General features: G+C 47.1%; 1 protein-coding gene across 1 annotated transcript; it reads left to right on the forward strand.

Moving 5' to 3' along the window:
- Positions 1 to 3435: 3435 nt before the first annotated feature.
- On the forward strand, positions 3436 to 38146 carry LOC119397219 (uncharacterized). Its single transcript, XM_037664654.1, has 6 exons — positions 3436 to 3460; positions 4471 to 4575; positions 14637 to 14792; positions 30253 to 30328; positions 37729 to 37775; positions 38040 to 38146. The coding sequence occupies exons 1-6, from the start codon at positions 3436 to 3438 to the stop codon at positions 38144 to 38146; spliced, it is 516 nt and encodes a 171-aa protein (XP_037520582.1).
- The last annotated feature ends 33943 nt before the right edge of the window (positions 38147 to 72089 follow it).

Here is a 72089-nt window from a genome sequence, read left to right on the forward strand (position 1 = left end):
CGCGTAACTACGCACTAAACGGTAGTACGCATTAACCACCAAGTAAAGATTTCCATCTCCTCGCGTACGCCATCGCCGCCAGCAAAGAAATAAATACAGTGCCACAGCAAATATTGCCTAAAGTACCCATTGCAAAGCCTTTTCTTTCTTTTTGCCAAAGTGGAGAAAAGATTCTGGTACTCTCGCACGACCGTCCGATAGTGCCGATAGCGCGCGGTGGCGACGCCAAGCAGCATTTCGGAACTATTACAGGGTCCGGTATACGCAGTGACCAACAAACGGCAGAACGGACAGTGTCAGCTTTCCGCGATATATGTGCATGCGTCTGTACCGCGATCTGCTCATAAACGAAAACTGACGCAGTTCCAGTGAAACGCGGTACGGCTGCGTGGAGCCAATCGTCTCCTGGCTAGTTGCGTGCAGCGCGTCGCCTTCTCGGCTCACGCCGTCACTTCCAGGCGGCTTGCTGTACCGCACGCGCGCATTTGTCGTGGGAGTGTTCTTCGTACCCACTTCGCTCCAGACCGTGCACAGATGCGGCGAGTGGCTTGTAACGCAGCGATGACGAACTTCCTGCAAGCGATGCGCACTCCGCGACGCTGTAGCGGTCCTGGCAGCGGACGGCAGCGCCCAATAAAAGCGTGCAGTATGGTTACAACAGCGCTACGCTTGCTGTACCGTACGTGTGCGTTTAACGTGATAGCGTCAATGCAAAGAGGTTTCTCGTCGCCCGCGACCAACAACGTTCAACACCGCAACAGCGAGCTGCTTTCTTTTCTACAAAGCGGCGCGCGCTTGAACACGGCCCCGCGCAACGAGGCGGCAGCAATCGGCGGCCCAGCGCGTTCAGGTTGTCGCCTATTAAAAGCGTGCAGTAGGCTTAAAGTGGTGCTGCGCCGCACGCGTGCCCGAGCAGATACCTGAAGATACTTATTGTGATAAGGTTGTCGGCGATAAGTCATGCTGGCGCGTTCGTCGGTGGCCGCCGCCTCACCTTCGTTCTTTCCCGCTTGCCCGCAAAGGCATCGCCGCAATCGCGCGGAAGTCGGAATCAGTGATCGACCGATCTACGCACTTCTCGAAAAGACTGAAAACCTTTGGCGGCACATTGTGGCGTCGGGAAGTTCAGCGGCGCAGTAAAATTTTATGGCACAAAACGTTATCGCGGTACGCAGGGTACGCACTAACCGGTAGGCGTAGGACGAAGTACTACGGCTTAAGCGGTCAGCGAATGCATTGGGCTCTATGAGACTCGGTCGGGGATTCATCGCAACTACGTTTTAACCGTTAGTACGCTTAAAGCGGGTACGTATTAACGAGTTTTGACTGTACACAGTACTGCTCTCGAGATCCGCAACAGTTTATTGCCTGCGGCAACACCACAAAACGCCGTACAACGCCCGCTCCCAAAGGCGGCGGGAGAAGCAAGCAGGCTTCACCACGCCACGGGCGAAAATACAACACAACGGGTGCCGCTAGCACGTCTCCGCGGGCAAAAGGCTCACGGCGACACGCCGCAGATGGAAAACGGGTCCCTCGCGACTATGCTGGCTGCGTACTCTTACGATCCGCGACCACAGGGCCCGATCGCTCGAGTGAGGGCAAACTCCGAAGCCGATAGGTACAGCTTCGGCGTAGTAAGACCACGCGCGAATGCACCGCACCGCTCTTCAGCCTGGCGTTCGGAAAAGGACAACATAAGGTAAGTGCTCGCCGCTGGCGCAAGGCACCGTTAGAGAGTTCCGTCCGAGCGAGCCCAAAAGAGGAGCCGACGGATGGGAGAGAAAATACGTACTTACCCTACGAGGTCCAGAGAGAATCTCAGCCCCCCCTGCCGCGCGAAACTCGAGCGTAGCGCCCCTGTCGAGGTCCGACGCCGGGAGAGGGAGGTTAACGTCACTCCCCGCTCGCCCAGCGCCGTAAGACGGCGGAGGAGGGGAGCGTCATATAATCGGACGTGGGGATGGCAGAAATAGGCGAAAACCCGCGCAATGGCGACGGGCAAGCCTCAATCCCCACAACCCACAGCCCACTCGATCTGACACTTAGAGACGTGGTTGACTGCAACCAGCCTGATGCCAAGCGCAGCACGCGTACGTCCGCCTTGGGTTTGGCCCCAGAAGCTTGGGCCGCCGCGGCGGCGGGCGGTCCGAAGAAGCTTACACTTGAGCCTGTGTCTAGCAGGGCCTTGAACGTCAACGACCCGATAAAAACGTCCATAAGGGGCTCTTTGCCGCCGGCTGTGGTCGCTACTTGGTGCGCACTGCCGTAGGTGCCCACCTACCGCCTCTGGTTTCCCGGGCACTGTGCTTGTAGATGACCCGGTCGCTGGCACCGGAAGCAAACGGGCGGCCCCATTTGTCGACCCGTGGCACAGTTACGAATGCGTGTGCAGCGATGGCACTGCACACGCATTGCTCCACTCGTAGGCTCCTGCCACGGCGTCGGCCCCGGCCTGTATGGTGAGAACGGAGGCACTGTGTTGCACGAGTACTGCCGGCCAGCGCAGCTGGATGCAGTGGCCAGTGATAAGTCGGCGGCGCCGGTGGGGCAGCAGCGATCGAGGCGAACGACGCCGTCGCCGTAGTGGTCGGCTGCGGCAGTGAGCGATGGTCGAGGGCAGGACTAGGGCTAAACGCCAGATCTCTGGCTACTTGGTTGCTCGGAAGTGGCGGTGGTCTGTACTGGAGGCGACGCCAAGCCGGCTCCATGAAGCAGTCGGCTGCCTTCACCAACTCGGCGAGGTAGTTGTAGACATGCCCCTCTGCCAAATCCTGCAGCTGAGGGTGCATCTGCCGCAGCACGCGCTGCACCTTCTCGTCTTCGGTGACTTCTTCCCCGATGCGGTCGTAAAACGTAGCGATCGCATAAATTCCTTCAAATTCTCTTCTGGGTGCTGCATGCGCTGCTCGAGCTCCGCCACCACAACTTCACGCCGCCCTCGAGGGCAGCCGGTACCATGTGGGTCAGTCGCTTATCGGCGGCGACCCCCGTCACGAGGCAGAAGTTTTCCAGGCGTTCAAGAAACTCCTCCGGTGACTGTAAATCTCTAACACCTGAGTAGCGGGGGGGAGGTGCGTAGCGGCGAGCCAAGGCGCAGACGTCGGTGGCCCGAGGAACCACGCCAGTGTTCGCTGTCACAGCCCATGCTCCCACGTGCGGAGCTGTGGGCAGCAGTGTCGCCATCACTCGTTCGTGCTCCATCGCGGAGCCGTCGGTGCGCAGCAACAGCTCCTCAACGACACCTTGGAGCCCAGGCGTGTCTTGCGCTGCTGTTGTCGAGCCTGAAGCCATCCCGCACGAGCCCCCACTTGTCACTGACTAAGCATAAATCACAGACGCCGATCCCAACAACCACACCAAACTGCCCCTTTATTTCCAACACTCAACCCTAACCCCTCACACTTTACTCCCCCCTCTCTTCTCCCAGTCCCGATGATGATGATGATCGTGCCATCACGTAGCGCCCTCTCTCAGCCACTCTCACAAATTAACATTGAAATTTGAAACGGCGCTTCCTCGAAATTTTACGGTAGTCGAGTGTAGCTATCCAAAGCATCGCTTACCTCTTGTTTTATCTGAGTTACTGCTGCACAAGCTGTGATGCTTTAAACTTGGAAACATATTAATTTTTGGAAGTATGGTCGGTTCATCAATATTCAATGTTTAGTAAAAACCATTTGAATTTTTTGTGTTTACCAGAAATATAAATTTCAATTAACAATGATGTTTTACCCTAGAAATGTGCCCCAAAACTAAATTGCATTGCTCAGTCTAGTGGTTATGGCGCTCGACTGCTGACCCGAAGGTCGTGGGATCGAATCCCGGCCGCGGCGGCTGCATTTTCGATGGAGGCGAAAATGTCGGAGGCCCGTGTACTTAGATTTAGGTGCACGTTAAAGAACCCCAGGTGGTCGAAATTTCCGGAGCCCTCCTCTACAGCGTCTCTCATAATCATATCGTGGTTTTGGGACGTTAAACCCCAGATATTATTAAATTGCATTGCTCCAAAACACACTTTTTGGTGCTCCAAAGCTGCTCCAAAACTCCCCATTTACTGCTCCAAAGCTGCTCTAAAACAGCATCCGCCTTTCGGCACGCGCCTCGTGCCCCTTTACTCAGGGCAAATACAGTCGAGTCCACTTATAACAATATTGAGGTGCCATGAAAATATCATTGTTGTAACAGATTATTGTTAAAAGCGGGTTATGCCAAAAATAAAGAAAACGTGACAAACAAGAGCATTTGATGAGGGGACAGCATTTAATGCTGTCCCGCTTAGTTCATCGTACTCTCGAATGAAATATGGACATATTGGTCTTGCAGAATCGCAGAACTTTTCGCATATATAAGACGCACCAGTGAAAAAATATCTGAAGCAAAGGTGCGTCTGATACAACGGGAAATGCGCTAGATATATTTGAATAGATGTACTATAATTGTGACTTCGCGTTTCCTGTATTGTTTCAGGTGGCCTGCAAAATGAAGCCAGGGCTTCTGTTGTACAGCCTCCGCCGAGACCTGTGAGCTTCCAGGATTCCGAGATTGACGAGGACACCGATTCGACAGGCACGAGTGAGTGTTTGGCAGTGAGGCACAGAATTAGTACAGAATTAGTTAGCGGCAGAAGTTCTTTAACGTCCCGTGAAGTCACAGCACAGCAGATATTTACCAGAGATAGAAGCGAGAGCTGTGCACTGCAAAACAATGAAAAACCTCGGAACTGCAGAGATGTCGCGCGAAATGCAAAGAACGAGTCTCGTATGTCAAAGGCCTCGCCGGTGTGTGCCTCTAGGGTTAAGCCTAAGAGCGCTTTCTGGCAGAATTCGGGGAGATCTTCGAACTGAACTGCTTGGCTGGACAGAAGTCTGGTTTGCAAATGTTTGCTAAAGAGAAAACTCCTCCTGAAGTGCCTACAACTAGGCCAGAGCCTTTGAACATGACGGGTGCAGAGGAGGAGGATTTTGAAGTGACATGAAATGTTTTGTGGTAAAACAGCCATTGTACGAAATATATTGTACCGCATCTGGATTTATAGCCAGGTAGGCTAGTAGTGGATCCATTGCATAAAACGGTATGTAATGACGTGAAAGCAAAGGACGAATTAAGGGGGGACGTGGCTTTCGGTACCAACTTTCTTATTTCTTCATGGATTTTGATGAAAATTGACACACTTATTTGAAATGTTGTTTTAATGCTACTGTAGAAATTTCATGAATATATCTTTACAACTTTTTGATTTACAATATATTTCACCTTCTGCTCTTGTTCCGAGTCTGACTCGCTTAAAAAATGCGATAGGAAACTCGTTCAAAGTGCTATGCATTCTAAAATGTCTGATTGCGGGCGTGACATTCTTAGATTTTTTTATTTGCAACAAATTTTTTTTTAGTTTTCATTTTTCATGAGGTGACTGCGCAACAGGCATCGAGGCCTTGTGCAACTCGTCAAATAGCTAATTATCAAAAGGCCATACTGAAAAAGCAAGAATGTCACGCCCTGAACTGTGCTTCAAGGAATAGAGAACAAAAAACGGAACTGCAATAGACCCAGCGGTCAGTGAGAAATCAGCGGAACAAGCGAAGCAGGAAGCAAGAAAAGTCGTTTTGAGAAAACGGCTTTTAAAGTTGTACCAACAATATTACTTCATCAAAAGGCACTGGGGTCGTAATCTTTTGAGTCCTTCATAATGTGCAGTTTCTTGAGTGCCCTGTCTTTAGTTTGAGGTGCCTTGCTTCTCTAAAACACAAGAAGATTGTGATCTTTAAGGTGTTTTATAAGGTTGGACCTCCTGCACATGTGGTCTTTTATCTGTTGTGCCTTTGTTTTCTTTCTTTTTTTCTTAAAATCCTTTTCTGATATACAAAGAACATGTAGCATGAATTTTAAACAAAGTTATGAAGTGGTGTAATAGACATGACAAAAAACAAGATATTGTAATGCAAGTAGGTCATGTACTATGATGATTTGCCAGCTTTCTTGTATTCATGCTCTCATTAACATAATTAACAGCCTTGATTGCAATTGATCATTGAATCATTTTTATAGGATACTAAGAGCGGCTCTCATCATTACAACCTATCCCTTCCTCCTAAATAATAGGCAGTTATGGCCAAGACATTGGTGGAATAGGAATTCCTTAGCTGTTTATTCAAGACTCGAACTGGGCAGATATGAATTCATCTCCCTGTTTCACTCGTCAAGCTAATTTGTAAACCTCGCCTGCGATGCGCTTCATCATTCACCCGGTCGCGGACACGGTTTTCTGCGAGGCTTTTATTTTTTCAGATGATTCATGAGCGCTTACGGCGATACCACGCACGGCTCCAAGCGCGCCTAAATTGCATCAACAGTGCTTTATTTCACCTCTAAGTGCTCGGCCGCATAGTCCGGGAAGTCGGCACGCGATGTGCTGGGTGGCGGCATTCGGTAATATGCCTAGGTGCGGCGACGAAAAATAGGCGCGCAACGTGTTTGGCCTCGCATTGCGGGACGCCGACGCGCGCCCGCTGCGCGACGAGCTTGGCCGTGGGGTCCGCTGCCGATGCGTAAAATGACCATCCGCTGTACCGAGAAGCCGGCGGGGGAAGCGCTTCGTTCCTTGCGAAGAAGCACACTGCCGCGAATCCGCTAACGCGTTGCTCTTGCCCGCAAAGTTCGAGGTTCGTCTCGCGTGCCGACGCCGTGAGCGGAGTTAGGCCTAGTGACGACTCCGAGCAGTAGACGCGCCGGCCGCGGTGCCCGATGTTTCAAAGTACGTAATGCGTGGTCGCGAGTACAAAGAGTCGTCCTGCGATCATCTTCGTCACGACGTCCGAAGTGCGCATAAGCAGAACCTCCAACCACGGGTCTGACGAGTCAACGCTAGAAAGTCTGTCCGAGACGCGCGTTTGCGATGTTCGCTACGAGTGCGGCGCGCCATCGTAATCCCACCGAGCTTCCGCTAGTAGCTCCAAACTAAAACGTAGTTCTTGTTCAAAGTTATCGTCGAGCCGTGAACACAGAGCGATTGCGAACACGCAACGAAGTAGCGCGACTTTCGACAGCCGTGAGCTCGAGACGCACGAGCTGCAGACGACGATCTCCCGGAGCGAGCATCGGACCAATGGCGAGGCGCGCTGGGGCAACATGGCGGACGCGGCCAATCGGAGGGCTCGAAACGACCTTCGAACATTTGCTTTTTGTGCGCTTGTTTTCGAAGGGAGGAGCCAGCTGCGGCGGGGAATTTGAAGACGGAGAAATGCGCTTTCCGATGAGCCCAAGATATCGGCGCCCGGTGGCGTCGTTGCGGAGCTATGATTTTTTGAAAATCAGTGTTTTTTTGCGGTTTCCCCAATAATTTTCGCCACCTCGGCAGGCGCAACAATTTTTTTATAGCACTTCTACGCGGTTTTCGGTGAAGATATTTTGGAATCGGATATAAGAAGGGCTACAGAAACTGAAAATGTGATTTTCAAAAAATCGATTTTTTTGCCATTTTTCGCGATACGAAAGCCGCGTCCCCCCTTAAAAAGCATTCACATCATAAAGGTCTAAAATAAGCAAATATGTATAAAGCGATATTTGTCTAATACAGTGAAGGTAAATAATTGCATGCGGTGCATACTGAACAATCAGAAGTGCAAAGGCAATAATTCTTAAAGGGGTACTGACACCTTTTTTCGAAGGCGAGTTTACTCTGCCATACAAATCTCCTGTATGCAGGGACGGCTGCGAGCAAGTGTGAAGCTCAGAAAATGCTGCTAAGATATTTTATTTGGATAAGAAAGTCAATTTTTCTATGGAGCACCTACCGGCATCGACTCTAGCTTGATGTCAGGCTGCAGTACAAATTCTGGTGACTTCACGAAGCAGTCTGGCTAGTTGTGATGATGTCAGGGACCAAACTCCCAAGATGGCCCCTTGTGCGTCACTGAGCCTGATGGCCCCTTGAGCCTGAGTGAAGCGCATGATATCAAGATCGCCAAAGAGCGGAGCAGATGGGGCGGTTGCAGGTGGGAAGGTCGTAATTCTTATCGCCCTCTTCTGTAATATACTCATAACTTTGCAGTGCAACGGGTAGGTATGACCCCATGATTGTATACAATAGGTCATATGGCAACGAAATATGCTGAAATATATAAACGCAGTATTCTTTTGCTAAAATGGGATCGTGCCTTAAAGCAATGTTAGACAACCATTCGACGTTTTGCATAGATGGTCAGTGTGGAATACCCAATGAAAGTCACTTTAGTATCACTCCCAAATTTTTATACGTCTTGATGCGTTCTATGGTTACTCCATTAAGGCGGAGAGTTATCCGGGGTGGGGCTGCGGTTTGAGACGAAAATGCTATACTTTGTGTTATTTGTATTTATGGTGAGTGTATTGCTGGCAAACCATCTCATTGTATTGTTCAGGGCTTCATTTGCAAGGAGTTTTCCCGTTTCAATGGAACAGTGTGTTATCAAAAGGGCAGTGTTATTCGCGTAGAGTACAGCCTTTGAATGTGCAAGATATGAAGGATAACACTAATAAACAACGAAAAAAGGTCAAGTACCGAGCCCTGCAGGACTCCAGCTGTTATGCATTTAAATCTCTCATTTCGTTTGTGCTATTCGTGTGGATTGTGTACCATTGCTCGGGTACTTAATTGCAGAACTTACAGTAATTCCGCTCCTGCGCCAAAGTGCGCCAAACTGTATTTACTGCGCCAACCTGATAACGTTGACGAAAATTGTGCCACGCTGTGCCAGCGTCTCGGGTTTGGGGCTGAATCACCGGCAATCGCACCGCCGGCGCCTCAAAACATGTGCGGCTTGATCTTGGGGCCGTCAAAGTTAAAACCACGGGCCAACAACTATTCTGCTGAATAAACAGCGCTCGCACTTGCGTGCCGAGTAAGCCATGATGCCATGCACGGTGCCAACGCAGCTTCTGTTGTGCAAGTCGGCTTGGCAGCAAAATGCGCTCTCCGCAGAGGCCCGTGACGTCTAGGCCAATCAGCAGCGTGAAAATGGGGCGGCGATTCATCGACGGACGTCGTTTGTTCCAGAAACACTGCTGATAGCTCGTTTCAAGCGTCGCACGGCATATAATGAAAGCAGTGTTTAGTAATAACTACACGTGTGCCACTAAAATGTCTGTCACTTCTATTTCTGGACATCGCGGAATGAAATCTGGGATCACTAGCAATAGATATATGGAAGAATATCGAATTTTCCGTGCTTTGCGTCTAATGAAGAGCACATGAACTGTGGGAACGCATTGACACTTTTCCTCAGATATACTTTATCCATGGATCTTCATCCAGAAGAAATTTTTCGTAATTCCTTCCACCAGCACATCCGGGTTTGTAATCGCTCTGCAGTAAATACCCCTTAAAAGCCCTGCCCTTTCGAGCTCGTGACTGCTAGGTTTCAGATTCGAATTTTTTGCTTGCTTTTTTTAAAAAAATGTCAGTTTCACCGCAAGGGTAAAGCAATGAATGGGATAGCAAGGATCCGACTTCGCGTAACTCTAAAAAACGTTGGTGTGAGGGAATACGGCCGCTCCAGGGAAGAGATGCTCTTTCCGCACAGTCTGTTCGCATTGAGAGCGGAGCATGTAGAAGGGTATAATGAGCCACCTGCGCATGGCTGCCCATACCGCGCATGGCTGCCCATACCGCGTGCGCCAGCGATTGCGACCCCACCCTTAAAATCAAAGTTCAAAGTTGCTGCTCTAGCGACACCCCCCTCCCCCTCGCATCTTTTCAATGCATGTTCAAGACAGGTGGGGTGTTTCCTCTGCTTCGACGGCAGGCCTCCCGAGCAGGGTGATGTTATCGCATGCGCCCTTTGAGCGACAGAGATGGGCCGGCTCGTTTAGTATCTGCTTGAGCCGCGTTCGTCGGCCCCACTCATGTGCTTTTACGCGCGGTAGAACATACGACGCACGGGGGGATGCTATCAATTTGGACTTTATACGGGACATGACGGCACAAAAACCCGTCGAGAGTGTTTATAGAATTGCTGTTGCAATAAAATGTCATCTGAGCAACAAAAACATGCCTCCTGGTCGAAGCAGCCGTAATTGCGTTTTAATATGCGCCGCTGTCAGTAGCGGGCCCGTCACTGACGGCCCACTGTGAAGCGGCTATGCCATGTTGTCTGCCCCTCGCTTTCTAGGGCTAATAGCCGACGGTTAAAAAAAACTTTCACTTAAGGGTGAAGCAACGAATGCGATACCAACAAATTGTATTGTTATAGGAAGTAAAGCTCACAGCTAACTCTTTTGGATCCGATCTTGTGTAACTCGGCAAAACGCTGGATTAAGGGAATAAGGCCGCACCAGGAACCGAATTGGTTTTCATGCTGCGAGTTTTCTAAATGCGAAGTAAGTGTTGAGAGCACAGCAAGTTTACGAGCGGTCTCTTGATGCCTCGAGATAGCGTGCACCAGTGACTGCGCCCTTCGTGCGATGCAGTCTCTATCACCCCACCCCTGGCGTCCCTTCATGCTCCTTAGGAAAGGCGGGCGGGGCGTTTCCTCTGTTTGATGGGCAGTCGCCGGCAGGCCCGCGCGCGGGATGTTATCGCATGCGCTCTCCCCGCGACGGTGATGGCCGGCTCGTGTAATCTCTGCTTCAGCCGTGTTCGACACGAGCACTCGCGAGCTTTTACCCGCGGTTAGAATGCGCTTGATGTTATCAATTTGGACTTTGTACGGAAAATTACGGCAAACGGTGACGGCGAAAACCCAACGAGAGTGTCCATATCACAGTAAAAATAAAAATAAAATTGAGGACCCATTCCAATCTCAGTGGATGATAAATGAAGCTGTTTCGCACATGGCACAGAGGTGAAGGTGACATGGTGGAGAACAGTTTGGTATGCAAGGCCAGGTTGTTAACGGCCAGGCTGTTAACGTTCAATACGCAATATTAATGCGAAAGCCTATGCTTCATCAAACACGAAAATTGACCGGTGGTGCCGTCAATCGATTTATGCAAAAATAATCATCACGTGATGGCGTCGTCATGACGTCATAGATTGTCGGAACTTGCGACGTCATCATGGCGTCATACAGTAGACTCCCGTTAAGACGAACTCGAAGGGATCGCGATCAACTGTTTGTCTTATCAGTAGTTTGGCTTATCAGAAGTGCCCCCAAAAAGAGATGCCAACATGCCAAGTTCATCCAAATATGTTACTTGAAAACACTGACTGGAGTAGACTTACAATAGGGGCAAAAAGACAAGAAAAAGCAATTATTTGGCTCATATAGAGAAAAACTACAAGCAGAGTATTTACACGAACCGTACGAGCACCTGATTTCGCGGGTCCAAAAATAAAAATTTCATGAAGATACTGCTACCACATTTTAATCCTGTAATGCTCACTGTATCATATTTGATACATAAAATATAATGCCTCAAAAGAGGTAAAAAACCTGTCAAAGCTTCATAGAAAAGCCGTTATTGGATATTTAACATGTTATAATTAGGTTACACTGAGTTACTCATTTAACCAAATTAATTAATTTTAATTAAGAGTAATCAAGTTATGTCCGAAATAAAATTCCACCCTTTTTTTTCTTAAAATGAACTCTACAGGAAGAGTATATGTGGTGAGTGTTTTCTCACAATTTTTCTCAAGGCAGAACACCTTTTGGGCAATACAGGGTTAATGATAAAACTGTAGCACGCTCCTGTGTTGACGATTACAAAAAAGAGAGAGAGAGAAGCACAATTTATCTTCAAATAATGTAAATTTATTCTCCTGGGAGTTCCTTTTCTTCTGTGAGCCTGTTTTGCTGGCTCTAAGATCGCTTCTGGATACGCCTCGGTGTCGTACTGTTGCCTTGACAAAGTCATGATATGCTGAGTTGCTTATGAAAGCCTGCAAGGTTTTCTTCGAGGTCCGGATATTTTGCCGTTTTCGGCCCGTAGTAACTTTTCCTGATCGACGTGCAGTTGAAGATATCCCATTGCGCTACTCACGGTCACAAGCCTCGCACGCATGAAAAAGACATGACGCAGCTATATTCAGTGTAAAAAATAGCCTTCTCTTGTCGTGCACTTCCATAATCAAAATGGCTCATCACAATTTGCACTTCACTGGCAACAGATACAACGTGCACAGGTCCTACGCGAACGAACAAACCAACGCGAACAGACCATAAAACATGGTCGGCCGTCATTGTATGATGGCAATGACAATGCACCTGACCCCTCTGACAACGTGGTTTCGGTTTCGTACTCGATTGTAATGCACAGATAATTTTGTTCCCGTGGCTTTTTCTTTATTTTTTTCCCTTCATTCACCTTGCGTTTGCCCCCCGTGGTGGAGCTCTTGTGTTCTGTTCTCCTTTGTACTCGAGCTGGGAAACAGAACGAGGGGCGGGGGGGGATACAAAAGGACGCAATGGCTTGGGGGTCCCAGTTGTAAATCCCCCTACTCTTTTTGTTGCTTTCCTTGCTGATAAAGCCCGCACCTCCCCCACCCACTGGCTGGGGGTGAAGGGGACACCGGCTTTATCCGGCAACAGTCCTTTTTCATTTATCTCGCACCCTCCGCCTCGCGATTTGCTTTGCGTTTTGCTCCTGAAGTGCTTTTTTTTTTCTTTTTTGCTTTTTCTCGGTCACCTGAATGCTCCACCATGACTGCAGTGTTCGTTTCGCAGTATCGCCAGCGTTGTTGATCACCCGCGAAAGTTCGTCTTAACAGAAGAGTACAGTTAGGCGGTTCGTCTTAAGCGAATTTTTTTCGCATTGAGTCTATGGGAAACTAAACAAATGGTTCTCTGTTGTTCGGCATAAGCGAGAATTAGTCTTAACAGAGTTCGTCTTAACGGGAGTTCACTGTATGTTGTAATGTCACGTGATGACGTCATCACGTGACATCGTCGCTTTGCACCGTTTCCGTGATCGGTGCGTCGATCATGGAGGCAGTGCAAAAACAATGTGAGGTGCAGAAAGCTTGCAGAGAGGGAGGGGGAGGATCAACACATCGATCGAGAAGAAGAACCTGGCTTTTGCCTTGAAGCAGTCTTATGGGAATGCATTAGGAACATTGTGACTCCTTGGCATTGATGCACTGTTGTACGTCATGGCGTTTGTCTACCACGTATATAGAGTGTTATTTCATAAAGTAAAATTTTATTGATCCGGTATTCTGTTTATTTGCTAGTGTCGAAAATAATCACCGAAGAGGTTAATCCAGGACACTCAACTGTATGAGCCCTTATTTTTGCATTATCGAGTAAAATATGCTGTTCTTCTAAGCTGATTATTTCCATGAGATTTGCGATGAATTGAAATATTTCTAGCTCTTCATAAGACCCATAATAATTATTCAGGTGCTTGAATGTTAATGCAATTTGCTTGTCTAGTGCACTTCAAGATGTAAAATTAAGTGCTCCAGAGTGCTCCCAGATGCAAAATGATCTGCTCCAAAGTGCTCCAAGATAGAAAGTGCTGCTGCTCCAAAGAGCTCCAACATGGAAATTTTGCTGCTCCAAAAATTGCTCCAAATCGGGAGTCCTCGGTAGCATCACTGTAATCGTTGTGCCATGAAATCTATACCACTTAAGCTTCATTGTGGGCGAAGCGCAAGACACTGTCTTGTGTCTAGCACCTGTAGCGCCTGTCCTGTGTCGTTCTCCTCTTTTTCGTCTACGTTTCTTGCGCTTCTCCCACAATGAATCCTCACCATCTGGCCCAATTGCAGTTCTATTCCGCTGAAGCTTGCAGATGAGTTGGTCAATGGAATCAATTGCTTTTTTGATGTCAATAAATCTGCCCAAGCACATTTCGCCATTGTTCAATGCATGGTTAATGACTTTTGGACACTAAAATGACAGCTGTGGATGTCAGTTTCTGCGAAAACCATGTTCGCGTCTTGATAAAGAGTTTCATTCAGTCATTCTTTTCGTTATGAGTTCTTCAAAGAGTGTGTTTATGCAAGAGAGTACTGTAATCGGATGATAATTTGATAGGTGATTATGGTCACCAGTCTTATATATTGGTACTACCTTACCAAGTTTTAACTGGTTTGGGTAAATCCCTGTGGTGAAGATTAAAAATGCTTGTCAGTAGGTGCCAGAGTAATTCGATACTGTGTTTTATTAGGGTAGCTGTTGTTTCATAGTGCCCAAGTGCCTTGTTCACAGCCATCTCTTTGACGGTCTTTAGTACTTCAGATGAAGTAATTTCTCGGAACGCGAAGGTGTCGTCTTGTATTGGTGGCAAGATAGATCGGTATTATCAGTTCTGAAGAGACTTTGGGCTGTAGTAACAAAAAAATCATTAAACTTATTCGGAAGGTCGGCTTCGCTGTATTCAAGGCTGTACAGATCTGGAACAATTACACGTTTTTGGGATGGCTTAATAATGAAGTTAGTTATGTGCCACACCTCTCTAGACATGCCTTTAGCTTGGGTAATTAATTGCTGCAATATTCTTTGTTTTGTTCTTGCATCAGCGAGAGGAATAGATTCCTCGTTATCTTGTACTGTTCTTTATAGCAGACTTTTGCACAATTTTGTTTCATCTTGCACAGCCAATGTGCTCTTAGAGTTTAATTATACTCAAGGTAGCATAAGTCATCCACGGAGATATCGGTGTTGATAGGTATGCATTTCTGTATGAGGTATGCTCATTCTGAATTCTTGCAGATTCTTGGACTCCTTCCCTCTCGAGGCAAAAGTGGGCTGTGCTCCCAAAAGCTGCTGCAAAGAGGTCCAAGAAGGCTCCTTCAACAACTCCTCCCGAGGTCTGCAAGCGGCCTCTGATTGTAAGGCCTAGAAAGGAACCTTCTGAACCACCTAAAGGTGAGAGTAAAATTTTTGTATAATGTTTACACTGGTTAACCATGTTGCTGGTGAGAGTGACTACAGGCAGAAATATTTTGCCCTGTATGACATTGGAAAGGAGTTTATGCAATCATGAACGCTCTTCAAAGACACTGAAGCAATTTTTGAAAAAAAAAAAGGGGGGTTACTGTGTGATGTTATATAATTTGATGCGGCGAGCTCGAAAAACACGTCGAAAATTTGCATAAACAAGCGCGCGCAACTGTATTTTGGCAAAAACACACAGCACGCGCCTGGGACGGCGCCGCACATCTCTCTGTTGCTACGATTGGTCAAAGCTTCGTGACGTCATCGGGGTGCCTGCAAAGCTGCTGGCTGCACATAGCAGCAGGCGATAGCCTCTTTTCAAACAGAGGCCGGTTCTCACTCTCGTCGGTGGGCGGGGGGCGTCTGCCGATTGACGTCGCGATCTGCATCGCCGCATCGCAAAAGACGTAGCATCCTCATGGGCTGATAGCCGACGGAAAAGCGAAAGCGGCGTTAGGATCAGATGCGCCTCTTGCCACGGGGTGCCGCCACTTGCTGGCGCTGCACTCCTCAGTACACGGTAGCCGCGCTCGCGCACGCGAATCACAGCAGGAGAGCGATCGCGTTTCATGACGCGCGCTGACGTAACTTCTTTCCCCCGTGCCATCCCTCCCTGTCTAGCTTCCAGTGTGCTCGTCGGCACGAGAAAAGGGAAAAAGCGCTGAGAGCGTGCGCCCAAACCCCGTAACTCCGCTCATTGGATTCGAGAAATTTTTGCGGCAATCGATTCGGGAGGCAGTAAACTTCGATACTGAGGTCATTAGGTCATTTCTTGGAAAAGTGGTTCATGACCCCTTTAAGAAACCTATGATGGTGAAATTTACATCATTAGTTCTCAAAGTAAAATATGTCAATCTAAACAGATTCATTGTGTTTAGTGTTTAAAGGACTCCAGGTGATCAAATCTAATCAGAAGGTTTTCACTGTGGCATCTCTAATTGCCCACTGTTCCTTTAGGAAGTCAAGCCCCTCAAATCAAATCAAATTTTTATTTACATCGTGTACAATTCTACAGATGGAGGACAATGGTAAAAAGCTTCCAATAGGCGGCTTGGCTAGTCCGCACCTGAACGTAATTTATGGCATATGGGCAACAGCAATGAAAAACAGTCAATGAGCAAAAAACATATGATTAGCACAGAATAAAAGTAATACACCATAGCCTAAAAAAAAAAGAAGCATAAAAGAATACAAAGCCACGATAAATGAACTCTGTTTTCTTTATCAATCTTAGATCTAAGTTTAGCTGAGGAACAACCAAACAAATCAAAACTGAAGATGGTTTAACAGTGATGGCAAAGAATAATACTAGAGCTGTGCGAATAGCAATATTTTGAGTGCAAATTGAATCGAATAATTTTCGAATAATTCTCGATTTTTCTAATACTTCGAAGCGAAATTACAAAAAAAAAGTTGCAGAGGATTCCTAAGCATATTCTAAATTAAATTCGAAAAACATTATAGCTTCGCAATGGCGCAACCGGGCACCACCATTTTGGGCTCATCGGAAAGAGCATTTCTGAGTCTTCAAATTTCCCGCCGCAGCTAGGTCCTCTATTCAGAAACAAGCCTACAAAAAACAAATGTGTAAAGTTCGTTTTGAGGTCTCCCATTGGCTGCATCCGTGATGTTGCTCCAGCACGCCTCGTCATTGGTCTGATGCACGCTCCTGGAGAGTGTCTGCCGCTTGCGCATCGCGAGGTCACTGTTGAACCGCGCAGCTTAGTGACGCATTCGCTCGTTCTGTGTTCACGGGTCGACGATCACTTAGAACATAATTACGCTTTAGTTTGGCAGCTGCAAGTGAAGCGTCAATCATCAGATTACGATAGTGCGCCGCGCTCGTCGCGAACATTGCAGACACGCATCAGGACTGACTCGTGGGACCTGCAGTTAGAGGTTCTGCTTGTCAGCACTTTGGACCTTGTGACGAAGACCATCGTTGAACGACTCTTTGTACTGGCAATCGAGCATGACGTACTTTGAAACATCAGGCACCGCGGCCACGCACACCGCAATCGAGCTTACTGCTCGAAGTTGTGGTTAGGCCTAACTCGCACAAGTTGCGGCTTTTTTGCAAAAGCGAAGAAGCTGCAATGTACTTCGTCGCAAGCAACGAATGTCATCGCCCGCTGGCTCCTCGGAATCGTGGATGGGCACTTGAGGCATCGACAGCAGACCGCCCGGCCAAGCTCTTCGCATAGTGACCGCTCAGATCACTGGTGGAGGCGGCTAGCAGCTTCGCACGTCGGTGCCCCATAACGCAAGACCAAGCATTTTGCATGCTGATTTATCGTTGTTATATTTGTTTTCCATTATAAAAACTGTTACATTTATTTTCCGGAGGTTCGAATAGTAAAATTTTGGTGCGAATCGAATAGCAAAGACTATTAGAAAAATATTATAAAGTTCGAATATTCGCACACCCCTAAATAATACAAATGCGCGGCGCGTAGCCAGGGATTTTTTTCAGGGGGAGGGGGTGGGGGTGGGCGGCCCAACTGCCGAAAACCTTCACTATTGCAGAAAAACACTGATTTCCATTTATTTTCGGTAAAACAATCCCCCCCCCCCCTCCCGGCTACGGGCCTGGCTCCATGCCAGCATTCAAACTTCGTTCTAAATGGCCTAGACTATGTAAGTTTTGTATATTATGCCTTGCTTCATATTTAAATCTAGAACTCAACCGATAATAGTATAGTTTATGAGCTGTAATAACGCGAGTTTTATGGAAGAAGCCCGTGGTTGTTGCGTTATACCCAGCATTGCAAACATTACATAGATATCGTTTCTGCATAACATTAGTTTTTGTAGATTAGAGACTGTGGTCATACCCCAGACAAGTTAACAATAGTTCGCATGTGAATAGGAAAGAGAATTGTAAACAGTTATTTTAAGTTTTGGAGAGAGAATGTATCTGACCTGACCTACTATTCCAGTTATGCGAGCTAGTTTTGTTAGTACTAAATTCACGTGAGATTCCCAAGACGTGCTCAAAATACAACACCAAGGCATTTAAAGTGCTCAACAATATCAACTGGAAGGGAATTAAAAGTGCTGTCTGCATGAGGAGGGATAGGTTTATTCTTGACTCGAAAGACAACAGCCTTTGTTTTATTTTCGTTAATCATCATTGAGTTGAATGATGGCCGCTGTTGCAGTTGAACTAAGGTGCCATTACAATAAGAGATGAGGTAGTCGATGCTATTGCCAGAGAAAAATATGGTTGTGTCATCTGCATATGTGATAAAGATGGTGTTATTATTAATGCTAACAATATCATTTATGTAAAGATGTAACGATGCAAAAAAGAAAATGTGAGGTGGCTATCCTTTGCAGAATCGAGCTCAAAACCCTTTAAACATTGTGGAAATATGGCCTTATAGGTTGCATGGTCATGCCTCTCTAACGTTTCTAATAATACCCGCCATGGTGGTCTAGTGGTTACGGTGCTCGACTGCTGACCCGAATGTCGCAGGATTGAATCCCGGCCGCATTTTCGATGGAGGTGAAAATGCTTGAGGCCCGCGTACTTTGATGTAGGTGCACGTAAAAGAACCCCAGGTGGTCAAAATTTCCAGCTCCCAAATCACATCAAGGTTTTGGGACGTTAAACCCCAACAATTATTATATTAGTGTTTTGAATAATATTGTCACGAGCGAAGAAAGGCAGCAAACGACGAAGACTAAGTGCTGAGTGGAACGCGCTTGGACTGCAGCAGCGTTGTACGCTTTTACTGTCAAATATACCCTGTGTACAGTAGACTCTCAATAAACGAAAATCTCTTAAATGAAATTGCTGCTTAAATGGAACAACTGCCTCTAACATGATTGGTTTTGTGCTTGAATTCTGCACCCCTTTTCATCTCTTAGTGAACGAAACTCCTGTTAAATGGAACATATTTTCCTGGTCCCTTCAGCTTTCGTTTAACAGGAGCCTACTGTATATAGTTTATTCCCCGTAACATCTTTGGTGGAGGTGCGGGGTACTACTCGCTATAAAGCACCAGGAACTGGATCTTCGCAGCGGACGGCGCGTTGCAGCTGCCACGATGACAGACCAAGCGACCCAGTGTGAACAAGATCCGTCAGGCCCACAGCCGATCGTTGTGGTGCACCCCCTGGCACATTTAACGGCACAAGTGGCATGGACGTCGACGACTGGCTGGCTCTGTATGAGCGCGTCAGCAGCAGCAACCACTGGGACCCAACGTTGATGCTGGCCAACATCCTCTTCTACTTGCGTGGCACTGAAAAACTCTGGTACGAGACGCATGAAGAAGAGTTGACAAGTTGGGATGTCTGCAAGCAAAAATTACGCGATTTTTTTGGGAAGCCTATCGGATGACAAGCAGCTGCAAGGAAAGAGCTCGCAACTCGTGTCCAGACTTCCACAGAGCCGTACATCGCGTACATCCAGGACATGTTGGCTTTGTGCCGCAAGATAGACAAGGACATGCCTGAAGAGGACAAGGTCGGACACATACTAAAGGGAATTGCCGATGACGCCTTTAATTTTCTGCTGTGCAAGGATTGCTCGACTGTGGAGTCGGTCATTGCAGAATGTCGTCGCTTCGAACAGGCAAAAAATAGGCGCATCATTCACCGGTGTGACTGTCTTCCCAACACGGCGGCTGCGTCCTGCTGCGAAGATTTACCCACGCTACATCAACTACCAGCTCCGGAAAACGTCACCAGGATTGTCCGTCGCGAACTCGAGGCTATGGCTCCTGTTATGTCCAACGACAACACTACCGGAAACAATCTCGCTACTGTTTCATTAACCCCTTCAGGGTTTTCGCCGTACATGTACGGCAGAAGCTTCCTGGTACCAAAGGGTTTTCGTCGTACATGTACGGCATAGCGTATATTTTTTAAAACGCGCGCCTTTTTCGATCATTTCTCTTGTTTGGCCTGTGCTTCAACACTTCGGGAATATGTGGAATTTTTTTCATGCGCCGATGTCTCTCCGTTGTATTTTTTTTCGCTTCCCAAAACGGCGCGCCGCCTATCGCTTGCCCATCCGAGCGCGTTCGCGGTGCAGCTGGTTTAAAGTGCGCGCCTTTTTCGATGATTTCTCTTGCTTGGCATGTGCTGCCACGCTTCGGGAATACGTGGAATTTTTTTCATGCGCCGATGTCTCTCCGTTGTTGCTTTTTTTATGCTTCGCAAAATGGCGCGCCGCGCGCCGGCTATCGCTTGCGCAACCGAGAGCGCCCGCGGCGCGGTTTGGTTTCAAACGCGCGCCTTCTCCCTTTTCTCTTGCTTGGAATGTGCTGCCACGCTTCGGGAATTCGTGTAATTTTTTTAATGCGCCAATGTCTCTCCGTCTTTTTTTGTTTTCTTTGCAAAGAGGCGCGGCGGCTTGTAGTCTCGCATCAGAACGCGCGCACGCGGTCCGGCTCGTTTCGGTTTCGTCCTTCGGGTGGTTTTCGCTTCTCGCACCCGCAGAGCGGATGGCTGTTTGGTTTCTAATCTCTCAAAGGGTGACCGCTTGTTACTCTCTCATTTATTGCACCCCGGCGCGCGATTACATCTGTTTCCGCGGGGCGCTAAATTACACAAACGACGCCGCCGTGATTGCGTTTCCTGTTTTGGGTTCTCGGAAAAACTAACTACGTCTTGTTGGCGATAAGACGAAGTATTACTGTAGCTTTTTCACTCCTTTTGCTTTCCGGACGGGCGCAGAACCATAGAGTTTTCTTCCGTGCGCTCACTAACGCAGTTCGCTCACGCTATGGAAGCGCGCGTCGGTTGCGCTGCTGCCGGTGAGTCGAGCAGCGATTCTTCCGATGCGGACTATTTCCCAAGTGCCGAATCAGAATCTGATTCATTGGATTTCAGTTCGTCAGACGAGGAGTTTTGACGAGTTCAGACTCCGATGACGATCAAGGAGCGACATCTGAAACGCGTGCGCGGGGAGCCATGCTTCAAAGACTATCACACGCTGAAAAGTTTTTAGTGTTTGAGCACGAGCGTTTTTAACCGGAAACGTAGTCTGGTACGCTTATTTTTGTATGTTTGTGAGCTATGTTTAATACAATGCATAATTTTTATTCATAAAAAACTGTGAAGCTTCTTTTTTTTTAGGATTCTGCTTGATTTTACTACGAATAAACCATATGTATGTAGCAACAAAACTGATTTTTTTTGTCACTTTACGGTCACGAAAAAAAATTTTACACAATTTTTTTCTTAAATAGAATCGTCTGAAGAATTTATTTCAGCAATAAAAAAATTACACATTTTTGGACTGCATTTCGCGAAAAAATTCGACCCTCAAAGGGTTAATACAGGCCATGGTGCGCCAAGAGATCGCGAATACAGTCGATTCCGGATATATCGAACTCGAAGGGGACCGCGAAATAGTTCGATATATCGATAATTCGAAATACGAAATATGCGTATTTAAGGCTTTAATTAAAGCACTGCAGGCCTCGACACAGTTTTCTGAAATAGTAAAAAGCGCGAACACGACGATTCGCTCACATATGCTAAAGAACAAGGCGAGAACTTCTTTTGCAAGTTAGCGTACTTTATTTCGCATGAAAGAAGTTCGTCAACTTGTCTTGCTTCTTGCGCGCCGTGAATTCACCAAGTCATCCTCAATATCATTGAAGCTTTCCAAATAAGTAAATTCAGCACCTTCCGCCACAACAGCAGTGATCGACGCTGAACGCTGATGCGAGCTCTGTAGCGCGGTAAAGGGTAAGCAGTGGCAGCGGCGGCTGGCACCTTCAAACCGCACGGGTCCATTTCCGCAGCACCGACAGCGTCAGCTCTGATCTCGGCATCGATGCAGTCAGAAACAGCTACGTCGTTATCTGCACCGATGAAGTCACTCGCTGTGCTCCCGTCCGATACGGCGCCTGGAAACGCTAATAAGTCGCAAAATTCACCGACGCACCGTACGCCGTAGTCGGCGGTCATGACGCGCCCAAAGTCGTCACCTGGCACCAAGGCCCGTAAGGAAACAGTGCATGACGGTGCTTTACTTGACGTCGTTCCAAGCACCGGTCATTATTTTTATCGCTACGAGCGGGACAATGTTTAGTTCGGCTCCCGAATGGCGATTTATCAAGAACGAAGCGCAAAGTACACATTCCGCTGCACGAATAAACATTTCTCCACCGTCGACATGTTGGCGATACCGATGGCACTTGTGGCTTTGCAGAAAGCAGCCGCTACTTTGGCGAGAAATGCGAAAAAAAGCGTAGCCTCTGAGATCAGCGTTTTAAAACCGAAAACACTAAATACGTCGCGAGGTTGCGGATCTCGAAGGCCATGCTTTGCGGACCCGCATGCCATCGTGCGCGAACAGACAAGGAAGGGAATGCAAACATTACAAGGCTGCCAAGTCACTTCGAATTCTCATTTTGGTACCCTCGGCAATCAGCCTCTTTGAAAAACGCTAGCCCATGTGTTAAAACCTGCGGACCGCGCGTCAAATATACCGGTGAACTGACAAGCGCTGCGCAACGAACTAGAGCAACGCAATTTCGTCACCTGCGCGCGACGAAGGATTGGAACTTATAAGAACGCGGCCGAAAAATGATCTATAGCTGTTGGGAAAAATGCATTTTCTGGGCTTCGGCGCGGCACAGCGTTCGATATTGCAGATGTTTCGCTGTGCGGGAGTTCGATATACGTGCACACCAGCCCCATACTTTTGCATGGGAAATTCAAGGGGATTTCTCAACTGTTCGATATATCCAATAATTCGATATATCCGGGATCGACTGTATGGGCATTTCACCAAACCTTCAAAGTGTCAATGCTACTCCCAACTCGGCTTCTCCAGTCATTGCTGCTGCTACTCCGACCCTCCCCTCCGCGAAGCGACAAAGCCCAGCCGAATGGCGTACACCTGATGATCGGCCCATATGTTTCACGTGCCATCGGATAGGACGCATAGCCCGCCATTGTCACAGCCGTTGGACCTCATCACCTCGACCAAGCTTCTACAATTGGGGGATCCCGCTCCGAATGTTCGCCATATGCTCCGTCCTTTCGCGCTGAGACAAGTGCGGAGCGTTTTTCGGAACATCGAACCAGCCGATCGCCATTGCCCCAGCGTCGCCAGTCCCGCTCGCCCCCACCTCGCCGCTCTCGGTCTCCCTTTGACCGCCACTCGGGAAACTAGCCGGTGCAGCCCCCGGACGTGACGCTGCATACACGACTCGGACTGAAAAACCTCTCATTACTCCGGACAAGCGACGTAACCTTCTTGAAATTCTCGTTGATGGTTTACCTGTGACTGCTCTTATTGATACCGGTGCACAAATATCTGTCATGAGCTCAAACCTCCGCCGCCGCCTCCAAAAAGTTCTGACGCCCGCGATTGCTCCTACCGTCCGTATAGCCGATGGGAGTACTCCTGCTGTACTAGGAATGTGCACTGCGCGAATCACAATTTCTGATCATCACACGTCAGTTCTGTTTGCTGTACTAGAAAATTGCTTTCATGACCTCATCCTTATTATTGACTTTCTTACCACACCCGCTGCGCTATCGACTGCTCTGCAGGACTTCTTCGGCTAGAACTCCCTTCGTTCTCAGATGCCGCTCCTGCCGGCCCACCTCGTCTACAATCCCTCGAGTTCCTTCGACTTCCGCCGCAAGCCGCAGTTCAAGTCCAGTTCTCGCCATTCCCACCAGTACCCGATGGTGATTATGTTGCTGTCCCGATTCCTGACGTCGCCATGACGCGCAATGTCACGCTGCCCAACACGGTGGTGACAGTTACAGCCAATCAAACTTCTTTTCCCGTCCTAAATTTTGGCTTCTCGACGCAAGTTCTTCCTCGCGGCATGTGACTTGCACATCTGACACCACTGGCCGACTATACAGTTTCCGCTTTGACCACAGATGCGATCCCAGATTTTTCAATGCCGTCATTCGCTTCACGTTTCTCTTGCGACCGCTTCATGCCAATGATATCCGACGAGCTCACTTCAGAGCAAGTCTCAGCTCTCCGCCGCCTCCTTGTCTCCTACCAGGACATCTTTGACTTCGGCGACCGTAATTTGGGCCAGACATCCGTGGTCACCCATCGCATTAATACCGGTGATGCTCGACCCATTCACAGACGGCCATACCGTGTGTCAGCACCGGAGCGTGTTATTATACAACGGGAGGTGGATAAAATGCTTCATAAGGGCATAATCGAACCCTCTTCCAGTCCCTGGTCCTCCCCTGTTGTCCTTGTTAAAAAGGGCAATAGCTGGAGATTCTGTGTTGACTACCGCTATCTCAACCATATTACCAAGAAAGATGTGTATCCTCTCCCGCGTATCGACGACGCACTCGATCTTGCATGGCGCCAGATATTTCTCGTCAATCGACCTGCGCTCAGGGTACTGGCAGATCGCTGTGGACGACCAGGACAGAGAGAAGACTGCCTTCGTGACCCCTGATGGACTTTATCAGTTTAAGGTGATGCCGTTTGGCTTGTGTAATGCTCCCGCGACTTTCGAGCGCATGATGGACTCTCTCCTTCGCGGCATGAAGTGGTCCATCTGTCTTTGCTACCTGGACGATGTTATTGTTTTTTCCACCACCTTCGAAAGCCACCTTACTCGCCTGTCCACAGTGCTTGATGTTTTCCAATGCCAAATCTGCGTACTAGGCCATCTTGTTGACACTGCGAGCGTGCAACCAGACCCTGGGAAAGTCTGAGCAGTTCGAGATTTCCGAACTCCACGCTCGGCCAAGGACGTCCGCAGTTTTCTTGGACTGTGCTCCTACTTCCGTCGCTTTGTCCAGAACTTCGCCGACGTGGCCCGTCCTCTGACCTGCCTACTGAAAAACGTTGCATTCACTTAGGGCCAACAACAAGCGCACGCTTTCTCATCCCTCGTTGCCATCCTCACCAACCCGCCAGTTCTGGCACACTTCGACCCTTCGGCCACTACTGAGCTTCGTACCGATGCCACTGGCCACGGTATAGGCGCGGTGCTTGCACAACAGTAACAGGGCATGCACCGCGTCGTCGCGTACGCAAGCCGCCCTTTGTCTCCTTCGAAACAAAATTATTCGATCACCGAACGAGAGTGCTTAGCTCTTGTCTGGGATATCATGAAATTCCGACCGTACCTGTATGGCAGACACTTCACGGTTATTACAGACCATCATGCGCTTTGCTGGCTCTCCTCGCTCAAGGACCCTATGGGACGCCTCGGTCGCTGGGCGCTGCGCTTACAGGAGTACACCTTTTCGGTATCCTATAAATCTGGACAACTTCACAAGGATGCCGACTGCTTGTCTCGGCACCCAGTCGATCCCCCTGAAACGACGGAAGATGACCATGAAGCACTCATTCTCTCCATTACAGACTTCGTCTACATGGCTGCCTAGCAACACCGCGACTCGTCTTTGCGGCCTATTATAGATGGTCTGCAATCTCCACAGCCTGACCGTTCCCTTCAGATGTTCGTCCTTCACGACGACATCTTGCACCGCTATAACACCCGCCTTGACGGTGCTGAGCTTTTGCTCGTTGTTCCTGCGCATCTCTGCTCGGATGTTTTGGCCCAGCTTCATGATGCACCCACCGCCTGCCATCTTGGGGTGTCACGCACGTATGAGCGCATTCGCCGGCGATTCTTTTGGCCTGGCCTCTACCGTGCTGTGAGACAGTACGTTGCGGCGTGCGACCTCTGTCAGAGGCGCAAGACACCTGCGCTATTGCCTGCTGGCAGTCTTCAGCCCATTGAAGTCCCAGATGAGCCATTTTTCCGAGTCGGCCTCGACCTTCTCGGACCTTTTCCCGTGTCGGCCACCGGTAACAGGTGGATTGCCGTCACACGGGCACTCCCTACCAGCTGTGCTACTGATGTAGCCGATTTTATTCTTCATGACGTCATTCTGCGTCAAGGTGCTCCTCATCAGTTGATCACTGATCGCGGCCGCTGCTTCCTATCTAAAGTAGTCGACGACCTCTTGCGATCCTGCTCGACCCACCACAAGTTCACTACAGCGTACCACCCACAAACGAACGGCCTCACCGAACGCCTGAACCGTACCCTGACAGACATGCTTGCAATGTACGTCTCTGAGGACCACCGCGATTGGGACATCAACCTACGTTTTGTAACCTTCGCATACAACTCTTCGTGCCACGACACAGCTGGATTTTCACCTTTTTACCTGTTGTTTGGCTATGATCCGCCTTTACCCATGGACACCCTGTTGCATTCTGATGCCGACTCATCGACTGCCTATGCTCGTGATGCGCTGGCTCGTGCTGACATCGCCCGCCAGGTCGCCCGGGATCGTTTATGCGCCTCGCAGGTTAACCAAAAGTGTGGTTACGATTGCCGACACCGCGACGTGCAGTACTCTCCGGGGTCGCTGGTCTTGCTGTGGTTACCATCACGACGTGTTGGTCTATGCGAAAAACTGATGTTCCGTTTTGTTGGCCCTTACCGCGTCATACGAAAGGTCACTAGCGTAACCTATGAGATCGCTCCACTCAATCCTCTGTCAGCGACAGCTTCAGCCACGAGCGATATAGTTCATGTCTCGTGACTTAAACCATACCACTCTCACCCCGAGAACTGATAGCACCGGGACGGTGCTTCTGCCGCCGGCAGGTAATGTCACGAGCGAAGAAGGGCAGCAAACGACGAAGACAAAGTGCTGAGCGGAACGCGCTTGGACTGCAGCAGCGTTGTACGCTTTTACTGTACAAATATACCCTGTGTATATAGTTTATTCCCCGTAACAATATAAATGCTATGTTTGCTTTTAGTCGATGTCGCACTTTTGTGAAGTGATTGCGGATAATAATTGTTGGTGTTTTAAGTCGCAAAGGAAGATATTGTTACGAGAGACGCCGTAGTGGAGGGCTCCAGAAATTTCGACCACCCGGGGTTCTTTAATGTGCACCCCAATCTAAGCGCATGGGTTTTGACTGCAGACGTTGCGGCTTAGAACCTGTCATTGTGGTCAGTATCCGTTTTATCTCCTATATAATGTTGGAGTACTGCAGTGAACACAAGCAAAAAGGAAGGTGCATAGGTGTGCGCCAATGAGAGCCGGTCAGTATGTCCAAAGGTATGGTCGAAGCTTGTCACAGACCACGTAAAATGAGGTGGCACTCTGCTGCTTTAAAAAAACTCCCAAGTGCTCAAATTGCTTAACTAACAGCACTTTTTTTCAACCAGACTCGCTCAGATTTGAGGTCACCAACATATTACTCAGCGAGACTCAGACTCACGGCTTGACGCGAGTCTGAGTGAGCCTGAGGGAGTCAACTCATGAGTCTGTTAGCGTAAAATGAGCTTTTTCGATCATGGTGTCAGTGCTCCTTAACGCCAATATCTCTCATAATCGGTGCTCCACGATACGCCGTTTGATCTTGTGCTTTCATATAGGAGTTATCGGTGGTTTCAGTCAAGTAAGGGCATGTTTATGAAACACGCTACTCACACGAAATATTTTTATCAAGAAGTTTTTTTGAAAGAGCTTAAGGGAGGAGGTCACTGCATCACTATGCGCTGATGCAGTCGGCAGCGATGTAGTGACTTCATTGCATGGTTAAGATACCAAATCATTTGATATCAGTGCTTCGACCTAGGCTTAAATTATCCCCAGCCATCAGTCTATGCAAGCCAGAAACAAAAAATGGCCGCTTCAAAAGTGTTAGAGGGCCTTAACAATTATGTGCCCACAAAGAACCTGCTTATTAAAGACGATAGTCTTTCTTGGGGAACTTAAACGCAGAAATTTTGGTCTGTCTTTCTGTCTGTCTGTCTTTCTGTTTGTCGGCACGTCCCTCGATTCAGCCACTCGGCCAAAGTTGAACCACTTGCCCAAGGGCCAGCCGTCTTGAACTGGTACGGCTGTTCATACTTCTGAACGTTGTCGATCAAAAAGTAAATATCATGCATATCTGAGGTGCAACATCACTAGGTAAGTATTAGGTGGCGTGTTCCTTTAATAGAAAATGCATACATACGTAATTTTAAGGACCCTAGTTTCTTAAGCTGCGCTGAAAATGCATAAGAATGGAAGCTTGAGCGAGTTGGTATGCGTTCATCTTTGTTGAAACAGCGCTCACTAGACGACGACGAAGTAAAAGAAGGCACAGGACAGGCGCTGCCTGTCCTGTGCCTTCTTTTACTTTGTCGTCGTCTAGTGAGCGCTGTTTCAACAAAGCTGAAAATGCGACTGCGCTGAAATTTGCCTTCCTCCGTGCCCTTCGCACGAGCTCATTGTTGTGTTTCGGTTTCGGTTCTGTATTGCACTGTACGAATGCCATGGGTTGGTGTTGAAAAACTTTAGTTTTGAGAAGGCCAAGAAGGCGAAAAAAATATTTAAAAAATGGAAAAGCAGCGTTGTGGGCGGCCTTCAGGCTGCCGGTTGTGGGCGTCGCTCTGGCGTTCCTGTTTTACCCAGGCGACGTGTAAATAAACGAGTGTGTGGAGAGTATTCGTTGAGTGCGGACGTTTCTCTGCTTCAGCGCTTCGCGCCAAACCGCGTTTTCGGGCTGGCTGGCGTCCCCGCCGGTCGCGTTGGTCACCGCCGGTCTTCGCCTGCTGCTGCGCCGGGACTACCAGCACGCAACACAGCACTCATGTTTCCCGACGTATTGCCAGATGGCGTCCATATCTCACACAACGCCTCTTCTATCGTCTTTACACGACATTTGCAGCGAAGCACGCAGATACGCGGCCAATTTTTTTTTTCCTTATGTTTCTTGTGTGCTTTTACCGCTAAAATTGTGAATACTAGGATGTAAGAGTCACTCTATATGAACTGTAAAGCTACCTGTTCTTCTGCTGAAAAGTATTCGACTCTTGTCTGGCACTGTTTGATATGGCCTCAAAATACACTCTAATAGTTGTACGCTGCCTTGGGTCATATATTTCTTAGCCACTATGTACTAGTATTGACTAGGAAAGGCAAAAAACCGAGACAGGTACGTGGGGTGGGGGAGACAAAGGATTTAAGTCTTTGGACAAGGGGTGACCGAGAACTCAACATTTCAAGAAGGTGAACTTGTCTTTGTCGGGACCTTTCTCCATGCATGCCTTTTAAGATTCTATTGCTGCTACAGTTGACGGCTTTTTGCATTGTCGACGTTATTGATACTCGATGACATTGGTTAGTACATATTTCGATAGAATACCTGTTGCAGTAGCTTAGCAGTGGTAGTGTTGCTCTGCCAAACTCCAAGTTGCAGGTTCGGGACTTGTCACTATGGCCACTTGATGGGGGAGTGAAATGCAAGCAAGCTTTTGTACTTGCCTTTATGGGCAGTACTCACAGATTGAAATATTGCACATGCTTTCGTTTCTGTTGTCTTCAGTTGGGGTGATATTGACATAATTTTTTACTAGAACATGTTTATCAGAGCCAACGTTATCTTTGGAGACCAGATTCATCTCGACATGACGTGTTTATCTCGAGCAGTTGCACATACAAGTCGTTATACTTACAGTTTTGATGTTGCATTTGAATCTGTGAATACGTTACATGTTAGAAAAAACACCAGCTATTGAAACCTAAGTCCTCTGCAGTGCCTCATGATCAAATTGTGGCGTGTGTTCTTGAGTGGAAGCATGTGCGAATGAGTGTGTTTTTCATGTGAATGCCATGTTGCGCTGAATATCGATATGACAAGTGACCAACTAGCCCAACAACAAGTTCTCTTATGCTTGATTACGTAGTTGCAAAGGCTAGCAGCTGCTTGGTGGGTATTTTGCGGTGTTCTCTAGCTAATGCTGACCTCCCTTCTAATTCGTGTGCATAGTCTAAGCTTTGAGTTTCGTTTTGTGAATTGGTCATTCAACTTCTCTTTCTTTTATAGTTGCTTGAATTATAAGCATGTAGCACCCTTCTCTGAGGGCATTACACATTATTTGTCGTATTCGCCATTGCTACGAATCCTTCTCTTGCATTTTGCCTGCCTTGTGAAGATTCCGTGCTACCAATGTTGTGGGTGTGACTAGTAGCCTCGATGAAGACGGGTTCTCTGTGAAAACATTGGCTCCAACCTTCCCTTGTTCATTAACTAGTAATTATATTTTAAAATGATGCATTTGTAGCTGGAAGCTATGCCTGTGGACAATTAGCAGCATCATTTGGAGTCTGTACCACATTGTGCCTGTACATAGTTCAGTGTAGTACGTCATTGTCTCCCACACACTGCCTCTTTCTCTCTTCTTGCCTTTCTTTCTTTAGTCTACATTAGAATAGCAGGACAGAGGCAGAGCACCTCTGGTCAACCATTATTATACTCGAGGTGTGGTTTGCATAACATAATAAGAGGAAATTGGCCTCTGGGAAGTTTAGAAAATGTGGTCCTTGAATTTCACTATGTTAAGTGCGTTTTGGGATTCTTTGCAACTTAGCATGTTAAAGTTGTGTTTTTACTTTTTCATAGGACGATCGTCTCCCCCGCTGGTTGACAACGGCGCAAGAATGGTGCTGAGACCACAGTCACGAAAAAATTATTCAGTGTATGTATTTTCTCATTTTCTCTTTAAAACAGTTCTTGCGTTTGTTGCGCACTTACTGTCTTTTACATGTGTTAGCTAGAAATACCTTAACATTTAGTAGTGCTATAATTTCACTTTATAAAAATCTATGTTGTGGTTAACACATAAACTGTTAAAGCTAACTATCTGCCTTTATTTGCTGCGTAGTGCATGGACAGCAACAGATGTACGTACATTGAAAATTATGTATTTCTTTTAATGGGTAACCAATTTATGCTTCATTATCTGCTGGTTTTCGTTAAGGCTGTTTGACGAACATAAATGACAGGTGGTAACATGAAAATCATGGCATGCACGTCGTGTAAGACATGATTTACATAACACTGTCTTGGTGAGCTTCCGGCTGTTTTGTTAACTGGATATATACCATAATTGGTATGGCATGACATCAATGCGTGACGAATATAAATGACAGGTTATGCATTATATGTACCAGAATACAGTAGAACCCCGCTGATACGTTTTTGAAGGGACCGTAGAAAATAAACGTAAGAGACGGGAAACGCAAGAGCCGAAAAACAGGAAAAACGACAAAATATTTAGGGGTACAGAATTTTATTTCAATGCTTACGAGCAGCACGAAAATTGGCGCGCTCAGCCACGATCTAGTCGACGGATAGAAACGCGGAGCTGGGGTCGGCCTCATCCACAGAAATGTAATCAACGTATGTGATTTTTTTAACACCAACAGCTGTAGGCATGAAAGAACGAAGCACACGCAATCACGACCGGCGCGGCGAGTCCGACCGCGAACCGCGCGCACGACCATGCGAGCTCCAACCAGCTCGAACTCCTCCCATCCTCCGACAAATAACGATGATGATGAGTCTACGCCAACGCGATGGCAGAAGTGAATGCCAATCTCGAAGGCCTTGCTTTCGCAAGCAATTACATCATAGACGCCATGTTTGTGTAATACAAATCTCAAAGGCTATGCTTTAGTCAATAGTAAATGCCAATCTCGAAGGCCTTGCTTTCGCGAGCAATTACGTCATGGACGCCATCTTTGCAGTGCGAATCTCGAAGGCGATGCATTTGCTTGCATCAATCGAAAGATCTTGTTGTTTGCACCTCTCGGCTAATGTTACGGTCAAACCAGGCCAAGCTGCGTGAAAATGAACCAATGACCGCTCTCTTCGGTAGTCACTCGGTCGGCTCCGAGCGCACTTCGCGACGTATCATACAGGAACGGTCCGACAGTTACGACGTAACAGCGGGGTTCCCAATACATTGTATCCTATGGGAGCTATGCTGGGACCGGCGGAAAACGACGTAACAGCCGGGAAAACGCAGCACTGAGGAACGTAACAGCGGGGTTCTACTGTATATGTTTTATTAGCATGGTGTATACCACATTGTAAATGCCTGCATACGTGCATGACAAACGTGCAATATTAGTGGACTAGATACCATGACATGAATGATTTCATTTGGCTCAAAGACAAACAAGGCGATGTATGCAGCTCTTTGCTGGCTGCTTCGCATTACATTCATTCCCACAGTGTGTGGGATCTGCTAGTGTTATTTCATAAAGTACAACTTGATTGATGTGGTGTTTTGTGTCAAATAATCACTGAAGAGGTTAATCCAGAACACTCTACTGCATGAGCCCTTATTTTTGCATTATCGAGTGAAATATGGAGTTCTCTTGAGGTTATTTTTTCCATGTGATTTGCAATGAATTGAAATTTTTCTAGCTCTTCTAAGAGCCCCATAATAATATTCAAGTGCTTGAATGCTTAATGCCATTTGCTTCTCTAGTGCACTCGAGGATGCAAAATTAGCTGCTCCAGAGTGCTCCCAGATGCAATATTAGCTGCTCCAGAGTGCTCCAAGATGGAAATTTCTGCTGCTGCAAAGTTCTCCAAAATGAAAATTTTGCTGCTTCAAAAATTGCTACAAATCAGAAGTCCTTGGTAGCATCACTGTAATCATGAAAAGTTGTTTTTAAGGGGCACTAAAGTGAAACAGTGACTCTGTTGATATTGATAAATTGTACTCTGAGAAATCTGATGTCGCTAATTTCACCATCACATGTTCATTCAGATAGAAAATCAAGTTCAGTTCCATTTTTAAATTTCGCGCCGAAATCGCAGTGTGTGAAGTCACGGATTTAAAGTGTATTCATATTTTGGCAACACTGGCTCAATGAAATTTTCTGAAACTTCGTATGTTAAGTCTGTGGCCCCCTCAGACGACAATGTAGTTTAGGAACTACGTGTGACCTAGTAGACGCCGCCAAAACCTATGATGTCATGGCGTTTGTTGCAGAAATTTCAAGGTGGCAGCGCCACCCGCATTTTATTTTCGCACACTTCCTCGCTTACCAAGAGTCTCCTCGTGGTAAGAGTGGTGTTTTCGAGATTGTGAAACTGTAATTCACTAATATGCGAAAAATCGTTTTTCTCTTTAGTGTCCCTTTTAAAGGAATCTGATAAAATTATGGCAATCAAGCTACTGCAAATTACCAGTTTGGAATGGCCACACACATTCAAATTAGCAGTTTCGAATGGCCACACACATTGCAGTGCATTCCATGTTACACAATTTCTTTTTTTATATTGTCTTGATTTCTTATTTATTTCTTGTAAATTGCCAAGCAAGCACCTTCCGCTTTTCGGGAGATTTGAGATATGCGCCAATGACTGAGCAAGCACCCATCCCACTCCCCTCCCGCCATTTTTTTTTTTCCAACCTGTTCTCCGCTACAGAATCCGGCAGCAGCGGTTTCTAAGAACCCAAGTTCTGAGAGTCTGTAGATATGCGCACAATTTCTTAGTACCTATGTAGTGTGGTGCCTCGGGGTGTGGTGCCTCGGAGTGTGGTGCCACGGACACAAGCGAAGAATAAGTACGCGGGACTAGCGCCACACGTGGCGCTTGTCCTGTGTACTTATTCTTCGCTTGTGTCCGTGTTTCTTTGCACTACCTGCATTAACACGAGTTCCCACAAACTAGCCCAGTTGTCTGTTCTCGTAAGCCGCAAAATACGAGCATGTTTGACCAGCCGCTGGTATTAATGGGCAGACAAGAGCGGTGTGAATGGTGCTGCCTCTAACACTGGCATCAGTGTACGCTACGACAGTGGCATCATCTAGGTCATCGGCACGATAAAGACGGGAAACTTGGGCGTTTGCCTGGCGTGGAACCGGGCTGCAAAGGCGACCAAGAGGTTTTTCACTGAGTTGCATTCTGTTCCATGGGGCGATAGTGGTTGTCTCTGAAGCTGGATTGTAAATTTCTTTACCCATGTGCCGTGCCAACGTAGTCACTGAGCGGAATGTTGATGGCTTGAGGTTACGAGCACGGCGATGCTGATGTACTAACTCTTTGATAGTGTTGAGTTGGGACTCCTGTTGCAGTGTTGTCAAGTTCTGCTCTGCAGTGTTGCTAAGTTCTGTTAAGTCTATCTATGGCCCGCATGGCTTTGTGGTTAATCACCTTCAGGTGAGCCCATTCAGTCACCGTTAGGTCATGAAACTGGGCACAGCAGACGAGCCTTGGTCGCAATATGGAACGCACAAGGAGGCGAGCCATGTTGGTGTTAGCGCCGCCAGATTCCTTCGCAATCCGGTGTATAAGATGTATTGTTTCTGAAGCCAGTTGTTTTGCACTCTTGACCCAAGGTCCTGCAAATAAAGTGGCAGCAATTCCTAGGCTAAGTACACAGAAATTTGAAGCCTCATGTAGTGGCTGCTGATCCAAAATTAACCCTTTGCGGTCCGTTGTCGGGCAGCGCCCGACAACGCAACACGGCCGTAGCGGTCCGCTGTCGGGCCCCGCCCGACAAGGGTGTTCGTGGTTTAAATTTTGCTGTTTTCTCACCGCGAGTCACGCGCATTTTTTGTATACATGAAGGGCCATCTCTTGAGGAATAAGTGAGCTTTGTTTGTTGAGGTTTTACTTTTTTGACACTAGGGTGCAGCACTATGATCAGCACGGGGCCTAGAGCGTACCCACTCGCGCGCGCGGTTCGCTGAGAAGCATGGCCACGTTTTCACCGCGTGCGTTTTACGGCGGTCCTTTTAGCGAAAGCGAGGATGACTTTAGTGAGGAAGAGAATTACGTGCCTCCATCAGACAGTGATGACAGTGATTCGACAGAAGTGAGTGACGAAGACGACGACGGCGGCGGTGGAAACCTGCAGTAATAACCCTGGCCTGCACACAGGGGAATGCTTTGAGCGGTATCATACGTTGCCCAAATATCACTAAAAGAGTTGCCTGCAGAATGCAGGAGCAAAAATAAATATCCTGTGCGTTTCTCTTCCACAGCTTGTGTTTTTATTCGCGGCGCCAGAAACTGGCGAAATAGTTTCGGACCGCTAGAGCCGGAAAGTGGGTAAAGGTTTTGGACCGCAAAGGGTTAACTGCACAGGCCGAAATCCCAGTAGACAACGGCCATACAGTAAAACCTCGGTAATTTGTACTCGGTTAATTGGGAATCCCGGATAATTTGTATTATTTGCGCGGTCCCAAATTTTTACATGTAAATTTAACCGGATAATTGGTGCGGCCAGTCTGCGACTTCCCGGTTAATTGGCACACTTGGCCGCGACTTCCAAGATATGCAAAGTAACTAAAACATGCATTTTTTTTTTGATGTACGGATCTCGAAGGCCATGTTTTTTTTACCGGAAATACGTCGTAGACGCCATGTTTTAGTAATTGCCAGGCGGCGATGCGTGCGGTTGCGATCATGATCATCATCATCTCAACAGCGATGTTAGCCACTCTAGCGAAGTGAATGTTTTGTGGAGTCTTTGTGCCATTTAGATGTCGGCTGGCGAGCATTGTGCGATTCGGTGCGACTGCTCCATTTGTCTCCTGTCTCCGCTTGAGTGTCTTCCCTGTGAATTAGTTGATTGAGGTGTGCTTGGAAGGAAGATGCCGAAGTACAAGAGCTTGTCCCTGCACGAAAAGGTGTGCTTAATTGAAGAGGCCAGCAAGTCGACGGCGTCGAAAACGGCTCTCGCCGAAAAGCACCACGTGCCTCTGTCAACGCTGTGCAACATCATCAAGAATAAGGAGAAAATTCTCGATGCTTACAGCAAGACGCACTCGTCAAAGCGTACACGAGTACGCCCGCCTACGTACGCCGACGTTGAAGCAGCTCTGATCGACTGGCTGCAGAAAGCCAACGCAGCACACCTTCCTGTGAATGGGACCATATTGCGTGAGAAGGCCAACCAGCTGGCGCTGCAACTTGGACATTCTGAGTTTAAATGCAGCAATGGATGGTTTTGCCGATTTAAGGAGCGCAACAACCTGACATTCGTGACTGTTTGTGGCGAGAGTGGCAGCGCGGATCAGTCTGTTGTCAACGGCTGGAAGCAGCACACCTTGGCTCCACTACTCACCAAGTACGAAGCAGCAGATGTTTACAACCTTGATGAAGCTGCTCTGTTCTACAAAATGTTGCCTACGAAGACGTTCGCTTTGAAGGAGGCAGACATTAAGGGGCGGAAACAGAACAAAGATAGAATCACTGTTTTGTTTGGTGCAAGCATGTGCGGTGAGCACAAGCTGCCACTGCTTGTTATTGGGAAGACAGAAAAGCCTCGTTGTTTCAAAAATGCACGACTGCCATCCAAGGATGACCTGATCTATAAAAACAAGAAAGCTTGGATGACGGCTGCACTCTTTGAAGAATACGTGCGGCACCTTGACCGCAAGTTTGCGGCCGCAGGGCGCAGCGTTTTGTTCGTCGTCGATAATTGCCCAGCTCACGGCGACATTCAGAACCTGCAGGCAATCAGGCTGGTCTTTCTACCCCCGAACACGACGTCACTATCGCAGCCGATGGACCAGGGCGTCATACACCATACCAGGAAAATATATCTCTACAATCTGTTGAAGCGAATGCTCTTTTGCTATGACAACGGAAAGGAGTATAACATTGACCTCCTCGGTGGTATTTGCCTCATTGTTCACGCATGGAGGCAGGTGGAGGCCACCGTTATTCGACGGTGTTTTGAGCACGCCGGTTTTGTGAAAGAAGAGGCAACCTCCGCTGAGTTTGCTGTCACCGCTGTCACTTGCCCGTTTGATGAAGAAGGGGAGACTCTCTGCGCTCGATATGAGGCTTTGCACGCGGACGAGGAGTGCACTCCAATCGGATTCTCCGAGTACGCAAATGTCGAGTGCACAGTGCAGACGTGTTACGCCGACATCGACAGCGAGATAGCTGCGAGATCGACCGATTCGGCCTCTAATGTTGACAGCGATGACGAGCCCTCCCGAGCACCCCCTTTGGCGGATGTCATCGATGCCTTGAGTGTTGTGCGCAGCTTCGTCGAGTGCAACGGCGGCGAGGCTGAGATGCTGCGCCTCATTGACAGGCTGGAAAATATGACTTTCAGTGCTGGGAACTACCGAACGCGTCAGTCACGCATGGAGGAATTTTTCTCCAAGTAGGCTGACTTGCCACAATAAAGGTGTGACTTCCGTACATCACGTTTTCTGGCTGATTTCTTTGATTTCACGTTGTTTCGGATAATTGGGAATCCCGCTTAATTGGGATATTTTTCTCGGTCCCGAGGCCTTCGAATTAACGAGGTTTTACTGTACTTGTTCGCTACCGACATAAACGTACTTTTTTCTTTAGAGGTTTCAAGCCCTATCTGGGTACACCAATTATGAGTTATGTCTAGGGCCTCTTGGAAAGCTTCTTCTTGGCGGCAGATTTCAGGATGCACTAAAATGTGATGTCATCTGTGCACATGTATTTTGCATGATGTATTGCTGCCAGCTTCCTTGCCATTGGGAGTAAAGCAACGTTAAAAAGAACTGGTGCAAGCACAGATCCCATGTGGAACATTTGAAGAACGTCTTTCCCCCTTGTCATAACATAAATATATCATGAGGATCCCCTCCGGCTCTGTAAAAACAGTAAAATGCATGCTCATTCAGTAAGGCATTTCATTAAAAGCACAGGTGTGCATTCTTCTTCAAGGCTCTTCTGCCTGCCGCCATCTTGAATTCTGGTTCTCGACCGAGCAAGGGCCCCCCCTGCACAGCTTGTTGGATTATTTTTCATCACAGGAAGGGGTGGGGAGACACACTTGCTCTGGAATTTACGGTATTCATATATCCACGTTCTCACAATGGTCGGAGTCTTATTTCCAGTAGGAATATGCTGCTTCTGCAGTTACAAAAGATATTGCATTATGATCATTTCCGACTACCAACTGCTAGTCGTGCTTTTGTTTGGGCAGCAAAACACTGTTGCAAGTGCGCACTGAAATTCTACTGGCATTTTAATGAACCCTTGCGCTATGCCGTCATGACACGCCAGTCATAATTAACGTGTGCGAAAGGTGCTTTGCTTTATTTCTGATGTTTCTCTTTGTTTCTTTGACAGGAAAGAATATGTCAAGAGCATCATGGATGCATTTTATGCGCGGACAGGTAGGTTGCTTCATAAGTAATGTGGCCTGAACACTTTCCTGTTACTAGTATGTACTGGAGTCCACGGGCTGCCTGTGCATGCAGTGCTGCCCATATGCACTCATGGAAGCAAGGTGTTGCATTGTAGTACAGCATGAAAGTGGAGTTGTTTTGAGTAGCATTACCGTTTCAGGTCACCAGTGAGCGTGTCTGTAGAGAAACCTAACTCCAGCTGGGCGCTGCCAGCCTGCATGCTTTTTTGTGCTTTCGTATTGACACACTCAGCCAGTTTCAGCATGCCGGGATTGCAGCACCCCACTGGAGTGGCGGTGAACTACAGGCTGGCCCATTTGGAGACCAGAAAGGATAATTCTAACTCAAAAGCATTCTGACCCTCTCGCTATAATAAAGTGCAACACCCTTCCATGGCTAAAACACGTTGGCAGGCTAGTTGGTTTGCATCCGTGAAGAGTGAGTAAGCGTAATGCAGAACTATTGGTAAATTGACTATCGATAGTGTAAATAAACTATTGATAGTACTAATATCGACAAACTATCGATAGTCCAATCGGTAGTACCCTCGGTAATATTACTAGTGATATTACTGCCACGCATGTTAATTGCTTTGATTTGATGTATTTGGGTTTCACCCGCAGACTGTTAGCAGCGTTTGATGCAGACCGTGCCGCAATGTTTGAAAAGCTTCGCGATTGTTTGAGATCATTTTGTTAAGATTACGTGCTGGACTTGAATATTCAAGTTTATTCAAAAGCTTACGCGAGTACCAGCGATAACGCCGGAAGGTTCGATGATTGATGTATAAAAGGCGACGCGTTCCACCGATTATCAGATTACTCGACGGCCGGCAACTGTTCTTGTCGCCGTCAGTGCGCAGTGTGTATCGCTTGTATTTCGAGTTTTGATTTTCTGGGCACAAGTTCGGCCAAATAGAGAGCTTCGTATTTCAGTCTTGCTGCAGCATTCTTCACCATCACAACTGTGTGACTATCTATAGTGGTGCAAATAAAGATGCTGTTGCTGGCTGGCCAAATTGCCAAAATATTTGCGATAGCCTGCTATCAGCTTCACTTAATTATGAGCAAATTTTTTGCGAGAGAAATTACTCCCGCAGTGAAAATGGCGGCATATGTCCATCAATAAATTCATATTCAAAAGCAACCAGTTATATCTTGCAATTAACAAACTTAGTTCTTGATCATTCTTTTTATTTTGAAATCATAAAATGCAGTACCAATTTGAAGCCGCGCAGTTCCATCCCATGTAACGGCTTTCTTTCCGCTACAGCTGAATATGATCATGTGTCAGCGAAGTACTCTGGTGAAGAACACAAGCATGTCAACTTTCTTGCCCTTCAGCATGCTCCTCTGGCTCCACTATGTACCACGCGCACTGGGAACCAAGTTTATTCTGCAATGAGTCCGCGCTGTTAATTTTATACTCTCGATAGTACTTTCTATTGATAGCGCTATTGATAGTATTTTTTACCATCGATAGTTCGATAGTGACTCGGCTATCGATAGTATGGATAGTACCATCCACAGTTCTGCATCACTAGCTACTAGACAGGGACGTAGAAAGAAAACGCACATTGACACAGCGCTACTTTCAACTGATATTTTATTTTCGCATGAACCGATAAATATATACCGAGCGAGTGGAAACGGAAACAACTAATGGACAATCAGTGGGTATATTGCTGAACCGAACACCTGTTGAGGGCAATATCACGACATAGCAAAAAATATTACCGCGACAAAGCAAGATATTGCAACTCTTTTTGGAAAGCGAGAAGGAAGGCTAGCTAATGCACATTTCTTATAATCTAGTAATTTCATAGGCCTCAACAATTTCTCTTGTCATCTTACTATGTGCCTTATACCAGATAGAGGTGTTTTCAAACAAGGGCACGGAGCCACAATCTCGGCATTGAATGCCCAAATGACCCAAGATTGCTTTTGTGACGTTATAATGGTGCTCTTATAGTCTCTGGTTGATACATCTGCCGGTCTGACCAACGTACATCCCTTTATACGAAAGTGGAATGGTATAAACAACGTTACAAGTACAGTTTACAAAAAGTGTTTGATGATTAATATGATATGCGTTTACCTTGTTGCTCTTTAAGTTTGCCTGTTGACATAACTTCTGTAGACGGTCAGGAGCTGAAAAGACCAAAAGGTGTGTATCAGAGGGAGCTGATGATGTGCTTACGCATTCCTGTCCCCTCACAGGAAAGTTCTCCTTGATTAGCAAGGTCTGGGTATGGGCTAGTTGGTATTCCAGTTCAAATTGTGATCCTTGATTAGAACTGTTAAGTACATGAAGGACCATTCTCACACACTTGTACCCACTGATAAAGAAGGTGGTTTTGTTTTGTTGAACAGGACCACGTATAATTCAAGGGCTCATGGAGCGATATCATCTACTTTTCAGGTGCATAAAGACTTTCTTAAGAAAGTGCAAAACGACGCGAAAAAGTTATGCAAAAGCTTCAAACTAGATCATTTATCCCTGGTCCACCGAAAAGAGCATAATGGTCACCTTGACTTTTCTTCTGCGAAAACGCACAAACCTGATTGTCCTTTCCGGGTGATAGTCTCGGAAAACGCAAGCTGGCAGAAACATTTAGCAACGTACTTGAAGCTTTTGCGAATTGACGATTCATTTTTGGTAAGCAATGCCAAACAAGTGGTAGAATTCTCTAAAGACAAACAAGACAGGAACCTTGTTGCCTTCTCTATCGATGTAAAAGATCTTTACTATTCTATGCCGCAGAATGACTTGATGAAATGTGTAGCTCTTTGCATGGACAAGTTTGCAGCAGTACAATTTCACAATGCTTCTGGATTAACATGCAACCAGTTTCTGGAGCTTCTTAGTTTTTATGTTAAAGGACCCCTGACACCAAAATTGAAACCTCGAGATGTTTGTGTTGTTTGACTTTCCTGTATACAGGGGCACATCTGACCGATTATTAGTGACGAACGTTGTCTTTAAGATATCTTAATTTGGTTTTAAAGTAAGCGTGGAGTGCTCACTTGAGTTGGCTGCACCTCGCGACATCCTGGTATGACGTAGATAGAGGCCCCGCGTGACGAGTAAAGCAAGTATTGTGGACGTCACAGAAGGTTTGCGGGGCGCACGTGCACAATACGACGACAGGCGAGGCCTATTGTTCCGCACCGCTCTTGCTTTGTTGTCGGCCTGCTCTCGAGGTAGTTTTCCTGAGGGGACACGCGCTTAACAGGTTTAACCCATTCCGAGGCACCCACATACTTTCAATCTCTACCGCGCGCGGGGCCCCGATTTGAAAACCGCGGTTTCAACGTCACCACAGCTTGTGTGCACGTGGTCTTTGATGCTCCCCCGCATGGGGCGCCAGTTTCTTGTGGTTTTTAGCTAAAATGGTCGCAATTACCTACGCTAGAATGAGTTATGCGATACGCTAGAGCATTTACGATTTATCTTAGGGATTGCCAGACACAAAGCTACAAATTACAGTAAAAAAGTCAACATAAATTTTGCTGTCAGGGCTCCTTTAAGGGGGGACACGGGTCTTTGAGACCGAAAATCAGAAAAAAAATCGAATTCTTAAAAATGTTTTATTTGGATTCTGTCGCTACTGATGCATAACGTCGCCAATTTTAATGAGTCTTAGATCAGTATTTTAGCCGTGACAGCATTTTATGTGCCATCAGCGAGCTAAATTTTTAGTGATGAACGCGTAAAAAATGGGCTTATTCAGCGCCGCGCTGATGCCGTTCTCAGTTCCCTACGGCAGCCATCTTGGTCGCATTCGAAAGAGCCGCGCTTTTTCTTGAATATCCCGCCGCCCTTGTTTCCGTCCACTCAGAATTCACGTAGAAAATCCGTGCCAAAAAAAGGTCCCACCGCGTGAGCCCATTGGCACAGTGAGCACACGTGACTAAATAACGCTTTCCGATTCGTCGGGCCTCCCGCGCTGTCTGCTGCAGCGCACGCAAAGCGGCAAGTTCTTCTCGCCGTAGTGTCACTGTGTTGTTCTCGTCGATTTACGTCCGTAAAGTTCCAACCCACGCAAGCTGGCAAGAAATTGGAGCAGGCGTTTTTGATGATCCTCAACAAAGACTGCACGTTGCGGCGGCGTACCGGCCTGGATCAGACGAAGTGCGCCGCAGCCGCCGGGAGTGAATTAGGCCTACGCTCTCGGCCGCGTTTTGGAACTTTAATCGTGGCGAAGCCATATCGAAAGTTGCGCAGCGCTCATAAATTCGAAAAAAAAAGAGATCACGGCTCGGGTGCATCAGAAGCGCATCCAGCGGAGGACGGCGTGGCGGCGGAACGCGATTCATCGGTCGAAATGCCGACTTCACCTGTGTTGGCGGCCGCCTCGACGAGGTCAGTGATAGGCAGCGTGGTAGAAGGATCGACAGGATGTTCTTGACTAGTGCCGATCGTGCGCAACAGCAGATACAGACTGAAGATAAGATCTCCAGCTTATCGGCAACTTCCACTAGCGAGCGCAAGCTGTGGACGCTCGCAACAGCGTGCGAGGGCTCTGACCCGACGGCGGCTAACTACGGTATTGTCGACTTCTCCGCAATCAACAAACTGCTTGAAAGGACATGCAATGGGGCCGTTTCGATTGGAAAATGTGATAAACTACTCTCCTGGTGTCTTATAAGGCATTTATTTGCAAAGTAAAGCATTTTTACTTGTGTAGCGCTCTTTGAAGATAGAGTTTTGTTTTTTGCTTTTTTCTCAGTTTCAATTTTTTGGCCACCTTTCATTCTTCTGGCAAGCGTTTCTCAGCTTTGGTACACTCGGTTTTGATCATTTTTGTATTACTGAAAAACTGGATGTTTAGTGAGTGCAACAAAGTGTCATATGTTACTATAGAAAAGCGTAAATTTTTTCCAGAGAGAAAATAACAAATATATTTTCTCGGTAGTCGAATGACGAACTTTGAAGCTTCATAACTTACGTTGTAGGAAAGCTAGAACCATAAAATTTGCTATTTGCACTCTTTGATAACTGTAGAATCCAATAACATTTAATTCAACAGGATCCGAGTAGCCAATTTATTAAAAAGGTGATCAAATGAAATTTTAATTAATGATTATATAAAAAATAGTCGTAAGGGCTACATAAAAACTGAGTTCATATTTGATATTTACACATTTAAATACATGATCACTGAAGTTTTCATCATCCTAACTTAAATAAAAAGATGCTTTATGTCAAAGTGCCTCCTCGCCCCTTAACTCTATTTACACGACATGGGCTGGCACTGTTGTTAAACAACAAAATGGTATCCGTATTGGGTCATGCATTGCTCCCTGCTTAAGTGACTTGTACCTAGCCAGTCATGACCAGGTTCTTCATGAACGCCTGTAAAATAACCCTGACGTTGTGCATGTGTTCAAATTTGTGGATGATTATTTAGTTATTTTGAACAATGAATCATGTAGTTTTGACTTGGTGGTCTCAAAAATCATAACCTCATTCACAGAAGCGTTGTCCCCTTTCTTGTTGACGCCTGAAGTGCCCGAGGACAATTTTATCAGAGTTTTAGACTTGGGACTGTACTCTTCGCCACAGAAAGTTTGCCGAAGCTATGAGCCGAGAGGCAACAAGCCCATCCTGTCATTTCCGCTCATTCAAAGCTTGTGAAACGTGCAATAGTACAATCTTGTTTCAATAATTCCCTTATGAAGTCGTGTGACTACAAGGTGGAAGCCAGTTTCCTGGATCAGACCAAGTGCTTAGCAGAGTCTGGTTACCCATTAGGTATGCTCAGCTCTGTCGCAGAGGGCTTGAGCAAAAAGCTTAAAAGCTCATAAAAGGGCAACAGCCGTGGTGTCGGAACTAAGAAAATTGCTGTTTTGCCATACATGCGTTGCATTTCGCACAATCTCGGAAGAATTGCGGGAAAGTCGGGGGTGGACATGGTCTTTTCCGCTCTTGACCGTGTACAGGGGTTATGTCAACAGGTAAATTTAGAGAGCAACAAGGCATACTAACCCATATATGCCCAAACTCAGAAAAAGTGACAAAACAAATATTTTTTTTCAGAAAAAGGATACTTCTACCCTCAAAAGAAACCACAAGTTCTTTATTTACTGCCAGGTAAACGCAACACTGTTTTTCAAGCCGTCCTATACATATAGGATACTGGGCATTAGGCGTGCTATGTGCGGGTGTGCTAAGCCTTGAAACATTTCATGTGCACACCGACATAGCGCTTCTTCCTCTCCATGACGTATTTCATACAAAGCACGCGTTTTCCCAAAGAAAGTGGCCGGCATTTCACGTGCACGTCTTCCTTACCAGCAAAACGGTAAGTTGGGCCAGTTGGTTGGGATTCATTTTTTCTCTTGGGGACAGCGCAACACACACGAGAACAAGAGAAGGAAACGGACAACACGGCGCTGACTCGCAACTGATATTTTATTGAAAAAAGGTGAAACATATACAGTAAAAGCTCGTTAATTCGGAAAATCGGTTAATTCGGACACGTCATCTGGTCCCTGTAAATATATGCATCACTCTATGAGACTGGGCGCTCGTTATTTCGGACAGATTTGACCGCAAATCGGATAATTCGGCGACTTTCGGGCCGCTGACGAGGCTCGAAAACGAAAAAAGAACAATTTGGAACAGAAGTGAAGCTCAAACGCAGCATCGCCATGGACATCAATTATCGACTTGGCTTGGATTGAGACTGGTTGAACGCCTTTTTTTCGCATGTGGGTTTTGTTGCTTTGTTCCCGTTGGTGTGCTGCATCGTTGATCGCGGATTTATCGAGGAAAGTTTCAGTACGGCTCCTTTAGCTTGATCGTTGCTGGTGCTTTTGTGCCGACTTCTCGTGCGACCGCACTCTCCGCCGATGGCAACGCCGGCGAAGCGGCCCAAGTACGAGGCCAAGGACTTCACCACCAAAGTAGAAATTTTGCGTGCTCTGAATAACGGGCTCTCCCGACAAGAAGTGATGAAGAGTGATGAAAGGGGATCCTTCAATCGGCGGCAAGAAGCAAGGAACGAGTAACCGTACTTTTATCCCCCAACGTGACGGGAACAGAGCGCTTGCCGCTTCTCGTTATCGGAAAGGTTCAAAAGCCACGCTGCTTTAAGAACAACAATCTTCCCGTGGATTACCGTGCCAACCGAAAAGCGTGGATGACGGGTGAAACTTTTGCGGTATGCAGACATCATGCGAGCTGCTGAGCACCTTGAAGGGCTCAGAAAAATTGTGTCCGCGCGAATTTCTGCTCGAAAACACAAGCATCCGCGATTACTTTGTTAAGTAAAGGTATGTTGAAAAAACTCGTGCATTTATTGTGTTTATTTCGACCATTCGATAATTCGGACATTCGGTTAATTCGGACATTTTTTCCGGTCCCTAGAAATCCGAATTAACGAGCTTTTACTGTATGTACAAATTGCATTCAACTTACCATGACTTCTTTCACACAAAGCACGCGTTTGCCCGGTGAAAGCAGTCGGCACGCGGCAGCATGAAAAGCAAGCAATGTCTAGGCTTGCACACGTTGAGAATAAGGCCTGCTTGATGTGCTGTAGGAGGCACTGGACATCAGCTAAAGAAATAGCGTTTAGTTAGAGTGCATCAAAGAAGCGTCCTATATGTAGGACACTATATGGGTTAATCATGAAACACTTTTTGTAAATTGTACTCGGAACGTTGTCTATGCCATTCCGCTTTCGTGTAAAGGGATGTATCAACCAGAGACTAAAAGAGCACCATTATAACATCACAAAAGCAATCTTGGGTCATTTGGGCATTCATTGCTGAGATTGTGGCTCCATGCCCTTGTTTGAAAACACCTCTATCCCGTATAAGGCGCATAGTGAGATGACGAGAAATTGTTGAATCCTACGAAATTACTAGATTAGAAGAAATGTGCATTAGCCAGCCTTCCCTCTCACTTTCCCCAAAAGAGTTGCAGTATCTTGGTTTGTCGCGGTAATATTTTTTGCTATGTCGTAATGTTGCCCTGTACACGTGTTCGGTTGAGCGATATACCCACTGATTGTCCATTTGTTGTTTCTGTTGTTTGCACTCGCTTGGCATATATTTATCGGTTCAAGCGAAAATATCAGTTGAAAGTAGCGCTGTGTCCTTGTTTGTTTTCTTTCTACATCCCTGTCTAGTCACGCTTACTCGCTCTTTGTGGACCCTTCCATGGGCATCTCTGCATATATTGGCCACCATGTGTTCTAACTTCGGTATTTCAGTCCACGAGTACTGCACTGCATGCGGTGCACTTATCTGACCTGCGCTTGCATCTCATTGTCTCCAGATGTTAAAGGCATTTCTCGGGACCTTCGGAACACCAGAGGGCCGAGGGAATCGCCAAAACAACGTTGTCCTGCCAAGAAGGGAGCCTTCCCCGAGCCAGCTTGCCCTGGCGACGAAGCTGATGAGCATTTTATGAAAGAAGCGCTTCCCAAACTTGTAACGGCAAAAAGTCCATGGGCCCAGCCTGGACCGTCCACCACGACAGGTAGCCCAAAATCCTTGCAGCGTGATGAGGCAAAGGGCTCGAATGCTTCTGAACGGAATCGGGGAAGAGGAACACGCAGCTCCGCCAAAGACCAAAGGCCTGCCACAGTTGAAGAAAATGAGCCTCCGGGGTATTGTCAGACTCGCTACAATTTGCGAAGCAGACCCGGTAGAACTCCATCACAAGAAGCGACAACCAGTAAGCCTGAGAGGCCGAAAGAATCGCCCAAACTACATAGTCGTGCCGCAAGCAGCGCCTTTCCTGAGCCAGCTTGCTCTGGTGACACAGACTATGAGCATTTTGAGTTTCCAAAACGTGTAAAGGCAAAAAGCCCATGGGCCCCAAAGGCTCCTTCGACTCCCAGGGTGTCCAAGCTGACCGTGCTTGAAAAGCATGGCAAAGAACCTCCTAAGGCACCTAAAGGTAAGAGTGCATTTTTCGGATAAAGTTTATAACTGGTCAACCATGTTGCTGGTGCGAGTGACTACAGACAGAATTACACTGCCTGAAATTGGAAAAGAGCTTATGCAATAGTGAACGCTCTAAAGTATTTTTTGCACGTTTGCCATGCTTGTTGCCCAAGGTCAAATTAGCTGCACACTGCTTATGGCACTTAAGGGGGGACGTGGCTTTAGGTACCAACTTTCTTATTTCTTCATGGATTTTAATGAAAATTGGCACACTTATTTGAAATGTTTTTTTAATGCTACCGTAGAAATTTCATGCATATACAGTAAAAGCTCGTTAATTCGGATTTCTAGGGACCGGAAAAAATGTCCGAATTAACCGAATGTCCGAATTATCGAATGGTCGAAATAAACACAATAAATGCAAGTTTTTTCAAGGTACCTTTACTTTGCAAAGTAATCCCGGATGCTTGCCTGCTTTCGAGCAGAAATTCGCGCAGAAATTCGCGCTGACACCATTTTTCCGAGCCCTTCAAGGTGCTCAGCAGCTCGCACGCTGTCTGCAGTGTCAAAAAAAAATTCTTCGAGAACGACGAGGGCCTCCGCGGCTTCCTTCACAGTACGAGGGGGCCTGCGTGGCTCATTGTGTGGCTGCTCCTCTTCAGGCTCTTCTCTGTCAGAGTCGTCGCCATGCGTCACTTCTTTGACGATTTGTTCATCAGTCTGAGATCCGGCAGTAGCAACGCCATTATCAATGCCGATATAATCGTCGAGTGTCACTGAATCAGGCATGACACTTCCGAAATCTTGCCAGTCGTCGGCACCGTCGTCCGGCGACACTTCGGCCACTGTGGCATCGCTGGAGTCGGGTACGACAAAGCCACTGTGCCTGAAACAGTTGGCAATGACGTGCGCAGGCGTGTTCTGCCACACATACGCAAGAATGTTAACTGCACTGAGGAGGCTCACGTCGTATTGTTTGCCGACTTCATGGCACAGGAGCATCCGTTCCAACACGCACCTACGGTACTTGGTTTTCACGAACTGGATTATGCCTTAGTCCATGGGTTGAAGCGCTGATGTCGTATTCGGCGGCAAAAAAGCAACTTCAATGTTGTTCAGTCCGGTGACACTGTTATGTGCACTGCAGTTGTCCAGCACAATTAACACTTTGCGGTTCTTCGTACAGAACTGTCGATCCAACTTTTGGATCCAAGTTGCAAAAATTTCACCCGTCATCCACGCTTTTCTATTCGCACGGTAATCCACGGGAAGATTCTTAATGTTCTTAAAGCAGCGTGGCTTTTGAGCCTTTCCGATAACGAGAAGTGGCAAGCGTTCTGTCCCCGTCATGTTGGCGGCTAAAAGTACGGTCACTCGTTCCTTGCTTCTTTTGCCGCCGATACAAGGATCCCCTTTCATAGTCACAGTTTTGTCAGGTAACGCTTTGAAAAACAGTGCTGTCTCATCAGCGTTAAATATGTCGTTCGGATCGTAGGCGGCAAGGTGCTCCAGCAGCTGAGCACTCTTCCAGTTGTTGACCGCGTCTTCGCTCACGGCACCTCTTTCGCCGCAAACGGTCTTGAAAACAAGGCCGTGTCTTTCCCTGAACCGTGCACACCATCCTTCCGACGCTCTGAAGGAATCGATGTCCATCATCGCTGCAAACTTTTCAGCTTGCGCCATAATCAGGGGTCCACTCAACGGCAGGTTTGCATTACGCGAGCTGACCACCCACCGAAGAAGGGCTTCTTCCAACTCTGGATGAGCTGCTGTTCGTAGCCGCTTTCTCGATGCGCTGAACTTCTCACCTTCAAACGCCTGCAGAATTTGCTCTTCATTTTTAACATATGTACCAAGAGTACTTCTTTTAACATTGAACCTCGTCATCACTTCTTGCCGGGAGAGCCCATTTTTCAGGGCACGCAAAATTTCAACTTTGGTGGCGAGGTCCTTGGCATCGTACTTGGGCCGCTTCGCCGGCGTTGCCATCGTTGGAGAGCGCAGTCGGAGCGACGCGATCACACGAGAACAAAGCAACAAAATGGCACCGCCAAACTCACATGCGACGAAAAGGCGTTCAACCAGTCTCAAGTCAAGCCAAGCCGATAGTTGATGTCCATGGCGATGCTGCGCTTGAGCTTCGCTTTTGTTCAGAATTGTTCTTTTTTCGTTTTCGAGCCTCGCCAGCGGCCCGAAAGTCGCCGAATTATCCGATTTGCGGTCAAACCTGTCCGAAATAACGAGCGCCCAGTCTCATAGAGTGATGCGTATATTTACAGGGACCAGATGACGTGTCCGAATTAACCGATTTTCCGAATTAACGAGAGTCGAATTAACGAGCTTTTACTGTATCTTTACAACTTTTTGATGTACAATATATTTCACCTTCTGCTCTTGTTCCGAGTCTGACTCGCTTAAAAAAATGCAATAGGAAACTCGTTCAAAGTGCTATGCATTCTAAAATGTCTGATTGCGGGCATGACATTCTTAGATTTTTTTATTTGCAACAAATTTTTTTTTTAGTTTTCATTTTTCATGAGGTGACTGCGCAACAGGCATCGAGGCCTTGTGCAACTCGTCAAATAGCTAATTATCAAAAGGCCATACTGAAAAAGCAAGAATGTCACGCCCTGAACTGTGCTTCAAGGAATATAGAACAAAAAACGGAACTGCAATAGACCCAGCGGTCAGTGAGAAATCAGCGGAACAAGCGAAGCAGGAAGCAAGAAAAGTCGTTTTGAGAAAACGGCTTTTAAAGTTGTACCAACAATATTACTTCATCAAAAGGCACTGGGGTCGTAATCTTTTGAGTCCTTCGTAATGTGCAGTTTCTTGAGTGCCCTGTCTTTAGTTTGAGGTGCCTTGCTTCTCTAAAACACAAGAAGATTGTGATCTTTAAGGTGTTTTATAAGGTTGGACCTCCTGCACATGTGGTCTTTTATCTGTTGTGCCTTTGTTTTCTTTCTTTTTTTCTTAAAATCCTTTTCTGATATACAAAGAACATGTAGCATGAATTTTAAACAAAGTTATGAAGTGGTGTAATAGACATGACAAAAAACAAGATATTGTAATGCAAGTAGGTCATGTACTATGATGATTTGCCAGCTTTCTTGTATTCATGCTCTCATTAACATAATTAACAGCCTTGATTGCAATTGATCATTGAATCATTTTTATAGGATACTAAGAGCGGCTCTCATCATTACAACCTATCCCTTCCTCCTAAATAACAGGCAGTTATGGCCAAGACATTGGTGGAATAGGAATTCCTTAGCTGTTTATTCAAGACTCGAACTGGGCAGATATGAATTCATCTCCCTGTTTCACTCGTCAAGTTAATTTGTAAACCTCGCCTGCGATGAACTCCATCATTCACCCGGTCGCGGACACGGTTTTCTGCGTGGCTTTTATTTTTTCAGATGATTCATGAGCGCTTACGGCGATACCAAGCACGGCCCCAAGCGCGCCTAAATTGCATCACCAGTGCTTTATTTCACCTCAAGTGCTCGGCCGCATATTCCGGGAAGTCGGCACGCGATGTGCTGGGTGGCGGCATTCAGTGACGATGCGCAATATGCCTAGGTGCGGCGACGAAAAATATGCGCGCAACGTGTTTGGCCTCGCATTTCGGGACGCCGACGCGCGCCCGCTGCGCGACGAGCTTGGCCGTGGGGTCCGCTGCCGATGCGTAAAATGACCATCCGCTGTCCCGAGGAGCCGGCGGGGGAAGCGCTTCGTTCCTTGCGAAGAAGCACACTACCGCGAGTCCGCTATCGCGTTGTTCTTGCCCACAAAGTTCGAGGTTCGTCTCACGTGCCGACGCCGTGAGCGGAGTTAGGCCTAGTGACGACTCCGAGCAGTAGACGCGCCGGCCGCGGTGCCCGATGTTTCAAAGTACGTAATGCGTAGTCGCGAGTACAAAGAGTCGTCCTGCGATCATCATCGTCACGACATCTGAAGTGCGCATAAGCAGAACCTCCAACCACGGATCGGACGAGTCAACGCTAGAGAGTCGGTCCGAGACGCGCGTTTGCGATGTTCGCTGCGAGTGCGGCGCGCCATCGTAATCCCATCGAGCTTCCGGTAGTAGCTCCAAACTAAAACGTAGTTCTTGTTCAACGTTATCGTCCAGCCGTGAACACAGAGCGATTGCGAATACGCCACGAAGTAGCGCGACTTTCGACAGCCGTGAGCTCGAGACGCACGAGCTGCAGACGACGATCTCCCGGAGCGAGCATCGGACCAATGGCGAGGCGCGCTGGGGCAACATGGCGGACGCGGCCAATCGGAGGGCTCGAAACGACCTTCAAACATTTGCTTTTTGTGCGCTTGTTTTCGAAGGGAGGAGCCAGCTGAGGCGGGGAACTTGAAGGCGGAGAAATGCGCTTTCCGATGAGCCCAAGATATCGGCGCTCGGTGGCGATATCTTGGGGAGCTACGATTTTTTGAAAATCAGTGTTTTTTTGCGATTTCCCCAATAATTTTCGCCACCTCGGCAGGCGCAACAATTTTTTTATAGCACTTCTACGCGGTTTTCGGTGAAGATATTTTGGAATCGGATATAAAAAGGGCTACAGAAACTGAAAATGTGATTTTCAAAAAATCGATTTTTTTGCCGTTTTTCGCGATACGAAAGCCGCGTCCCCCCTTAATGGTGTCAGCATCAGCTTGAAGTGGCTGGCGCTTAAGACGAAGTCAATTTAGACTATCAACAAAATTGCCAGCCTGTAGTTGCAAAGCTGCCACACTTGACCTTAAGAGGAGGCGTAGTAAGCTATGAAATCGAGGCTTAAGATTGGTGGGCATGTTGCGCTTGCTTTTACACACCTGCTTAGCTTAATGTCATGGATTTTGAAGTCGGCTGCACGTCTGTTAAATTGTTTATGGGAAGAAACATGAGTTGCCTTTTACAGGCTACAAAAACTCGACCAAGCAAGTTTAAAATTCCTATGCCTAAACAAGACACACCAACATGAAGGCTTCAGCACAAAAGGAAACATGACCCCTGTTTTGCCAAGCGAACGACTATCAAGGCTAGCACAAGTGTTAAGGAGACATGTTCAACTGGGAGGCCAAGCCAGATTCGTTTAATCCGATCCATGTAAAGTGAAGAAATGCTCGGATGTTTCTCAAAGCACCCACACACACATTTGCACAGGACAACCACTGAACTGATTTGATAATCAATATGTTGCATTTGAAAGAAAGCTGAATTCCGCTGACCTTGAGAAAAAGTATTATCTTCAAAACCTCACAGATTTTGTAAGAAACTTGGAACGCAAGGTTTACAAATCTGTCTCCAATTTTGTTCGTGCTGCCTTTAGGGCATGTGTGTTGTAAAGTCTCCAAGAGCCAAATTTCTTGAGCTTGTCAATAGTATGGACCTGCTTGCAGCAGTTCAATTCACTCGTGCAACTGATGGATAATGGCAGCGATCGTTCAAGCAGCCTTTACGTGAATGTTGCTTTATGCAAATATTTTTGTCTGTGAGAGATTGTTGTTGCTGTGGCTTGATAAGTGTCTCTTTTCAGTGTCTCTACTACATAAACTTTCCAAATTTTTCATTAACTGAGTGTTTGAGCAACCTATCACTTTGTAGTGTCTTTCACAAAACCTTTGCAGTATTTTACTTCGACTGTAATATGCTTAAACCGCTGCGGTTGAAAAGTGCACTGAAGCTTAGTGTTGATAGTGTCATTCATTGATTTCATGCTGAACGTGTCACGAATTTATGGACCGTCAGTGTGTAAAACTTATGCAATGGGGCAGCTTTGTCAATTTGCAACTAGTACTTGGTAAGCCTTAATACAAATGACTATGAGTGGCTCAGTGATTCCACTCCTGCGCCAACTGCGCCAAAGTGCGCCAAATTGTATTTACTGCGCCATCCTGATAATATCGACGAAATTTGCGCCAAACTGCGCCAAAGTCTCCGGTTTGGGGGCGTCTATCACCGGCAATCGCACCGCCGGCGCGTCAGAACTTGTGCAGCTCGATCTTTGGGCTGCCAATAAAGTCGCAATTATGGACCAAGAATTATTCCGCTGAATAAATAGCGCTCGCGCGTGCGTTCCGAGTAAGCCACGATGCCATGCACGGTGCCGACGCAGCTTCTGTTCTGCAAGTCGGCTCGACAGCAAAACGCGCTCTCCGCAGATGCTCGTGACGTCTAGGCCTATCGGTAGCGAGAAAGTGCGACGGCGATTCATCGGTGGACGTCGTCTGTTCCAGAAACGCTGCTGATAGCTCGTTTCAAGCGTCGCACGGCACGTAAGGAAAGCAATGTTCAGTAATACTACATGAGTGCCGCTAAAATGTCTGTCACTTCTGTTTCCGGACATCGCGGAATGAAATCTGGGATCGCTCGCAGTAGATATATGGGACAATATCGAAGTTTCCTTGCTTCGCGTTTATGGAAGAGCACGCGAACGGTGGAAAACGCGTTGACACCTTTTCCTCAGATATACTTTATCCATGGATCTTCATCCAGAACAGCTTTTCGTTATTCCTTCCGCCAGCACGTCTGAATTTGTAATCACTCTGCGGTAAATACCCCCTAAAAGGCCTGCCCTTTCGAGCTCACGTGCTAGGGTTCCATCCAATTCGAATTTTTTGCTTGCTTTTTTAAAAATGTCATCTCATTAGTAAAATCATATCTCCTGGTCGGAGCAGCCGCAAATGCGCAGCTGTCAGTAGCAGGCCCGCCGCTGACGGCCCACAGTGAAGCGGCTACGCCATGTTACACGTCCGCCCCTCGATTTCGGAGGTCAATAGCTAACGGTTAAAAAACCCAGTTTCGCTTAAGAGCGAAGCAATGAATGCGATACCAAAAAATTGTATTGTGAAACGAAGTAAGACTAGCAGCTAACTCTTTTGGATCCGATCTCGCGTAACTCAACAAAACGGTGGTGTAAGGGAATATGGCCCCTCCAGGAACCGAATCGTTTTCTTGCTCTGAGTTCTCTAAACACGAAGTAAGCGTTGGGAGCACAGCAAGTTTACGAGCCGTCTCCTGATGCCTCGAGATAGCGCGCGTGCAAGCGACTGCGCCCTTCGAACGATGCAGTCCCCCCCCCCCTTTCCGCTCCCCTGGCGTCCCTTCATGCTCCTTACGAAAGACGGGCGGGGCGTTTCCCTCTCTGTTTGATGAGCAATCGACGGCAGGCCCGCACGCGGGAAGGTGTTATCTCATGCGCTGTCCGTGCGACGGAGACAGACGGCCGGCTAGTTTAATCTCCGCTTCAGCCGCGTTCGTCGCCAGCGCTCGCGAGCTTTTACACCGCGGCTAGAATGCGCGTGGTGATGTTAATGACTCTGGAGTGGCTGGCTGACAATATTCGAAATTTCGAATAACAAATAGAGTAGCATTCTATTCGATTCGGTACTCGAATCCAGTAGTACATATTCAAAGTGCCGAATATTTTTCGAATAGTTTTTGAATAACCAGAACCGACGGGAGAACCCCAAAAGCACAACACTCATTGAAATAGCTAAAGCCAATTTTTGTTCTTTCAATAAATTACCAAGGCGCATGCAGCTCAAGCTTTTGCGGTACTGACGCTATATTGATTACCAGATGAAGGCGATTTTTCTGAAGACTCCACTGTTACTAACTCAGTTGCATTGTATTAATCAGTTCCTGTCATCATCTAGTAATTACTGTACGTGGGAACTACGACTGCGTTCAGCTTCATGAATAAAAGACGAAAGTGTTGGTTTGCGTGAATTGCGCTTAAGCTTTAAAACTGTTTACGTTCTTTTTGGTGCCAAGGCTGATGTTGTGATCACAGGTTTATCCGTTTCATTACATCTTTAGCTGTAATCGTGGTGTTCGCTTCAAAATTGTTTAGTCATTATGTCTCAATTTTATTTAAAAGGAGGTGATCAGGTATCACCTTGAGTACTGTAGTCCCCATTCTATTTCAACCTACAGATGCAAAATATTTCGAAGGCCCTAGTCATCTATGGTGTATCTGGTGTATCTATGTATGCAAATCACATGAATAAATACTCAACGTAAAGCCAAGGATGCCTTTGTATAGACAAGTTCTATATTTTGTTAATATAACTGCACTATGATAGACGTGCTTGGATTCATAAATGTGATATAAGTAATTCTTACTTCATGGTTGATATATTATTTCAGGAGCCAAAGATGCCGTTGCACAGACAAGTAAATTTTATAATGACTAATGCGTTTTTTTTTTAATTTTTAACATAACTACATGATATTCCGTATTTTCCAGTATCCAAGTCGCACCTTTGTATAAGACTCACCCCCTACATTTTTTTTACTTTCCCGGGAAAAAATTATATGACGTACCTCTGTTCAAGACTCATCTGTTTTTAACTCTGTCAACATAATAAAACGCGACGACGCACGCAAAGTAAATTCATCGCGAAATGCGTAGTCACGCACAGCACTGAATACAGTGATTCCACTCCCGTGCCAACTGCGCCAAAGTGCGGCAAATTGGATTTACTGCGCCATTCTGATAATATCGGCGAAAATTGCACAAAACTGCGCCACAGTATTGGGATTTGGGGGCGTCTATCACCAGCAGTCTTACCGCCGGCACGTCATAACATGTGCAGCTTGAGCTTGGGGCCGTCAATCTTACAGCCACGGGCCAAGAAATATTCTGCTGAATTAGCTGGCCTGGTGTCCCAAGTAAGCCATGACGCTATGCACAGTGCTTACGCGACTTCGTTTCTGCAAGTCGGCTCCACGGCAAAACGCGCTCTCCGCAGAAACTCGTGACGTCTAGGCGAATCGGCAGCACGAAAGTGTGGCGGGGATTCATCGGCGGATGTCGTCTGTTCCAGAAACGCACTGCTAATGGCTCGTCTCAAGCGTCGCACGGCGCATAATGAAAGCAATGTTCAGTAACGATTACATGCATGCCGCTAAAATGTCTGTCACTTCTGTTTCTGGACAATGAAATCTGGGATCACTAACAATAGATATATATGGAACAATATCGAATTTTCTGTGCTGCACGTCTATGGAGGAGCACCTCAGCGGTGAGAATGCATTGACACTTTTCTTCAAATATACTTTATCCATAGGTCTTCATCCAGCAGAGCTTTTTCGTAATTCCTTGCACCAGTACATCTGGGTTTGTAATCGCTCTGCGGTAAATACCCCCTAAAAGAGTCTGCCCTTTCGAGCTCGAGTGCTAGGGTCCCAATTCAAATTTTTGCTTGCCTTTTTAAAAATGTCATCTCATTAATACAAATTAGATGTTTTGTTATATGAAGTAAGGCTAGCAGCGAATCCTTTTGGACCCGATCTCGCAATTCTCAACAAAAAGCTGATTTAAGGGAATATGATCGCTCCAGGAACTGAACTAGTTTTCGTACTGTCAATTCTCTGAATGCAAAGCTAGCGTGGAGAACACGGCAACTTTACGAGACTTCTCCTGATGCCTTGAGGTGCGCGCGCGCCAGCGATGCAGTCACCCCCCCTCCCCCTAACGCATCCCTTCATGCTCCTTATGAAAGACGGGCGAGATGTTTCCTCTTTCTTTGATAAGCAATCGATGGCAGGCCCACACATGGGAATGCGTTATCGCATACGCTCTCCGTGTGACGAAGACGGCTGGCTTGGTTAATCTCCACTTCAGCCGCGTTAAATCGTCAGCGCTCGCGAGCTTTTACCCACGTGTAGAATGCACAGGGTGTTCTTATCAGTTTGGAGTTTATACAGAAAATGACAGCAACGGCGATGGCAAAAACCCGTCGAGTGTCCATATATAATTGCTATCAGGATAAAAAGAAAAAAACTTGAGCCATATTCTACTCTGCGAAGTGGAAGATCAGTGAAGCTGTTTCAGGCACAGCACAAAGATGACGTGGGGGAGGACAGTTTGGTATCCAAGACAATATTAATGCGAAAGCCTTAGATGCTCCATCAAATGCAAAAATTGACTGTCCGCGGTGTCAAACGATTCATGAAAAAGATATCACGTGATGATGACATCATGATGTCATAGATTATGACGATGTCATCACCTGACATCGTCGCTTTGCGCTGCTTTCGTGATCGGTGCGCTGATCATGGAGGTAGTGCAAAACCAGGTGACGTGCAGAAAGCTTGCTAGAGGGGGAGGGGGAGGATCAATACATCAATTGAGAATAAAAACAGCACCTGGCTTTTGCCTTGGAGTTGTCTTAGGGGCATGCATTAGGGACAGTGCGACTCTTTAGCATTCAGGCACTAATATACGCCGCAGCGTTTGTCTGCCACGTCTGCTGATAACCACATCGATGTATTTATAGAATGTTATTCTCTTAGACTACACCAAGCAGGTGTGGTCTAGGACCACACCTGCTTCATTGCTATAACAAGGTTAGATATCTTTCTTATGAATGCTGTTGTGCTCAGTCTATCATACTTGCGAATGAAATATGGACATATCGGTCTTGTAAAATAGCATTACTTTTTCTGTATGTAAGACGCACAAGTGGAAATATTGGAATAAGGTGAGTCTTATACACCAGAAAATACGGTAGATATATGGATAGATGTAATATAATTCTTAATTCATGTTTGCTGTATTCAAAATGGGTGTTCTTCAAAATGAAGCCAAGACTTCTGTAGCATAGACCAGTAAGCTGCATATTGACAAATGTTTTTGACATAACTGTAATGTGATTGATGGGTTTATGCATATGTGAGCTGTTACTTACTTTATGGTTGCTTTTGTTTCAGGAGACCTCCGACGTGACGTAAAAGATGCCGCTGCACAGACATGTAAGTTGTGTATTAATCTCATTTGTTTACGTACTGTAAAAACCGGAATATACGTGGTTCATTCCACGCCAACTGTCCGGGGCGCTCAACAAAAATCAATTTCTCTGAAAAAATCTGAGAAAATTATGCGCATATAGATATCAGTTCTACTGCATTTTCGCAAAATATTTCGAGCGGCAACAATTTTTCGAGCAAGTGAGCGCCATTGAACTTCTCAAAGTGGTGGAAAACGAGGTACGAAAGAAAAATTCGCTATAAATGGACCGTTTCATGCATTCATTCGACACTTGCTTCTTCGTGTTTTTAGAGCATCGCGCTGTTATTATGGGACAGTTGCTTTAGTAGCTTTATATTTTTCACTCCTTAGCACGTAGGCAAAATTGAGTAAATTGCAGCATTTTCAGGAATTTTTTTACAAAAGACGATTTTAGACCAAATACATCAATTATTTTTATGAAACTCTCCATAACACATGCTATCTTCTAAAATTTTTGTTTTGCATGTGTGCGGCACACAGGCTCTAAAATAAAATCCTGAATTTGGAAAAACGCTACATTGGCCTATGTTGAGAAGTCTGTAGCACCCTAAGGTGGTCTAAGAAAAAATAAGCAGAAAAGTGCATACGATTGGGAATCATAACTTTGTCCAAAGAAAGTTTAGTCGAAGTAGTTTTTGTTTTAGTCAAGAAAAGATTTTTTGAAATTTAGTCCCACCATTGCATTATTTTGCTATGGGGGCTATACAAACCGACTGTACTTACTGCATAAAAAAAAAAAATTGGTAGTGTATTCTTAGCACATGGTTTTCAGTTCCTTTTGTTAGTACTTCATAATGTATTTTACATAACAAGGAGATAATAAGCAGAGGTAAAAATATAACAATACCGTTGGCTTAGATGTCAAAATTCCCCCAATAATGAATCGCATTACTCAGGTCGTTCAAGGCCAGGCTGTTAGCGTTCAATACGCAATATTAATGTGAAAGCCTTAGATGCATCATCAAACACGAAAATTGACCGTCGGCGTTGGCGGTGTCAGCAGTAGTGATGCGAAAAAAATCCCGTGATGACGTCGTCATGACATCATCGATCGCTAAAACCTGTGACGTTATACACCGTGAAGTCACGTGATGATGTCATCATGTGACATCGTCGCTTTGCACTGCCTCAGTGATCGGTGCGCCGATCATGGAGGCAGTGCAAAACCAGGCGTGGTGCAGAAAGCTTGCAATGCCCCCGATCCTGGTGGCGGTGCACAAAACCGCTTTAGTGCAGAAGCCTTTGAGAGGGGGCCGGGGGAGGATCAATACACCGAGTGAGACGAAAAAGAAGGTTCTCATCTTCGAGTTATCTTAAACGAATGCATAAGGGACCCTGTGAGTTTATTTTCTTTTCCTTTTTGCACTGCTTCCTACAGGGCACTAGGGGTTTTTCGGCGTACAGTCGGAATGCCCTAGCTATATACAGCTTCGCTGTAAAAAAAGGACGAAGTTTGTTGAATCATCTAGTCCCCCTTTAAACTAACTTTTGGACACTTTCGCGAAAGCTTGACTTTAAAGTTGTGGTAGCCTCGATGCTCACCGGAGCCGAAGACTACTGCGGGTTCAGGCTTAGCGAGCCACAGGGCCGCGTCTACCGTCGCCTGCTTACGTTTAGTGCATCGCTCCGCACGCGCTCAGCTAGCGAAGGCGTTGAGCGCCGCGCGGCATAAACACAGTGTTCGAGATAACATACACACACAAACACTTTATTTGCCTTCGGCGGCACCCCAACACACACAGTACAGCGTCCGCTCCCGGGGAAGCAAAGGGCTTCCCACGCGGACGATACACCAAGGGGGGCCGCGAGCACGTCGCAGCTGGCAATGGCGAGCTTTGACACGCCGCTCGTGAAAAGGGTCCCTCGCGGCTATGCTGCGCACTCTCGCGGTGACCACTGGGCCTGGTCGCGAGAGCTAGGGCAATCTCCGTATGCGTGGGCCTCCGGCAAGTGCGGCTCGGCGTGGTACGACCGCGCACAAGCACTAGGCACCGCTCTTTGGCTTCACGTACGAACCGGAGCTAACACTGAGGTAAACACGCCTGCAAGGATGCCGAGGCAACCAGGCAGGCTACAGTCCAGCGATTCCCAAAGGGGACGTTGGACCGGAAGGAAATACGTGCTTACCCAGCGGCGTCCGAGAGAGAGACAGTTTGTCCTGGCGTCAGGGTTCCCAATGGTGGCTACTTTTCGCCAAATTGGCGAATTTGAGAGGCCCGTGGCTACCTAAAATTATGAATGGCGACATGGCGAATTTTTGGCGATTTTGGGCTTAGGCCTCCACCGAGTGTTGAATCCTAAGCTCAGTGTCTACCCAACGAATGAGCGGCAACATTCTCAGTATTTTTCTTGGTTTTAGACCCACGAGTAGAATGTGCACATTATGCGTCATTTGGTATGTCCGTCCTGTAACTCGTGTGTACCTCCTCAATTCATCTAGAGAGATAATAAAACGTTTATTTGATGTTCTGTGAAAATAAGATCAGTGAGTGGGATCCTTAGTTCGGGATGCCATCTAGATGCAGGAGGTACAAGAACGTCCCCCAGCGACATTCTAGCAAAATGTAAGTCAGCTGACTGCCTTGCGAACCGCGAGGGGGCAGTGATTGACTATAGGTTTATGGCTTTAGGTGCTTTAAAGGGGCCCTGCAACACTTTTCGAGCATGCTCAAAAAGCGCTGCCGATCGGTAGTCGAGGCTCCCGAGAACACGCGAGCCAAATATTACAGCGATGCGCACGGCCTGGAATTTACAATAAATTCTCAAAGTCAGCTGAAAATCGCTCCCTCTTCTCTCGACAAATGATGTATTAGTCCGCAAAATATGACGCGATTGTCGGCAGTTCCACCATTGGCTGATGTTAAAATCACGATAACACCCTCATTATTACTTTCGTTGTTAATTTTGAGTTCAATAAGTAGATAATATGTATGTTTATATTCTGTTATCGCGTTAAAAACACCGAACAAACATTAATATTAGCACTTCCGGTCTCACCGACAGCTCGTCTGCTCGTAGTTGCGTGGTTCTGTTTTCTTCGCCATGCGCAGTGCCGAAAACGTGAATATTTCTGTGCTTTTGACCATCGCCGGTTCCGTTGAGAGTGGCAGCCGTTCGAGTGTTGCCTCATCAGCTGAGAACTGCATCGTCGGCACGTTCTCACGACCGACCGAGGCACGGGCGCAGCGTGTCTCCGATAACAATGCTGGCGTCCGGTAATGGCGGCGCTTCGGGGTCGTCTGCCAGTGCCGTCTTACGAGGCGGTGTATCGGAGTATGGGCCGAAACCGATCTCAGCTGTCATTCGTTCCAAACGAGCGCGCAGGTTTTCTTCCATGGTTGGCAGAGCTATGAAAACACTACGGCGTTCGAGGTGCACACCAAACATTACCAAACCGACGCGCAGTTTTCAAGCACGCGCGATATCGGCTCCGCTCGACGAGAACGACGCAAGCCGACCGGAAGTGGCGGTACAGACCACGTGGTTGCACCCAGACGTCAGAGAGAAAAAAATGAAGAAGAAAACTCCGCCGGCGCTCTTGGGCGGAGCCTCGCTCCTCTGCGCTGCCTCCCTCGACTCGCTGCCTATAGCTTTCCGCGCGCTCGCGGCGTTGAGTTGAGGGAGAAAGCTGCGGAACGTGATCTCTATAATTTGGTAACACCACTTAGACTTGACGGATTCGAAAAATTTTTGCGGCATATGACTCGTGAAGATTCATACGTCAATAATGAGACTATTCCAATATAACTAAGAAAGGTGTTGCAGGGCCCCTTTAAACTCATCTGAAGTTTCGCATCTGAAGGGGCAAGACGACGGGTAGGCCGCGTCTTCCGACCATTTGTTCCGCCAAAGCTCCAACTGCTCTGAATTGCTTGGCGACTTGTTCACTGTTGCAGTACCCCCAGTTCAGCTCGCAAAGACTGTTTTGGAATAGCGAAGAGAGGCGGATACGCGGCTATTTCTGCAATAAAAATTATTTATTGAGAAATTTTTCACTGTTCTCGGTGAGCGTGTGCAATAAAAACAGTTGCTATATATAACATTTTACATTGTTATACAGCAATAACGCATCGGATTGACGCGTGTAGATATAAGTAACTATAAGAAAGGGTCGGTGATGTCCGGTATCATATTAGTTCACACTGAAAAGGTGTAAGACTCACTAATGATCGGTTCCTGTAAGAAATCTGTCGTGTTACCTGCAATGACCCTTTTAATCCTTTTAATTCATATTAGGGTACGTAAAGCTGTCTACAAATAATGCTTTCACGGTTTTCGCCCAAGGTTTATACCACACTTTTAGCTTTGAAACGAGAGGACAGGGATGAGAGGATATCATGAGCGTTTCGTTCATTCACCCTCGCGCCACCACGCACATCTTGCGGCTAGTCGGAGAAGCAGAGCCATGCACTCCCATGGTGAAGCGCGTGATACGACTGGCATCAAGAAACGTCAGTATAATTTAAGGGTCTTGGATGGTACTGTATTCTATGGGGCTATACGCGAGTGGAAATTTTCATTACTGGGTATGCCGCACATATCTAGAATGGCTACTTTTTTGGCGAAATTTGTAAAAAAAATGGCGACTTCTGGCGACTTTTTGCTTGTCGTTTGGCGACATTTACTCGAAAGTCAGTGGCAACCCTGCCTGGCGTGCACATGCGTCAGTCCCGCCGAATCTCGCGGCTCCGAGACCGCGTGCAGCGCCGCCACGAGAGCCGGCGCGTAGCGCAAGATGGCGGCACTTGCCGTCACGGGAGAGGGAAAGGAATCGCGGAACGGCGAAATGCCCGTGCAGTGGCTTCGGGCGCGCCTCGGATCCCCACATTCTCCTCTCCTTAAATTACCCTATACCGGTCTGCAAAGGCAGCCGGTCGTCGCCCATGCATGCAAAGGCGTTATGCAATGAGCAACAGCTAACCTCAGCCCAGGCCCACAACTGCTGCTAATTACTCTAGAAATAAAAAGGGGAAAAAAATCATAACACAATACACTTGAAATACACTATACTACAATATGGGGCTACGGAAAGGGGTAAAAGAAATTAAGACGAGTGTTCGTGATGCTCACACGGGAGAGCGTCCACGGCGCGGAGGGGAGGCGACGCGTAATGCTAGTAGCCAGAGTGCGAGGCAAGAGGCCTGTTTGAGGTCCGCATGCCCGGAACGGGCTCACCTTCGGCTCGTCGATCTAGTCAACGACAGACTCGCGAGTCCGACGAAAGCCGCTTCGGTGGTGGTTCGGAGGTCCCGAATTCCAGGCTGGATGACCAAAGACCTCGCTGGGACAGCGAGGTCTTTGACGCCAAACCGAATTGGCTGCAAGGCGTCCCGGCGTCGGCAGAGAGCCGGGCGCAGCTGCCATGTCAGCTAGCCTCGCGCAGCAGCCGTGAGGCAAACGGCAGCAAGGCTTCTCGGTGACGGCCGAGACAAGGACACAGCCGGGCGGTCCGTCTGACGTCAGCGGTCCCCGAACACCTCCAGGGTCCACGGCGATAGGGTGAAGGTGGTTTCCTATGGTGTCGTCATCACGCCGCGCACTTCCAGGGCACGCACAGATCCACCACGCACGTACACATGCACACACAGCTCCGAAGACGGGCTTCTCCCAAAGTGCCACGCGATGGAAGGCGCGTAGCGTCCTTCGTTCCCCCCCCCCCCCCCCCGCATAAGCACCAGTATTCACGACCCCTTCCACAGGCAAAAGGAAAAAAAAACAGCGAAAAAGTAAACAAAACAAAATGACACTCCATATGCGAAAAAAAAATACGAGAAACACATCAAGTATAAAATGAACACTCAAACAAAAATAGCAGCAAACTGGGCGGGGGCCGACGTCTTTGCGAGCACTGGCTGTAGAGAAGCTAGCCTACTGGGGTTAGACAGTAAGGTGAGGGCCTTCAGTTGCAGAAATAAGTCCGCCGTCCGGCGCGGAATCACTAAGGTGACCGCTTCCTCAGGTTATACCGGTGCGTGGTCCGAATGCGGTCCGCCGTCCCGGGTGTGCCCCGTTGCTTGCGTGCAGAGCCACTGGGCGCTGGCGCGAGCTCGTCAGACCTCGACGCAAAGGCTTTCAGGTCTGCGATGCGGGCACGGCTGAGTTTTCCCGAAAGGGGATCTTTCAGCAAGTACGTGAGTGGAGTCCAAGCTTTCTCCACTCGGTACAGACCAAGCCACTTAGGAGCGAGCGAGGCTGAGAACCCCTTGCTCGCGTCGCTAAGGGTGTATCCACACGACGGACCGAATCCGTCTTTTCCGCCGCGGATGGCGCATCACGTGACCCCGCGTCACGGATTTGTGCCATCCGTGCCTCGTCCGCGGACGTCGCGGACGGAAAATGCCAAGCTCTTTTTCGCATTCGGATTCGCGCGGAATACCACAACAGATTTAGCCGAGGGTGCCATTATAGGCCTAGCAACAAGCGCTGCTTTTTCTTTTTCTCGTATGGTTTCGTAAATTTAGCCGATGAAGATTTATTTTATTATTGCCAGATATCTATCTATTTTAGACCTTGTAGGCGTTTTCCAACACACAACGTAATGGCTGCTCTAAAAGCGAGGCTCTCCAAGTCTGCACGTAGGTTAAACTGAACAGTCTCGGATGCAACAAATAGGAGCTATGTTTCGAGTAGAAATGCACAGACGTGCCACACTTGCCCGAAGCAAGGTACCGTAGCGCGACCTGCAGCCTTGTTTCCGCTGATATAGCTCGCCGCATCACGGGGTCCTGTCGTTCCATGCGACGTCCCACGAGCGACAGCAACTGAACAAACTGCTCTCTTGACACTTGCAGCAGCCTCCTGTATTCTTCGGTGTCACTAACAAAAAGCTCACAGTACAGTTGGTGTTGTATACCCAGATGCTTGTAGTCCTTTTGCCAACAAGATCTTTTTGCCGGAAAGAAGAGCGCTTCACCGTCTAATTCTGGTAATGCAACAGCCATTGCAGCTAATCGTCGCTTTCTTTCGAACTCCATCTTCAACTTAAAAGAAACTCTGTGCCATAGACGGAAACATAAAAACCTTCAATACTTTTGCTAGCGATGAATGTGTTTTCGACTTTCAGACTGCTCGCGCCATCTAGAGGAAAGTGGAACAAGCAAGCATTCGCACATTATTATGATCTCTGAGATTTGGTAGCTATCGCAGATCACAGAGCTCATGTTCTGCCAATAGAGGTACTCGCTAAGCCTACAGCTCTCAGAAAACGAGTACGGCGCTTGGAAACAGTACCGAATTGTCATGAATACGTTGCCGGCGAAGCTTGAGGACAGAAACCTAAAGCCGACACAGTCGTCAGTTTGGGACTAACAGCCCACGCAATGCGCGACGAAGAGCTTAAAGATTCGAAGCGGGCAGCTCTCGCTTCAGACAGTGCCGCCATGTTTTTTTGCTGCGGCGCGTCCGTTTATCGCTTCGTCCGTCGTCTGGATGTGCTTTCCAGCCGGACGGGCGGCGGAACGATCGTCCGCGGACGAGATTTCCGCGGATAAGTCCGTCGTGTGGATACACGCTAAGAGCGTGGTTGCGCTTCAGGACAAGATCACCTACCTTAAATGAAAGATGGCGATGTTTCCGGTCATACTGGGCCTTCTGCGCCGCCCTGGCCGATGCCGAACTCTGCCTTGCTCTACTGAGAGCTCGACAAAGCCTGTCCCGAAGCTTTGATGCGTAAGCAGAACAGTCTGCTGGTGCTTCCTCTTCTCCGAGCTGGCATTGCATGACACTGGTCACTGGATTTGCCAACTCTCGTCCGAAGTTGAGGAAAGCGGGAGAGAAACCAGTAGAGCGACTTTCGGAGGTTCGGATTGCGAACGCGAACTCACTCAAGTGGTCCGCCCAGTCCTTTTGACTTTCGGCAAAGGCCGCCAACATCGGTTTGAGCGTACGATTGGTTCGCTCCGTCAAATTGGACTGGGGATGGTAGGGCGAAGTGGTGCAGTGATTAATTCCCAGGGAACGGCACGTATCATCAAACACCGGAGCGGTGAAGTACGACGCGTTGTCCGTGATCAGCCTTTCCGGAAAGCTGAAACAACAAAACACTTCCTGCAGCCTCTCAAGCACCGCTCGCGCTGTCACCTTCCGAAGTGGAGCTAACACTGAGGTAAACACGCCTGCAAGGATGCCGAGGCACCCGGGCAGGCTACAGTCCAGCGATTCCCAAAGGGGACGTTGGACCGGAAAGAAACACGTGCTTACCCAGCAGCGTCCGAGGAGAGAGAGACAGTTTGTCCCGGCGTGCACGTGCGTCAGTCCCGCCGAATCTCGCGGCTCCGAGACCGCGTGCAGCGCCGCCACGAGAGCCGGCGCGTAGCGCAAGATGGCGCCACTTGCCGTCGCGGGAGAACGGGAGAGGGAAAGGAATCGCGGAACGGCGAAATGCCCGTGTAGTGGCTTGGGGTGCGCCTCGGATCCCCTCAAAGTGGATCTCCACCTTCCAGGCAACCTGGTGCATGCGCAAACGATAGTCTGGAAGCATTCTGAGAACGCTCTTGCTACAGCATAGAGAGGCCTCAGGGAGAGGGAAGGGAGTGTCAAAGGAAGTTGGCTTTTTGAGGCTAGCTAAGTGGAGTCATGTTGCACCCAGCAATACAGTCGATTGAGAAGAAAAAGAACATGGCTTTCGCCTTCTAGTCTTCTTAGGAAAATGCATTATGGACACTGTAACTATTTAGCATTAAGGCACTGTTCTACGTCGTGCCATTTATCTACCACGTCTACTGATAACCACATAGATGTATTTAGAGTGTTAATTTTATTGACCCAGTATTCTGTTATTTGATAGTGTCAAACATAATCGAAGAGATTATTCCACACACTTGACCGCTTAACGCCTGTATTTTTGTATTACCAGCTGAAATATGGAATGCTCCTGAGATGATTTTCCCCGTTAGGTTTGGAATGAATCGAAATATTTCTAGCTCTTCATAAGAGCCCCATAATAATTATTCAGGTGCTTGAATGTGAATGCAACTTGCATCCCCTGTGTTCTCCAGGATGTGAAACAGCTGCTCTAGAGTGCTCCTAGATGTAAAATTACCTGCTCCAAAGTGCTCCAAGATGGAAATTTTTGCTGCTCCAAAGTGCTCCAAAATCAAAATTTTGCTGCTCGAAAAATTGCTCCAAATCAGAAGTCCTCGGCAGCATCACTGCAGAAAGTCAAAAGATGGGCTCAAGCATTGTCTTCGTAAAATGTCACAACCGTCTTGGCAGCATTAATTTGGACGCACTTTGAGGTCCCTGGTAGCAGTCACGACACGAGTGCGGCTCCCGGTTAAACTGTGCAACCTTTGTCTCCAGCTATAGATACGCTGGAGTTTTGTTCTGGTCGCTGTGTGTCGTGATGTGACTGTTCAGTGTACGCCAGTAACAAATGCTTGTGTGCTGCACTTGATCTGCCCGCCGATCATAGCCATATGTGCCGCTGTAACCAGAGCTGCCGGCATCATGGGAAGCAACAAAGAGTACACGGCGAGATTGGAGCAGCGAGAACACCCGTGTAAAGATGAACTTTCAGTTATTTTTGTGACTCACTGCTCCCACTCGCATTCACACGCACTAGCATCCCAACACACCTTTCACACACATCAGACCAGATTTCTTCGTGCCTTCGCGAACTCGATAGCTGTTTTCTGGAACGCTACTGTGAGCTCTCGTCGGCCATCGGTTGAGAACAAGAAAAAAAGCACTTTGGAGCCCAAATAGATTCACAAGACAACAACAAAAGCACAAAATGAGGCTGCCCACGGCACAAGGCTGGTAGCAAACAAAGTGACGCTGATGATTGCAATGGCGATGGAGGTGGTTGACTTCAGTTGCCCATGGTAGCCGGACTTGCCAAGTTTTTCTGCCAGTGACCAGTATATAAGACGGGGGTCAACTTTTTAGGGCTGTTTTTTGCAAAAAAGTTCGACCTATATTTTGGTTTTTATGGTATATATATTGATGTAAATGTATTGCATAAACGTGATTTTAAAAAAGTGAGTTCAAATGCAATATCACTGATGCCTTTGATGCATGAATATTACAGAGTCAATACATTTCAACATAATTTCGTTGATAGAAAGTTATTGCTTCCAAGAATAAAAAATTGTCCTTTACCTGTTTTTTGCTTTTTTTGAAAGAATTCGTTTACTGAAAAAAGAAGCATCCTGTTTAGTCGCATGCTCAAACCGACAAGTTTAGATACACACGTTTTCCGCCTTTATAATGCTGTCGCCTTGTGCGCCTGTGCCTGGATTGACATAACAGACGCAGCAATGTTCTGTGAAGCAAATTTTCAAAATTTTGTGAGGGGGGTGGCATATCTGGCTTGATTTCCTTCAAATTATCCAGCTTGTTATTAGAATGCTCAATACCTGCCACTTGGTTCAGAGCATGGTGTAAGAATATTCAGGAGTGTACACTGTGTGCGCCTAAGTGGCCAAAATATGTTCGGTCATGGGTCCATTGAGTGTGGCGCCATCTAATGGCTTTAGGCGGAGAGCGCCCGTGAGTAGCCGAACCACGGTGGTGCCGCGTGAGCGCCGCCGCGCCCGACGTGCCCTCTCCTGTTACTCTCTTGATTTCGCCCCTCGACGCCACTTGGCGGCTCCGTCAAACCACACTGCACGCCAAGCAGACGACGCTCTCCGCCACCCGCACGCCGACCTTTCGATCTTTGCCGGTCTGAGTCTGAGCACCTGAGTATATTCTTACACTGTGGTTCAGAGTTACGAGCATTTTTTTATAGCTCCCTCTCACATGTTCTTTTGTACCAGACTGTGCAAAGGACTCTTTGCCAGGCTCCGGCGTTTCAAAACGAACAAGCGCAATGCTAAAATCAATTGTTTGAAAGCCGCGGCGAAGCAAAGTGCTAAGAGCACAAGAAAAAAATGGAAGTGGTGCGCTGTGCATGATCATGATGCACTCCTTCACCTCCAGCATTTGGGAGAATGTGATTGTGCTGTGATCGTGTGTTAAATCCCACATCCTACATTTTATTGGTATATTAATTTTGTAAGCATACTTGCATGCCAATTAAATTTGACTGTTGTCTGTATAAACGTATGTAAGCGATCATGGAGGTGCAGTGCTAGCTGGCTCCATTGTTGTACTTTTGCTGTATTCTCGTGGACCTTAATTCTATAACTACTGCACTGAGTATTGCTTTTTGCTACATCTAAACTATAGCCACATTTAAATGATATGCGCAGATAAAAATTTTGCACCTTTTCCCGAAGGCACATTGCTGTCACCTTGTTCTTGTTTGGTTAGATTAAGTGTTTTTTTGTAATTCACTGTATCAATTAACTTATAAGATTAACTGGCTCCTCTCGGGCTCTATACAGGAGTACTTTGCCGCTGTACTTGCCTGCAATTTTAACAAGCAGTATTTCTTGCAGCCTTTATGTGCATGGTCGGCAAGGAAATCACGTTGGACAGAACAGCAAGGAAGCACTTGCGGGAAGGTGAGTGATGGTAGTTTTTCCTATTGTTGGCATTTCTCATAGCTGCCAAATTTTCTATTAACTAGACAAGTATGAATTACCTGGTGAGTACATATTTAAGGATCAAAGTAATTCGTGCCTTATAATTTTGCGGAGAAACTAGCCAGAACCTTCATTTGAGGTCAATTTAACCATCAAATTAGTGAAAGTTATCAAAACATGTAGTTCATGTTGTTTTGATGTATTTTGCTTTTACCCACAAAGACTGTTAGGAATGCCGTGGGCGCTGACCACACCGCAGTGTTTAAGAAGCTTCACGATTGTTTGAGATCATTCTGTTAGGATTGCACCCAAGATGCGAATAGCCTAGTTTATTCGAGCACTTACGCGGCCACCAGTGGTAATGCTGGAATCTTCTATAGCACATGTATAAAAGCAGACTCGCTTTACCGCTTGAGAGATTACTGATGGCCGACGCTTTGTTCGCCGCTATCAGTGTACTGCGTGTATTGCTTGTAGTTTGACTTTCCGTTTCCCCGGCACAAGTTCGCCCAAATAAAGAGTTATGTCTTTAATAGCCCAGCTGCAGCCTTCTTCACTGTCAGTACCACGTGACAGTCTTTTGCAGAGTTGTAACGACGCAACACAAGGCAAAGAAACAAGGCCAGGAAAGAGCATTATTTCTTTGTTTCTTCGTTCTTCGTTGTATTGTTACCACTTTGCGCAATAATCAATGAAAATCTGCTGTATTCTGAAGGCATGCTTATGGATGTATGCTTTCCGCATGACGCTGCATTTGTTCATTAGTAGATGATTTGAGTGCAGCTCGGTGCCCCCTTTAGATCTAGCAACATTCACTTGAATGGTAATAGCACACAGTTTGACAAACTAGGTGTTGGAATTTGTGTGTAAATTTTCTTTGACCACCTTGTCCTGATAATGAGGTAAGGTGCCTGGCGGAAGACACCAGCGCTCACCTTCATGCCAATGTAGCTTCTTCCTTCAGTGAAAATTGTCATAAATGCTTTCTCTGTCTGCAGCTAAGGAAATGTGGCATGCCTTAGTAACATGCCACTCTGCTCTCATTTAGCAATTGTGGCGTGTATGCTCCTGCCACTTCTGTCCAGCTGTTCTTGTGAATTGTGAGAAATCCTACTGTTTAACTGGGAAATAAGTAAAACAGCTCCCGCTGCTTCTTTTGTTAAGCTCCTTTTATTTTTTTCCTTGTAATGTGAGTGAATCTGTTTTGTGCAGCATTTCACGTCAAGGAGGAGGACGTGCAGTTCATGGACATGCCTGTCGAACATGCTGGTGGTGATGCGGGTATCAGCTTTGGAAACTATTTTACTACACGTACGGCTGCCGTGGGTGTCATGAGACTCGACCCGAATAGCGAAAAGCCATTGTCTGCCAACAATGATCAGGATATGGTTAGTACCACACACGTAACTTGATATCATTACTGACAATTGAACTTAATTTTTTCGTGGGCTGGTACGTTTATAAATTCTTTCGTTCTGCAACAATAGACTTGTGATCGTCTGTCATATTTTATGCGGTGTGGAATGAGGACCTCGTCAATTGAGAGTCGGTGTCGCAGCCAGGAGAATATTTTTGCTGAACCACACGATTGAGTTGCGGGATGCCCAAGCCACGGAGCAGAGAAGATAGCACCTGTGTGCCATACTTGTGAGCCGTCCGCTACAGTGGATCAGTGGTTACGATTCTTGGCTGCTGACCCAAAGGTCGTGGGTTCGATCCCGTCCACAGCGGTGGTTTTTCGGTGGAGGCGAAATGGTAGAGGTCCATGTACTGTGCAATGTCTGTGCACGTTAAAGAACACCAGATGGTCGAAATTTGCGGAGCCCTCCACTACGACGTCCCTCATGATCATATCTGGTTTCGTGATGCAAAACACCAGATATTATGATACGTGTCAGCCCTTTTTAATTAAAAAGAAACCTATTCTGTCTAAGCGTGGTGTTCTTTTGTTGCCAATTCTTGCATGTGTATGCTGCGCTCATTCTGATAATCAAGTGCTACTTATGCGAGGATCTTGTTTACACATAGTACGCTGTTACTGGCAAAAATTTGGAGCCATGTTATAGCATGCTCCTTGTATGAAATGAGCCTACTGAAATGTTTTGTAAGGCGTTCCTTGATTTTGTTGCTTTCAGTTTTTGTACGCTCTTGATAGTGGAGTGAACGTAACTACATTAGGAGGCACTTGGACGTTTCTCCCAAAGGGATCCACGTTCTACATCTGCAGAGGTAAGTTGGCGAAAGTTATTCGCTACTTCCTTCATTCCTCAGTGCCTTTACATGACAAGCGCGTGCCTTTTCTATCAGGGAATAATTTTATATTTCAGGAAATTCAGGGAATAATTTTATATGTGATGTCCTTGCATATCTACCCATGCTTTTTGAAGAGACGTGAGCCAAAAATTTTCTGCTGTGCTCGCAAATATTATGTAAGACCAAGAAACAGGAGGGTTTGGAAAGAGCACCTAATTGGTATACAGTGGAACCTCGATTATCCGTCCCCCGGTTTTGCGACTACCCGCATTTCACGACGAATCGGTTTGGTCCCGGCGAAACCCCCATAGAAATAATGTATTTAAAACCTTGGTTATACGACGCAATTTTACGCCGATCCCGCATCTTACGACGACTTTTTGATTCCGTCCGAGAGAAAACACCACCTTCTTTATTCGAATCGGACGCCGACAAAAATATTCTCGAGTGTAAAATAAGAACTCGAGTTCCCCTAGGTTGTCGGTTAGAAAAGTAGAGAGTGAGACGGTATGCCTTCTTAGAATGTAAAATTTATTCTCCAGGCAGTTCATGCGCTTCAGGATACGCCTCGATCGCATGCGTATCCAGGGTCATTACCTAGACAAGCTCTCTCTAGTACACGGAGAAGCTCCTACTGGACGTAAAGCTCATCTTTGAGATCTGGATATTTTCATGTTTTCGGTCCATGGAAACTTCTCCTGGTCGATATACAGCTGATCTGCCTTTGTTTGCGGCACTCGCAGTCACAGGCCTTGAGCACGCAAAAGGACGCGACGTAGCTATTTTTACAGTGTAAAATTACTTTCGCTTGACGTGGACGTTCATAATAACAGCGGGGCATCACCAGTTGCACTTCACAATTAAGGAAACAAATATGATGCG

Source organism: Rhipicephalus sanguineus, chromosome 6 (assembly GCF_013339695.2).
Source record: "Rhipicephalus sanguineus isolate Rsan-2018 chromosome 6, BIME_Rsan_1.4, whole genome shotgun sequence".
In the NCBI taxonomy this organism is placed as follows: domain Eukaryota; kingdom Metazoa; phylum Arthropoda; class Arachnida; order Ixodida; family Ixodidae; genus Rhipicephalus; species Rhipicephalus sanguineus.

Excerpts from the sequence above, each read along its gene's own strand:
- LOC119397219 (XM_037664654.1), top strand. The coding sequence starts at position 3,436 with ATGATGATGATGATCGTGCCATCAC. Across the intron at positions 3,461-4,470 it reads GATGATGATCGTGCCATCAC|GTGGCCTGCAAAATGAAGCC; the intron begins GTAGCGCCCTCT and ends GTATTGTTTCAG. Across the intron at positions 30,329-37,728 it reads TCACGAAAAAATTATTCAGT|GAAAGAATATGTCAAGAGCA; the intron begins GTATGTATTTTC and ends TTTCTTTGACAG.